The sequence below is a fragment of the Zingiber officinale genome, chromosome 3A, assembly GCF_018446385.1.
Source record: "Zingiber officinale cultivar Zhangliang chromosome 3A, Zo_v1.1, whole genome shotgun sequence".
NCBI classification, from domain to species: Eukaryota; Viridiplantae; Streptophyta; class Magnoliopsida; order Zingiberales; family Zingiberaceae; genus Zingiber; species Zingiber officinale.
In genome coordinates, this window is record NC_055990.1 from 23,362,211 (window position 1) to 23,428,402 (window position 66,192).

At 35.9% G+C, this 66,192-nt stretch overlaps 1 protein-coding gene across 1 annotated transcript; it reads left to right on the forward strand.

Annotated features, from left to right (window-relative positions):
* Nucleotides 1-6,732: 6,732 nt before the first annotated feature.
* On the forward strand, nucleotides 6,733-38,009 carry LOC122051444 (SUPPRESSOR OF GAMMA RESPONSE 1-like). The gene is made up of 6 exons (XM_042612587.1): nucleotides 6,733-6,917; nucleotides 35,134-35,272; nucleotides 36,249-36,435; nucleotides 36,512-37,005; nucleotides 37,250-37,555; nucleotides 37,645-38,009. Exons 1-6 carry the CDS (start codon nucleotides 6,910-6,912, stop codon nucleotides 37,696-37,698), a joined length of 1,188 nt encoding a protein of 395 aa, XP_042468521.1. The 5' UTR covers nucleotides 6,733-6,909; the 3' UTR covers nucleotides 37,699-38,009.
* The last annotated feature ends 28,183 nt before the right edge of the window (nucleotides 38,010-66,192 follow it).

The window sequence follows — 66,192 nt, forward strand, 5'->3', positions numbered from 1 at the left end:
ATGGGCCCGATAAGTTGGAAAATAATATTATTTATATGGTGTGTTGTTGATTATAGAAGGAAACTGTATCCTAGTTATCTAGGTTGATGATGTCTCCTTGAGGAGCTCATAAGGATTATCATGTAAACCCTGCAGGTGGACTTAGTCTGGCATGATAATGAAGTTGAGTGGTACTATTCTTGGAGCTAGATATTAATTAAGTGAGTTGTTAATAACTTATTTAATTAATGGGCATTCGATATCTTAAACACAGGGAGGCTAATGCACTTATGATAAGAAGGAGCCCATAATGTAATATGGGATTGGTGCGGTAGTTCAATAATGACTCTTTAGTGGTATGAGTTATTATTGATGAACTTGAGTTGGGTGTTCGGGTCGAACACAAGAAACTTAAGTCTATCAGGAGGCCAAAATCAATTCCTCCTCTAGGTCTTTGTTGTAGCCTCTTATTAAAAGTCTTTTTATCCACCCAAAGCCCAACTTCTTACCCAAGCTAGGGGCCGACCACATCCTTGCTTGGTGCCCAAGCAAGGGGCCAGCCAAGCCCATCTTGGTGTCTAAGATGTGGCCGGTCAAGCCTTGCTTGGTGACCAAGCTAGGGGCCGACCACTAAAGAAATAAAAAGAGAGATTTTAATTTTTTTTAAAATCTTTCCTTTTATAGCAATCTACAAAAGGATTAAAAGAGATATTTTAATTTTAAAATCTTTTTTTTGAAGTCATCCACATGGTTTTAAAAGAGAGTTTTAAATTTTAAAATCTTTCCTTTTTTGTTGCCATCTATAATAGTTTAAAAAGAGAGATTTTAATTTTGATCAAACTTTCTTTTTTTGTAAGATTTATAAGAGAAGTTTAATTTTAAAATCTTTCCTTTTTATAGACATCTACAATGTTTAAAAAAAAGAAATTTTAATTTTTTTTAAACTTTCCTTTTGTAGCCATCACAATAGGAAATTTAAAAGAGAGAGATTTTAATTATTATTAAAATTTTCTTTTATGCCATGACCAAGGATTATAAAAGAGAGGTAGAGAGTGCCTTATGGGAATAACACATCTCCATATTTCTCTTGTTCCGTTAGGGCCGAAACCTAAGCTTTCCCTCTTCTCTTTTCCTTGGTGGCCGACCCTTCTCTATTTCTCTTCTCCCTTTGTTTACTTCTCTTAAGGTCGGCGGCACATCAAGCTCCATCTTCTTGTGGCCGGTTTGCTTGGAGGGGAAGAAGAAGAGAAGGAAGTTTCCTATTTTGACATTCCTTAGGTGGCCGAAACTTGTAGGCAAAGAAGAAGGTTCGGGTGGATTTCATCTTGGTAGATTATCGCTCACACGATGTCCAAGAGGAGGAGAGGAATACAACAAAAGATCAAGAGCCCTTTAGATACAAAGAAAGGTATAACTAGTTAATTGTTTCCGCGGTGCACTAGTTTAGTTTTTCTTGGTATGGATTCTGAAATACCAATACAAGAGGCTATCGATTTTGTGTTTCGATTTTGTGCTCTCTATAGTTAAACCTAAGGTTACTGTAAGAAGTTTAAATATTCAATTTCTTTGAAAGGCTTTGTCTAGGAAGTGGTGGATGATCCCATACCCAAGAAGGCCGAGTGTCTCACCATGTTTAACCTGGAAGCTAATCTTTGAAATAGATATTTAATCAACTTTTGTAATAAGGTTTAACTTCTGAAGAACACATGGGTTGAACTTAGAGTAAAAATGTTAAGTTCTGTTTCCAATCCAAGTTTAAATTCTGAAGAACAACTCAGATTAAAAATGTTAAGTTTCGTTTGCAATCCAAGTTTAACTTCTGTAAAACATATGAACTGCTAGGAAAAGTTCTGTGCTTGTACAAATTTTTGTACAGGGGAAACAGAACGGAATTCCGAGTATCACCCAACAATAGGAGATGTTCAAACATCAGAAAAGATAATATCCAAAGGAGCACAAGACAAAATGCTAGATTTATGAAAGAGCAATTTATGACTCTTATTAATATTGCACGAAGTGTATGAAAAATTAAACAAAGTATCCGCAGGAAACAAAAGATCCAAGGATAACAAAAAATGTTACAAAACATCTAATGACGACTAACCTAAACAACTATATCATAAGGAAATATATGACGAGATAAACACAGAAAGGCGGAAGGGGATGATAGCGGAGACACAAATTTTGGCCAGTAATAGACACCATCTCTATGGACCCCGTTGACTAGTGTCGCTCCTGTACACCGATCCAACACCTGAAAATATGAATCAAAGAAAAGAAATGTAATAGGATTAGTAGCACAAAGTGCAGCGACAGAAATCAAATTTTCTGACATAGATGACACAAATAAAATATTAGAGAAAACTAAAGGAAAAGATGGAGTGGAGAAAGAGAAAGAACTAGTGTGTATAATGTGTTAGTTAGAGCCCTAGAGCCAATCATTTGATGATTGTATGGACTCATTGTATCATATTCTTGTATATTAATAAAGGCATTTGTTTGGTTATTATACTTATTTGTATTAGTGCCAAATAGACTAAGTATAATAGCGTCCTTGAGTAGTAGGTTCATACCTATATCAATCGATTAGTTGAATCGATAGTGAGATGATATAGGGAACACTACTCTAAATCATTCCTAGTCGAGTATTAACATTCAGGGACAATGTTAATACAATAAGACTAGCATGTAGGTCAGCTCAATGACTTGATCTCACAAGTCATGGATATAGAGATATCAAGCTGACACATGGGTATGCATTAGAGAATGTATACTGAATGACCCGCCATGAGAAAGTATCATGGATCGTTATATGAGTGTCATATACTTTCTCATATGGCTATTAGTATGACTATTAGTCCTTAGACCTGAAGTCACCATGGATCCCTACATAAGGAGTTATGTACTTTGGTTTCGTCAAACGTCACCCGTAACTGGGTGGACTATAAAGACGATTACTGGGTATATAATGAATTATGTAGAGGGATGTGAGTGATGTAGATGAGATCTATCCCTCCCATATGACGGGAGCGACATCGGTATTCTTGATAGAGTGAGACCACTAAGTGCATGACCATGCCCAAATAAGTCAACATTAGATGTTGAGCTCATTTGATCGAGTGAGTCTACTTGGAGTTCAAGATTTAGATTGATTAGAGGATGACACGGTCTATGCCTCATATTGATCAATCTCGATGTCTAGGATAGAAGGACAATGTCACATATTGTGAGGAGTCACAATTAGTAGTCACAAGGTGATGTTGGATCTCAACATTTCTTGTAACTTGGGTAGCAATGATGTATTGCTAGATACCGCTCATTGCTTATGTTTCTAAAGGAGTTTAGAAACATTGCCAACGTTACAAGAACCTATTGGGTCACACACAAAGAACAAGTGGATGGAGATTGGGTTCATATGATGAACCAATTTGATTAGGTTCATATGATGTACCAAAGATTGGATTCAAATTAGACTTATTGAGTTAGACTCAATTAGATTCAATTGTTGAATGTGTCTAATTTAAATTTGATTCATTGAGTCAATTTATATTAATGAATTGAGATTCATTAAATTGAAATTGACTTGAATCAAAGGTTGGATTTAACTCAACAAGGAAGAAATTGGTCAATTTTGACTTGACCAAATGGAAGTTGAAACATCAAGTTTGACTTGATGTATTGCCACATCATAAGGATGACTCATCCTTGCCATATCACCTCCACCTCATGAGGCATGCCACCTCATGGGGGTTACACTCTCCCCTTGGTTTTAATGTGGCCGACCACATTAATGGGGTTACATTGTGTGGCCGGCCACACTAATGCAATGGAGGGGTTTTGATTTTGTGGTATTATGTGTGCATTGATGCTATCATCTTCTTCCTTGTCTTTCTTCCTCCTTGCTACTGTTGCCGTGGGTTTCATGGGAGGAGAAGATGGTTGAGTTGATTCCAAGAGCATTAGGAAGAGTGAAGATCACAAAGGAGGATACTACTAGTGAGTGTATAAGATTTCCTTTTTGTATCTTCTTCTTTTCTTCCTTTCCAATCCCATCCGAGAGCTCTAGAAAGTGCTAGCACACTTGGAGCTCTCTTCTCCATCCTTTGAGTGTGAGAGGCACTCCTTGTTCGTGTGGATATCATTAGAGGAGTGTCTACGTTGACACTCTCGAGATCCGGCGTACCGTTGGACGAGCGGGATTTGCGAGGGCACGCAACAAGGGTAAAATTCTTAACATGTAGATCTAGGAGTAGATCTAAAAAGATTTTTCAAACTTGTATTTGGTTTTTCCGAAAAATTTTTACCTTGCACGGATCCGTTGGCCTTGGGTGATTCGGGGTTTCTGCGACGCGAAAAGCGATTTTCGCGGCCCGAAAAACCCAACATAATGGGTAGTCTAGAACCATCACCAATGACGACGCTATCATTCCCAGAGTAAGGCTCATGCAACGAGAGAGTAGTGAGATCAGTTGTGACACGATAAGAGGCGCCAGAGTCGATCACTCATTCCCGAGAATCAAACGAAGGTATAAAATGAATAGTAGTGTGCGCAAACGGTGCACTATATGCTGGACGTGGAGCGTGCGGAGGAGTCGGTGGAAGCAGAGTAAGTATCGAGGCAGTCATATGACCATATTGGTGAACAGAGTGACCTTGAACACCACAGATCTGACAGCACCTAAGATAACGATTGGGACTGGACATAGCCGGATGTGCAGGAGGGCGCGCAGACAACCTAGGAGTAGATAGGCGTGGCTAATGGGACATCAACGGAACCTGCTGGTGACCACCATGATAGTTTGAATACTGATTATAAGAATTCCCTGCTAGAGCCACAAGAACAACCATTTGCGTCAAAGATGGAGATGGTGTCGAGACTTTTAATTGGGCTTCATAGTTGAGGAGCTGCTCGAATAGCTTATTAAAGGTAATAGGGACATCACGAACTTATCATGTGAGATATTGTAATAATCTTGGCTAAGACCATTCAGTACACGAATGAAGAGCTCATCAAAATCAACTTTGACATTCATAAGTGCAAGAGCGTCAATATTTCTTTTGATGTCCTACATATAATCAGTGATAGATCTGTTACCCTATTAAGAGCTGGCAAGATTTTGATGATGAGTCATAATCCTTCGATGTGAGGGAGCAGCGTAGGTTCTCTCCAACGTCTTCCATGCGTCTCTAGATGAAATTGATGAAGAAATAAACTGCACAAGAGTAGAAGACATCGAACCTATAATAGCGTTGAGGAGAAGTTAATTCTAACGGAGCCAGAGAATATGATCAGGATTTGCTTGAGGGAGCGTGATGTCTCTAGGCATCATATGCACAGGGGGCAGGGGCGCGAGCCATCAACAAAACCCAGTAAATCATATTCGAATAGAAGAGACGTAAACTATAAACGCCAGATAGAGTAATTGGAGGTGGTGAGTTTAAACGGTGCTTGAGCATTGACGTTGAGAACCATAAGGGCGGAAGGTGAATCAAGTGTATTTGTGAGAGATAGCCGGCGAGTGATGTCGTAGGCGGTAGCCATTGTAGAAGGCGGCTGGTGGATATTATGGAGAAAAGAAAAAAAAAAGATTGTTTATAAGCTTAGCACTCTAATACCATATTGATGATAGAATTCATATACTTTATTAATGATAATATGTGGTATATAAATACTATTATAAAGTGAAAAATAGTAAACCATATAAAGTACTATAAAATAAATAAGTATTTCCTAATAATAATTATTCTCTAATAATTAAGAAACAAATAAGTATTTCCTAATAATAATTATTTTCTAATAATTAGAAAACAAATAAGTATTTATTAATAATAATTATTTCTTAATATATATTACTTAACCCAAATAGTTAAAGTCCATTATAAATTTTCTAATTAGTCCAGTATATCTTCTTCTCTATATCCAAGACTTTAAATTTAATTCAAATTCTAAAAGCCTAAATATTTTCTAACTAGTCCAAATGTTGAATCTTTTCATGAGAAGTCTTGTAGAGTAAAATATAATATCAATGAATTTGATTTATTATATTTTTAGTACTTTATATGATTATTTTCTTTATACTCTTTTAATTTATTTTTATTTTAAAATTATTTATTAATATTTTATTAAAATATTATCATTATGATGTGAAGTTGTTATATAATATGATACATTATTTTTTTATAAACAAAATTTTTTTTATAAGAAAATGATGATTTATTTTAAATTTAACCTTCAAAATAAAATCTTAATTTTGTCCGCTGTACCATCATCTTGGAGCTACACGAGCTCATTTTGCCTTGGCACAATACATCAATACGAGATGATGATCATGATCAGAAAGAACCCCTGCAAAATTTTTGCATGCAGACCACTTCTTGGTTTTCAAGGTTAATGAAAAATCTATGTAATCTATGAAAAATCTATGTAATCCAAATCTATGTAATCTAAGTAATGTATATATTTGATTTTTGATTTATTTATTTTTAAAAGCATAGCCGTCTTCCGATAGCTTAAGCTGCAAGGAAGCAAATACCCAGGAAACTAGCCAGTGAGCGCTCCTCATAAGTGGTCATAAAAGATTCCGTTCTCCACCACTCTTCTTTACGCGTTGCCCATCGGCCCTAAACTTACCCACCTTTCAGTTTGGTGGGCATGCATGGTCCCGGGTTTGGGGTCCAGAAGTTGACTTACTGGTAAAACGTGAAGTATGTTTAGTTTTATTACCGGAGCCAGTTGGTTCGAAGTCCGAGCCACTAGGGAAGAGTTTTCCCGCCCAAATCCTTACTCGGCGAAGCGGATCAAAGGGAACGGCGATCCATCTGCCTGGCCAGGTCTCCTTCTATTATATACATCCGCCGCCTCTCAGCAGGTGAGCTTACTGACTGATCCATCTTGGTTTTCGAGATCGAAGCTTTGCCCAAACGAGGAAGATGGCAAGGTATGTTTGCTATCCGTAGTCGTCTGACAGCAGTCATCGTCGTCTCGAAAGGATTTGTGTGTGTGTGTATGTGTGCGTGCGCAAAGGGGACTTTTTGGTTGATGCGTCCTCTACTCTATCGATGATGAATTTTGCAAAACTGATCAAAATAAGATAAGCAGTTGAAGGGGGAGGTGTGCTCGTAGGGTTTCATATACTGATGAATGAGAGTGTCATTTGAGGATTTTAAATATCATTGTTGGATTTATATGTCTGTAAAAATATGGCGTTGTAGCCTGGTTTTAGCTGATTTTAGCTTTTTGTCCTTTTATTTTAATATAAATCCTAATTGGAAGTCACTAGCTAGTATATCAAAAATTACTAATCTGGGAGTTGGGCGGTTTGACATACTGCTTATATGCCGACCCAATGTGGAAATTATGAAGGATCCCAGAGCTGAGGATATGAGGATAGAGGAGGTTTTTTCTAGTAATTATACCCATCTTAAGTAAGAACTTGCTGTTTAGGAGTTATGAGTTCAGTTTTAGGGTTCTGATTGAGATGATAGGAAGTCCAAACAAACTGGTATCTTTCCTTTTTTATTCCTATGGTTCATCCATAATTTCTGAATTTGAGATTTATCCAGCTTGTGAATTGCTGAAACGTTTGCTTTACATACACGTTTGTGAAACTATCTTATGTTCAACTTCAATTGAGCTTGTAATGTTTACATTGGAAGGTTTTGGCTAAGCTTCTGCCATTTTTGTTGATTGTAACAAACAAAAATTGTAGCTTCTTATCCACAACAATTTTACAATGTCTAAACAATTATTCATTCTGTTTTACTTTTCTTTGTTCTTGTTTTTATTATATATCATTTCAAGCAAGCGACCAAATGGGATTAGTTGAATGAGATGGTTTCCAATGTACCTTTATAGTAGTTATTTGCTTGAATTTCCCTTTTGTTTATAACTTTATCTTTCTATGTAAAATTTTATATGTAGATTGTTGTTTCTAAAGAAGATAAGAAATTTTAGCCAACTACCTTAAAGTAATCTTTTCACTCTGACATGCACATTCAAATTGAGAAAGAATTAGTGATAGAGTTTCTATTGACTAAGGCTCCATATGATATTATACTATTTTAAGCCTAAATACAATAGGTTCAACTTGGTTTGGCCTAAATACAACCAGATTGAGTCAAGCCCAAGTTGAAGAACTTCAGTCCCACATTATCACAACCTCAAGTAATCAATTAAAATACAAATTGAATTGCAATCAAGTCATATTATCACAAATTCAGCCCCTAAAACATACCAATTTAATAACAATCTACTTGATTTAATCCTCAAACACATTCTAATTAATATTTTTAATCCAATGTAACCTTTAATTAATATTTCAGGATAAAACATTGCAATAACTTGGTTTCATTAGAACTTGAAAAAAATAGAGTAGGTTCATTGGGGATTATAAAAATTGATTGACATAAAACTATATTTTGTCCAAGGATAGGTGACATAAATTTGTAATTAAAATTTTGAATTAGTTTATTTATCAGACTTGTTATCATAAAGTGGTTGTAATGTAGAGAAGGAAATAAATCATCATAATAATTGAAGAAAAGAAATTGAAGATAATTTTAAATTGACACTTCAGCAAATTGAAGAAAATTATATAATAAATTGACTGCAATAATTAGAAATTTATTTGTTTGTTACGTGATAATTAGTATTTTCTATTTAGGCAATAGATAGGGAGTTAATTATAATCCCTACTAAATTATAATATTTTTTTATTTAGAATATTTATGTTTGTATTTGTTATTGATCTATAAAAGGAGTTCAGGGTCACGTATTTTAATCATCTTGAGTTAATTGAATTCCCACTTTTCTTCTTTGTGTGAGAGTTTACCCCTTGGGTGAAGATTGTGTTTTGTTTGTCCACTGTGCTACATCAATTGGTATCAGAGTTGAAGCCTAGATTCGATTCTCTACCTCCTTTTCCAACCAACCTCTAACTTTGGCGAGTTCTTTCTCGATGCTAGCACACTAAAATCCTCAAGTTAAAAGTGCCTCCATAGCTCTTCACCACATCCACTGTACATCAACGATTTGCTTTTGATCATCTAACTCCTTTTCTTTTGTCAGCATCAGTAAAGAGGCTCGCATCTTACTTGTAAATTATTTGATTTTTTGAATTTAGCAAGTTAATTAAATTCTATGCATTATCTGTTTGACTCATATATTATTTATTTTCATATACTTTTACAATCATCTCTATTTGGTTACCTACTTATTTTGCCCCTATTTTAAATTATTTTATTTATCCGGTCCCAAGCCCGGATAAAGGAGGAGGGTTGCATTAGGTTTCCAGCCAGCGTCAAACTATGGCAAATATTCAATGAATGAATCCATTAAACTATTGTGCTAATGCTAGGTTGTTCCTCGGAAGGAACGCGTTGCAGGGTCCGACTGTAACGTTTCGGCAAGGACAGCTACATCTCCAGAACTCGGGTGTAGTGATAAATATGCAAGAGTTCGCGTTACAGGGTCCGACTGTAACGTCTTAGCAAGGACCGCTACATCTCCATGAGAACTTGAGTGTAGTGTTAAATAAGCAAGAGTTCTCACATCATAGGTTAGATAAGAACAAATATGATAGGAAAACTAATAATCTAAGATTTGGAACATGAAACATAGGAACTCTCACTGGTAAATCAGTAGAGGTAGTAGATATGACGAGTAGGAGAAAAATTAGTATTTTATGTGTACAAGAGGCAAAATGGATAGGTGAGAAGGCAAAGATGATAGAGAACTCAGGTTTTAAGTTATAGTATACTGGAAAGAGTAAAGCAAGAAATGGAGTGGATATTATTGTAGATAGTTTGTTAAAGGATGAAGTTGTAGGAGTAGTTAAAAAAGGGGATAGAATTATAGCTCTTAAGATAATAGTGGCGAAAGAAACTATGAACATAATTAGCGTATATGCACCACAAGTAGGATTAGAAGAAGCTACCAAATTAAGGTTTTGGGAGGACTTAGATGAAATATTACAAAATATTCCACCAAATGAAATGATTTTAATAGGAGGTGATCTAAATGGGCATGTCGGAGTGAAAAATGAGGAATATGAGAGAGTACATGGGAGTTATGGGTTTGGAACGAGGAATGAGGAAGGGAAAACTATATTAGATTTTGCGATAGCATATGACCTTATATTAGCTAATACATTTTTTAAGAAAAGAGCAGAACACTTAGTCACATTCAAAAGTGGGAATAATAAATCGCAAATTGACTTTCTTATGGTTAGGAAGAAGGATAGAAAGATTTGTAAAGATTGCAAAGTCATCCCTAGAGAAAACTTAACTACCCAACATAGGATAGTTGTGTTGGATATACGCCTCAAACATAGTATCAATAGAAAGAAAATATATACAATTCCTAAAATTAAGTGGTGGAAGTTAAAGGATGGGAAACAACATATATTTAAGGAGAAGGTAGAAGTACAAGCATTAGGTAAAATATACGATGACTCTAATACAACATGGGATAAGATGGTATCAAAGTTAAAAATAGTAGCTAAGAGTGTACTCGGTGAGTCAAAGGGACATGCACCACTAAGTAAAGAATCTTGGTGGTGGAATAAGAAAGTACAAGAGAAAGTGAAGGAAAAATGAATAGCTTATAAGGAATTATATATTTGTAAGAACGAGGAAAACTTAAAAAAATATACAATAACCAAGAAAGAAGCTAAGAAAGTAGTGAGTGAAGCAAAAAATGACACTTTTGAACGGTTATATCAAAAATTGGATACAAAAGAAAGGGAAAGAGACATTTATAGAATAGCTAAAGTGAGAGAAAGAAAAACAAGAGATCATAGCCAAATAAAATGTATTAAAGATGAATGTAAAAGGGTATTAGTAAACGATGGAGAAATAAAAGAATGGTGGAAGAGGTATTTTCATCAACTTTTTAATGAAGGTTTAGGTGACCAACTTGACTTAGGTAATTTAATTAGATCAAATGAGCATAGAAATTTTAATTTTTATTGTAGAATTCAAACTTCAGAAGTAAAACAAACTTTAAATGAGATGCACAATGGAAAAGTCGTTGGGCCAGATGATATTCCGATAGAGGTATGGAAGTGCTTAGGGAAACAAGGTATTGAATGACTTACAAAATTATTTAACATGATATTGAAAACGAAAAATATGCCTGATCAATGGAGGATAAGTACTCTAGTTCCCTTATATAAGAATAAGGGAGACGTACAAAATTGTGCAAACTATAGGGGTATTAAACTAATGAGTCATACTATGAAACTTTGGGAAAAAGTAATAGAAAAAAGATTAAGGAAGGAGACCATAGTGACAGAAAATCAATTTGGGTTCATGCCTAGAAGGTCGACAATAGAAGCTATACATCTTCTTAGACAATTAATTGAAAAATATCGGGAGCAAAAACAAGATCTACACATGATATTTATTGACTTAGAAAAAGCTTATGATAGAGTCCCAAGAGAAATTATATGGAGAATTTTAGAAAAGAGAGGTGTTAGTGTAACATATATTGAACTAATTAAGGATATGTATGAAGATGTAACGACTAGAGTAAAGACTTCAGGCGGAGTAATTGAAGCATTTCCAATAAAGATAGGGTTATATCAAGGATCAGCTCTAAGTCCTTATCTTTTTACACTAAATATGGACGAACTCACTGCGCACATTCAAGACACAGTACCATGGTACATATTGTTTGCAGATGATATTATTTTGGTAGATGAGACACGTGAAGGAGTAAATGCTAAGCTAGAATCTTGGAGGGAAACATTAGAAGGGAAAGATTTTAAGCTTAGTAGATTAAAGACAGAATATATGGAATTTAAGTTTAGTAATATTAGAAGTAATGAACAATTGTTAAGATAGGAGAGGACGAGTTGTCCGGAATGGAAAGATTTAAATATTTAGGATCATTTTTACAAAATGATGGAGGGATTGAGAGAGATGTCTTACATAGAATACAAGCAGGATGAGTGAAATGGAGGGGAGCGTCGAGCGTTTTATGTGACCGTAAAGTACCTCTTAAACTTAAAGGTAAGTTCTATAAAACCGAAGTTAGACCTGCTATGTTATATGGAGTTGAATGTTGGGCTATGACTCGAGCACAGGAGCAGAAGATGAGAGTTGCAGAGATGAGGATGTTAAGGTGGATATGTGGACATACGAAGATGGACAAAATAAGAAATGAGAACATTAGAGAGAAAGTCGGAGTTGCATCTATTGAGGAAAAACTCCGAGAGACACGTTTAAGATGGTACGAACATGTACTTAGACGACCAATAAATGCTCCAGTTAGACGATGTGAAACTATGATAAACATGCATATCAAATGAGAAAGAGGAAGACAAAAAAAGACTTGGTTAGCAATAATAAAACAAAATAAAATTTATTTAAATATAGATGATAATATAATAGGAGATAGAGCTCAATGGTGTAAAAGGATTCATGCAGCCGACCCCACCTAGTGGGAAAAGACTTGGTTGTTGTTGTTATTGTTGTATCTAATTTCCTATTTGTCTCATCATTAGTTCTAAGTTCTTACTATTTTTTTTTAAAATTACTTTGCTATTTAATTTATAAATCTCATTACATGTTGAACCTCCACATTGGCTACAACGAGAAACCCTACAATTAGAGACAATAGATGCTAGGTGTTAACTTGTGAAAGACGAGCTTAAAATGGAAGACCTAGAACAATTTAAAGTTTATACTGCTGGAATGATCAACAAGCTGTTGAAGGATACGAGTCCTAAGCTCATAGATCACATGTCCTACGTAGCTCACCCATCACTTAGGCATCAATCCACCTCAAAACCATCAATCAGTCATTGATGAGGTATACCACTTTCAAAACACCCAAAGCTGACTTAGAGTTAGGCCTAAACCTAAACCAAAAAATAGATACTACCCATTGAGTTAGATTAGACACCCTCAATTTTTTGGTCAACTTGCCCCAAATGCATTCCTCAATTGAGTTGTTGAGATTAAGGATTACTTTGACTGATATGGTATGATCCAAACTTAATGAGTGTAATTTGCAACTATCAAACTTGTCAATTGAATATCCAAGATCAATATGTTGAAAATAGAGAAGAGCCAATCACATACTAGGTAGAGATGAAACAAATTCTAAACAAAAAAATATAACCCAACATACTTTAGAAACCAACAATACACCATATGGATTAATCTAAAACAATCAAACATGAGCATAAATAAATATTTGAGCAAATTTGACAACTTACCAGTGCGATGTTATCCTAAATTAGACTCTAGAGAAACCCTAATCCACTTCATTAAGGGTTTGAGACTCGAAATTCAAAGATAAATTAAATTATTTGCTCACTAGAAGACTGACCAGGTTGAGTAATTTGTGAAAGCCCCTACCTTTCGATCACTAGTCCCCTCGACTGCTAGCACTCCTATATATAAGGTGTCTCTACAATCAAGCAAACCGATTGGTTCGGCCTGCCTTGTATATGTCATCCAACTAGTAGAGGCGAATACACAAGCTTCTAAGAAAACATAAACCCTAATGTTTAATGTTTTAATTGTCGTAGTAAGGGTCACATCAAGTGCCCCCATAAAGTCTTAATCTTTATTTAATCCAGATGACGAAGTAGCATACTTTTGGGACCCAGGTAGTAATGAGGAAATTGAAGAACAAACCATAGAACTTAATGTTGTGTGTTGTATCCTTTCCATGCCCACATTTAATGACACGTGGAAAGGCACTAATATCTTCCACACATTTGCAAAATATGGTAGTAAGTTTTGCAAAATCGTGATCGATAGTGGGAGTTACATGAACGTAGTATCCACATAGGCCATCTGTAAGATTCAAGCCATCTTTGAACTGCACCCAAGCCCTACAAAATGCCATGAGGAAATCATGTTTCCCTTCTAGTTACATAAAGGTGTTTGGTTTCTATACAGATGGGTCTATATAAAGATAAAATATGTTGTGACATTGGCCTTGACTTTACAACTTCTTTGTTACCCACTATGGATGAAAAACCACCTACATTTTTTAAATAATAGCCAAAACATCTGATTTTACCTGGCCAAGCCTAGCATATCTAAGCCCAAAACTAAGCCAACAATTAAACCGACCCAATCCTCAAACAGTCTCTCCACCTTCTTACACGACCTTGATTTGAAGAAGGAAAAAGAGTTAGAAATCATGATAGCATAAGTAACTCAAAACCTCACAGTTTGCACTAGAGATTCATTAAAAGACCTTCCCCCCAAAGTCATTGAGTTTTATGCTATTATTCAAGCTCATTGTCGTTATTACCTAGTGCCTCATGAATTCATTCTCCATTCAGATTTTAAAGTGTTGACTTTCATATTCAATCACATAAGGAATTAAGTGCTAAACATGCTAGGTGTAGGTGGGTTGAGTTCCTACAAGACTATACTTTTTTTTTAAACATGGTTCTTGTATAGACAACAAATCAGTTGCTAAGTCATGTTGTCGTCACATTGCACACTATGAATATGATCGTAGTAGGATTTGATCGATTTCAAAGAAGAATATGCCACTTGTCTTTGGGATGTTTTTTTTTTTCAAAATGTTAAAAATGGTTACCTATTTAAGAGTAGACGCTTATCCATTCCTAGGACTTCACTTAGGGGCTTTCTTAATTGGGAACTTCATGCAAGTGGCTTAGTTGGACGCTTTAGAAAAAGACAAGACTAGTGCCTTTGTGTTAGAATGATTTTATTGACCTTCATTGCGACGATATGTTGCATGAATCATGTCACAATATTGTGCATGCCAAATGACAAAGAAACTAAACAAAACATATGATTATACATGCCAATACTCTATGAGCCTTAGAAAGACATTAGCATGGATTTTATTTTAGGATTGCCTAGACTAGCCTAAGTCAGGTTCAATACATTTTATTCTATGCAATAAAACAAATGATACATCACAAATAATCAAGTTATTCTTTAGAGAGATCGTTCATTTGCATTGGTTACCTATGTCTATAGTGTCAATTAGGATGTGAAATTTGTTAGTAATTTTTTAGAAACACTATGAAAATTATTTAAGACTAAACTTAAATTTTCTTTCGCCTTTCATCCACAATTGACGACCATACTATGATTGTTAATTGCATTTTAGGAAATTTGTTAAGGTGCTTAGTAGGTGAAAAATTAGATATTTGAGGTTCAATATTGCCACTTGTTGAATTTGCTTACAATAATTCCGGAAACTGATCTATTCCCCACCTTGCTCCCCTTGATAAGCTTTCATTCCTCTTTAATCTTCACTTGTTGTCAAGTTGATTTGTCAATGATCAATCGACAGGATCCATCCATCTGTTGATTAATTTGTTTGACGCTTTAGCCTTAATCTGCCAACTACTACTTGAGTCAATTATTCCATAGTACTCTTTAGGTAAACCAACTATTGTAGTGCAACTTTATTTATTAATGACTCCTTTTAACTTTCCTATTGTAACATCAATTGATTAGAATTCTTAATTAGTTGGTTACCCAAAAATTAGTTAACATATCCATGAACAAAAATATTTTTGTTTATGGCTTATCACCTTGAGTCGACTCCATAGATGACTCAACTCTCTAGTCGGTTGAGTAAATAGGAAGTTTCTTAAAGGAGTCTTAGCAAAACTCTTTGGCATATACATACAAAATTATACCCTCTTGTGGTGCACACTTTCATTCCATTATATGCATCATGATATATTGTATACTTTTATTGCTAAGTGCATTCTCTATTTTAACATCAACATGAATATATCGAGTACATTTAATAGAATTCCTAAAAATTTATACAAAAAGGTATTTATCAATGATAAAACATTTAGACATCAAAATCTAATAATTCGTCACCAAAAGATTTGGCGATAATAATTATGTTATTAAATTCATCATTATTAAAACTAAATAGTAGTAATTTGATCCGTTACAAAATGGGATATTAATAATAATTTTGTTTACTCACTCATTACTAAATAATCTATTTGTGCACCGGACTGCCTTTTTTTTTTTTTTATATAATTAGCCTTTTGATATTAGTTGTGGCTAAAACTAGTGTCAAATGGATGGGAAGAGAAAGAAAATTTAATTTAAATCAATCGATTGATGATTTAGATAGCTATAAACTTCAAATGGACATTTACAAGTAGATGGATTAATATTATTATAAATAAACTTGATAAATGGTAAAATAAATGCACAGGTTCTAGAATTTTCCTAATTAGATACTTATGAGTTGCATAAGCTATCATTGATTGAATCAGCATTTGTGGATAAAATATAGATGAGAGCTTGAGCATGTTGCCAAATTTTTTTGATAGAGTTATTCAAAGTAACTTACCATTTGAATCTAACACAATAGTTGTAGGTAACCTATGTAGACAGATTGTTTTTCAAAGGCCTCGTTACATGCAATTCATCATTGATCTTCTATGGAAGACAATGTGAATGTGTCATTTTGGTAAATTTTTTAACCATTAACAAAATAAAATCATAATTTAAAAAAACATCTGCAGAAGTCCTGATGCAGCGGATAGCTATTGAATTCGTTGATTCATGCACGAATATCAGAAGCGATCTTCTAATCCTGTTGATTCATGCACTAATACTAGAAAATTGGCATCCAACAATTACTCGAAGCTTTGAGGAAAAGAATGGCATGGTCGAATTATTACTGATAATTTTTTTTCCTTACAACAATCTAAATAATTGTTTATATAGACTTCACACCCTAAGACACAAAGAAAGGTCAAGAGTTATCGGATGATTTAGGGGAGATCCGAAGCAGGTCCAAAGTGATTAGATCCTTGAAGGGAGGATCAGAACAAGTCAAAAGTGATTGGATGCTTGGGGAAGGCCCTAAGCAAGTCAAGAGTGATCGGATACTTACGGGGAGGTCTGGAGCAGGTCAAGAGTGATCGGATATTTAAGGGTAGGCCCGGACTATGAGAGTAATGATGGTCCTTCGTTTGAGGGGAGGATTGTTGGGAATACAATCAAAGTCTCACATTAGAAATATATGAAAAAGATCATAAGTTTAAAATATGAAAGAAATCCCAACAAAAAGGAAAAGGACTCATAATTCTAAAATCCCTAAACAGACTCAAAATCCGAAAATACGAAAGACAAAAATTACAAAAAAAAACCTTATATATCAAAAATACTTTAAATACCAAAAAGCTCCAAAATTACTAAAAGTAGTATGAAAGATATTTGCATCCTCTTGCATCATTCTCCTTATGGTGGAGAAAATTTACCCTCGAATTGATGGTTATATTATCATCAAGAGTGTTGTCGACCCGTTGCGGTCTTCTTAGTGTGATGTAGCAAAAAACTATTGAATCCGTTGATTCGCGCACAAATATCGAAAATAATCTTCTAAATCCTGTTGATTCACACACGAATATTAGGAAATAGAAAAGCAAAACTCATCCTTCTTAAAGAAGGAGATGGCGATTAACTCCACAATACCAACCTCGCTCTGATACCAAACTGATGCAGCAGATAAACTATTGAATTCCTTAATTCATGCACGTATATCAAAAGCGATCTTCTAAACCTATTGATTTGTGTATGAATATCAGGAAATAGACATCAAAAACTACTCGAACCTTTGGGGAAAAGAACAACGTGGTCAAATTATTTTTGATTAAAAACTTTCTTACATCAATCCAAACAATTATTTATATAGACTCCACACCCTAAGACAAAGAAAGGAAAAAAATTTTAACATATAGACCCCCATCTTAACTTGTAAAGAAAGGAAAGAAATCTTAACAGAGTTCTAAAATCCCTAAACGGACTCAAAATTCAAAAATACAAAAGACGAAAATTATCAAAAATCAGAGTTGTTAAAGCGCTAGGCGAGGTCAAGGCGACAAGTCACTGCCTAGCGCCCAAACGCCTAGGCGACAATAAGCGATCCCCTAACCACGAGGTGATAATACATAGGAAATCAATTATATATTTATATTCTTCTAAAAATCAACTATTAACAATAATAGACTATATAAACACCAAAAACAATAAAGTTTCAAGCAAAAAAAAAACAAAAATAACTCAATATTGTCAATAAAACAACACATCTAACGCTTATGCTAGACAATTTAATTTTTCCAAAACAAACTAGACTCAAATCAATCACTTTCCAATTCAATCATTTCATCCCCACCATCATCCTCCATGTTTTCATCAATGTCCGAATAATAATCTTTTAACACGTCGTCATCAAACTCTCCCTCGTCAGTAGATTCTTCATCTTCATCCGCTAGTGATCGTAGAGTACGAGTAGTTTGGCTTGTTGCCCCGCCTCTTCGTCCTCCCCTACCTTTGCCTCTAGAAGATGAAGTTGAAGCTCCCCTATAGATAGGGTTTGAGGTCCGTTGTTGCTTAGTATGTCTTGTCTCTTCTTCTACTCCAGTAGCCTTTGCTACAACGTTCCATGTTAAAGTATCATCATCGTCATCAAAAATAGGTTCTTCATCAGCTTCCATCATTCCAGTCAACCATTCATTATTGCAATCATCAATGTTCCTCAAAACTATAGGATCCCCTTGTTCCTTCTTAACCGCACGAGCCTTGAGTGTTTGATTGTACTTCACGTGCACCAAATCTTGTAGTTTCTTGTGATTGAGTCTATTCCTTTTCTTTGAATGTATGTGCCACAGATGATGGAACCATCATACTTTTAGAGTGAGAAAGCAACTATAAATTGAAAAGAAAAGTGAAAGAAGTCATGTACTGGCATTTACTCACATGCTCAAATATGCTCCAATTCCTTTCACAATCCGAAGCACTACGTGTGAGACTAAGAACTTTGATAGCAAATTCTTTCAAATTCGGAGTACCATTGCCAAACATTTCCCATCGGTTCGCTGAAAAAAATGTATTTCATCATTTTCATTTGATATTTAGCTATTTAACTTTTTGGAAAAAAAATATGTACAGGCACCATTGGTTGGTCTTTATTATTCCTTGCTCTAATTGCAAATTGCCGAACAATGACTCAGAGTTCTTATATACTGGCAACTCCTCCATAATAATCTTATCCCTCACTTCAGGGTTTGGAATCAATCTTTGTATGTATGCAAACAATCCATTTGTTATTTCTGTATTTGTCTCAACTTTCGGATTGTGATAGTAAAAATACGGGTTTAAGTAGTATCCCGCTGCGTGCAGTGTTGCAGATTTCGCTAGGCGCCAATCGAACGCTCGACTAGCGCCTAGGCGGCGCCTAGGCGCTCTAGATACCATATGATCTTTTAGTGAAATACACATTGATCTCAATGAAATGCCAAAATTCAAAGCAAGTAATAACTAGCAAGTGATACCAAAATGAACATCAAGTAGCCTAAGCTAAATAGCAAATAGCATAAAAGTATTCAAAGTTCCAACTTCAAAGAAAAAAAATATGGAAACAAACTAGTAGTCTAGTACAAACTACAAACTACAAACTACAAACTACACACTACACACTACAAAGATAACATCAGTTTGTACTACAAATCCTTAGGAAAATTCCTCTCCTTCTCCATATTCTTCTATGGCATGCTCTTCGTCTGATTCAAAATCAAACTCATACACACTCACTTCCTCCTCACTCTCGGATTGAAAGTCATCCTTATCAAGTTCTCTAAGTCTACTACTTCTTCTAGGCCTAAGTGGTTCATCTGCTCCCATAGCATCACTAACAACTTTCCAAGTCATGCCCATGTCGTGTTCAACTTCATCATCAACCCCATCAACAATCCAATCTTGTGCATAACTTGCATCACTTGTTAGAAGAACCTTAATATTCCTCTCTTTCTCCCTATTTTTCTTGTTCATCATTTTTGTATTGAATTGAACAAAACTAGATTATTTAATCAATGTGTATCTAGTCTATTCCTTTTCTTTGTATGTACCTACAAATACAATTAATATTTATGAGAACATAATGAACTATTAGTCTATTAGTATTAAAATAGTTTAAGACTTGAAGCTACTAACCCCTTCAAATGTACTCCAATTTCTTTCATACCCCTATGAACTAGTAGTTAAAGAGAGGATCTTCATAGCAATTTTCTGCAAGTTAGGAGTCAATGCACCAAAAGTCGACCACCAATTTGCTGCGTAATTATAAAAAAAATAAGTCAATAACATGAATAATATTAATAATCTCAAACAATAATAATATTATGAATATTTATTTAATTATCTGGATCAAACTTGTCATCATTCAATGAACATGCTTTTACTGCAATGGGTTCCCAAAGATAGACTCCTTTTTCTTATACATGGGTAACTCCTCACTCAAAATGATATTTTGCATATCAATATCTCCAAAAAAAAACATCCATACAATCAATGACCCCAATTGTGACAGTTTGATCCAAATAAAGAAGCGGATCCTTATAATGATAAAAAGGATTCAACAAATAAGCTATCAGATGCAGTGGACTATCTAGCCTATCTTTCATCTTTGCATCAATAATATCAATAATATGCTGATAGTTTTTTGGAACATTACTTAGAGCATTCTTAATATCTTTCTTAGTTTGCAGAAGCTCAAACCCATAGATGGTTTCTTATCGGCATCAACAATTCGAAGCACCTTCACCAAAGGTGCAAAAACCTTCAAGCACAATGATACATCAGTCCAAAATCCAATACTCAACACTGTTGTGTAAGATGTTTTCCCTTTAACAAACACTCTTGGAAAATTTGCATTCTTCCCAATCAGTGCTAGTAAACATTCCCCTTAATTGACTTTTTTTCTCAGATAAACTTTGCAAAGTTAGAAATGCTGAAGCAAATCTAGTCACCCCTGGTTTCACAATATCTCTCTTCTTTGTATATGATCTCATCAATGCTAAGATCTTATGGTGAGCATAAATAAATATAGTTAATGCCTTGGTTTGATCAATGACTTTCTTGAACCTTGGTATATTTGCAATGCTTTCAAGCATAAGATTTATAGAATGAGTAGCACATGAGGTCCAAAAGATTATTGGCCTCTTCTCCTTCAACAACTTTGCAGTTCCCATGTTATTTGAGGCATTATCAGTTACTATTTGAACAACATTTTCTGGACCAACCTGTTGAATGCATTGCTCTACATACTCATAAATTAGTCGACTTGTATGGGTTTCATCTGAAGATTCTTTAGAGGAAAGAAAAACGGTGCCTAATCTAGAATTGACACACAAGTTCATAATTAACCTCCTTTTTCTGTCACTCCAAGCATCTATCATAATTGAGCACCCATTCAATTTCCATTCTTCATTTGTCTTCAGTAAGCCTTTGATCCTGTCAACCTCTTTCTTCAAATATGGCTCTCTCATTTCATATCTAGTAGGAGGTTTAAACCCTGTCCCAAATTGACCAACCGCCTCCATCATCACCTTAAAGCTATCTCTATCGACAGCATTAAAAGAAACACCAGCTTTATACGCCCATCTAAAGACATGTTCTTTAACCAGACTTGTTCTTTCTTTGAAAAGAGCATCATTGATGTTTTGTTCCCGCTTGCTCTTTGCTATGTTCAAAGAAGTCTCGAGGTTAATGACACTTGAAAACTTATCCATAAGACCAAGGGTACGTGATGGTTTAATGGTCCCAAAAGACTCTTGAAATTCATCCACATCAATGGCTTTTTGAATATTCACATTCAATCTTAAAGATTCCTCTTCAATTTTCTTGTTTCTCTTCTTCATCTTTCCCTCATTAATTGCATTTTTTGAAGACTTTGGACATGCAGACACATTTCCCATTATGTGTGCTACATGTTCTTTTATTCTGTAAACTCCTCTAGACATAACTTTCACATACAAAATACATTTGATTTTGTCCAAGTTCTTCGCATCAATTAACATCCCATACACCCATCCAACATCGTTCGATTTTCGTTTTAGTACTTCACAATCTTGAGAAGCTTGAGAAACACTATGTAACGACCTTAGTTTTATATTATATATATATATATAATGTATAACCTGCGGACGTCACTTACTCATACTTACATAATGGTTCCTTACTTCAAATAAAATTACATAGATGATTCGAAAGAAAACACAACTATATGAGGAATTAATCTAGAAGGCCTTCGGGTTGTACTGTCCTTGTTCTGAGCTGGCTCACTAGTCAATGCCTCCTATCCCATTCATCTCATTGTTTGAAAAAAAAAGAGATATAAACTGTGAGTCGAGAGACTCAACATGTTCAAAACAATGTTATGCATTAGTTAACATCTATAATCTAGTGTACTAAGGGAAACCACATCAAAGGTAACTTAGGTCTTACCTACTGGCACATCATGGGCATGAGCATAGACGTCTACTTAGGCATATAAGCATAAACATAAGCCTAAGCATGTACGTAAGCTAAGAATAAAATAGACACAATCAGGAGCATGTATATAAACATAGGCATAAGCATACTAGCTAGTATAAATGTACATACTATGGATGAATAGAAGCATGTAATAAGCATACATAAACGTACATACTAGCTAGCATAAGCATGTAAATAAACTAAACATGGAAAAGATCATAATCACATAGAGTTAGTGAGCTCCCGGGCTAAGGGCACCGGGCACACTCAACTACATAGTTTGGTGAGCTCCCGGGCTAAGGACACCGGTCACACTCTATTACGTAAGATTGGCGAGCTCCCGGGCTAAGGACACCAGTCACACTCGGCCACGTAGATTTGGTGAGCTTCCGGGCTAAGGACATTGGTCACACTCGACCACGTAGAATTGATGAGCTCCCGGGATAAGGACACCGGCCACACTCCACCACGTAAGATTGGTGAGCTCTTGGGCTAAGGACACCAGTCACACTCCACCACGTAAGATCGGTGAGCTCCCGAGCTAAGGACACCGGTCACACTCGGCCACATAGATTTGGTGAGCTCTCCAGGCTTAGGTCCCCAATTCATAGCTTAACCCATAATAAGATTTGACAAGTTCCCCGAGCTTAGGTCCCTGGATCATGACTTGGTAAGCTCCCCGGGCTTAGGTCCCCAGATCATAATTTGGTAAGCTCCCCGGATCATAACTTAATACATTCGAACATGTGCATAAGCATAGCCATGATTACTACTCAAGCATGGAACATGAATATATTTTTGTACATAAACGTAAATAGGTTCATTTCATGAGCACTTAAATTATCATGATGGGAAGAAAACATAATCCTAACCACAAACCTACTAGAGCAAATTCCAAAAAAAAGAACATACACTTAAACATCATCATGGGCATAGACATGAACATAATCTTAAATATGATCTTGAGCATAAATGTGATCATGAACCTAAAACATGGTTATCCATATTCATTATTCCTTTAAAAATTGATTACCTGCACTCGTACAGATAGGTACGTGTGGCATTACTGTACCACAAAATCCCTAGCATGCGAACCTAATAAAATGAGGCTGAACTTAACCCACACATGAGCATAAATTATCCAGCGTTAAGTTGTGTTTCCTATTGATTATTCCTATGGCTCATACTTGCATGCATTGCGTGAAATATTCCCTAAGCCTCATACTTGCATGCATGTAATAAATTATCTGCCATTAAATTTTGTTTCTCATTATATATTTCCTAATTGATATAATGGAATAATTATTTCCTTATTATCATATGTATTAAGTGGACTTATAAGGGTAATTGGCATATGGAATAAAAGTCTAAATCTATGAACAAGAATAAACGGGTGTTGCCTCCCTTGTGTTGGAGTCCAAATGTAATCCGCAGCTTTACTATATGCTAATATAATTGATCTAAATTTTATATCATGAATGAAATGGCATTCGTGAAGGCTAAGAAATTTCTGGCTACGGGTGGAATCCGAACCAGCAGGGGAAATTAAGTAAAAGAGACCCAAATTAATTTCACTGTTAATCATGCACAAAAGAAATCAAAGGGAAATCGAGCAAGCAAACTCCAGAATAAAAAAAATAAACGATGTAATAAAAGGTTGATACGTGGAACACACTTTTGCACATAACATATTATTCCCGTAACCAATTGATGCCTAATGCAAGGTTTAGAACGTGCTTAACTTCATAACTTCTTAGACACAATCCGATTTATCATATAACATCTAAGGTCGTCAAACATAATTGGTTTCACAGCATATTGAAACTTATAATCGAAAACCCATATTATTCATGAAGTTATTTTATTTCATGCGTAATGAACCAAGAACCGAATCTAGCATATACTATAAAGTAATCCTAAGCATGGTTATAATAATAGCATCTTAAGCCTAAAAATCGAATCCGTACGTGGCGTCTAATATTATTAGGATAAGAATGAAGGAGAAATATAACTGTAACTAGCCAAACCCAAGTTTAACACGTCTACCAAGGAACCTTACAACCATAGTTTATAGGAACCAATGAATTCATAAGATGAGAAGAACATGCACAATCTTCCTAAAGCGAGAACATGAGAGGTAACCATTACAATTTAGTAAGGGAACTACCCTCCTCGAGAAATCCGAAATACTCCATCTATGCAGACCTTTAAAAACTTAAGAAGAGAATTTAAACTAGAGCATCATATATCAACCCATGGTACCCGAAGTCACAAACCATAGAAACTAACTAAAGCATTACAAGTTAGGGAACATGCCTTTAATTTTCTTAGGTATCGACTCTCCCACCTATGTCTTTCCTTGGAGCTTTAGCACCGGTGGAGAAACAAAGGGTGGGGGAAATCTTCTTAGGGCCGGCGACAATGAATATCACCCGTTGGGTTCCAGGTGAGGGTTTTTATATAAAGTGGAGGTGTTAATTTTGTCTAAATTCTATCAACTATACCATATAAATCTTATTATATGTATACCAAGCCGTCAATTTGATATTGGATAAAATTTTCTATATATATCCATATCTATATCATATATACATTGTAATATTTAATTTACATATTAAAATTTATTATACATACATTTCTTATATAATTTATATTACATATTACATATACATATTTATAAAATATATTTATGATACTATAGTTTACATGTTTCCAACTATATAATTCCTATTATGTATTTTATATCATATAAAATATTTTATTTCCATATTAATTAGATATCCATCTATCATACATACATAGTAATATTCAATTCACATATTAGGCATATAAATTCATATACTTTTATTTACTTACTAGTTATATTTCCTAAATGATAAGTCCTATATATTATTCTTATAGATCTTGATACTAAGTCTAAATAGAAACCTATATCATGGTTATATAATTCCATTTAATAATTCTATATTTATATAAATCCATATATATATTAGCTATAAATGGTAATATTTTTAATTCATATTAGAATTTATTAATACTAAGTCATTAATTTGACATTGAATCAAATTATATATTTCCATATATATCTATCATATATACATAATAATTAACATATTATAGTTTTCTAAAAAATACACGTCCATTACATTTACTTTATATATATAATATATCATTTATATTAGTCATTAATTTAATATTGAATCAAATCTCTTATATCTATCCATATATATCATATACATAATTTCAAGTTGTATCTTGAATTAAAATCTCCTATATATATATATATACACACATAGTAATATAATTCTCATATTAAATATTTTAGTTATTATCTACACGTTTCTTATATACATATTATATTACATACTACATTAAGTGTTTATAATTCTTATATCATCAGTTCTTATATACCCATCATATACTTTATATTATACATAATATATTATTTATATTTTATTTTTACTACACGTGTATATATATATATATATATATATTCCTTATTCCTATTATATATAATTGATTAATCCATAATTATATGTTAACTTAATTAATTTAAATCTATTATATTTAAGAAATTCTTAATTCAATTGAACGAACCCTTTTAATTAACCATTGGTTTGCGGATATTACACACTAACCGAGCTCGAACCCTCGGGAGCAGTTGAAGATGTCGTAACTACATAATAGCAGGCTAATGAAAAGCTTCTAATGAAAAATTGAAGAATTGCAACATTAACAAAAGCTTCCAATGAAAAATTATAACCGGTAACCCTCATTAATTCAGTAAGTATTACTGTATTAGCATGTCAAATTTCTTTAATCGACCAAGAAGCATCAAAGAAGAACCAAGAAGTAAGATGGTAGAAGCATCAAGAAGCATCGAAGAACCAAGAAGCAAGAAGGAAGAAGCACCAAGAAGCATCGAAGAACCAAGAAACATCGAAGAACCAAGAAGGCAGAAGCACCAAGAAGCATCAAAGAAGTAGCAAAGAAGAACCAAGAAGAAAGAAGGCAGAAGCACCAAGAAGCATTGAAGAACCAAGAAGCATCAAAGAAGAAGTAAGAAGGCAAGCAAGAAACATAGAAGAATCAGTCCTCACCAATGGTGTAGATTCTTGCTTCTAGTCCTCACCAGTGGTGCAGATTCTTGCTTCTTCGAGTTTGATGCAGAGAGATTAGGGTGCCAGAGAGATTCTAGCGGGGCGTGGCAGAGAATGGTGGACGGGTGGACTGGAATGAACGTCGCGATGATGCTTTTGCGGCGGCAGAGTGATTCGCAAAGAGATTAGGGTGGAACTGTGGAAAGAAACATAGTAGTTTTGGGCTTTTGGGCCATAAATAATTATAGAAAAAAGGTTTTGGTCCAAAACAAAAAAAACCGTTCTGTCTAGGCGGCGCCTAGGCTGAATAGACCGCCTATTTGGCACCTAGGACCGCACATAAATAGTACCGTCTAGTTTGATCGAATAGGAGATTTTCAGTTCGGATAGGGGCCGCCTAATGCCTAGGCGGCCGCCTAGGTCGAAATCTGCAACACTGGCTACGTGCAAAGGATGATGAAGCTGATGATCCCATCTACTATCAATAATGTTCAACACATTTTTATATTTCTCTATGTTATCAAAGGACTTCAGAATTATATCTTTGTTTTATCCATAGTTTCATAAACATAACCCTTAGCCTTAGCGTCCTTTGCCCACTTACTCTCTATCCACTGTGTTGATAAGAACATTCTCTTCAAAGCCTTTTGTCGTTTGTGGAGGCTTTGCAAAGTGAGAAATGTAGTAGCAAAGTAGGTGACTCCATGTCTTGCCAACTCCTTGTTTTCAGTACATTCTCTCATCATGTGCAAAACACTTCCATGATTGTAAATGAAACCAACAAGAGCAATTGCTCTAGAAATAGTCTTTCGAACCACCTCAATTTTACCAATATCCTCTAGCATCAAATCAATGCAATGCAATGAACATCACATGGAGTTCAAAACAAATTCGGTCTTTTTGCCTGTAAAAGCTTACCTACAAAAAATAAAAATAAAAATAAAAATAAAAATAAAAGAAGGTTATAACATAAACATATTCATTTATTAGTGAGGAAAAAAATGAGTAAACATTCACCAATCAAATAAATAGTAGAGTTCGTTAACTTTACATACCAGCTAAAACATAATGGCTGCCATTGTCTGAAATCACTTGCACAACGTTTTTCTCCCCCGCACGTTCTACAAATCTATCAAGCAACTCATATAGTAGGGTTCCAGTCTTGACTTGGGTGGATGCATCCACAGATTCCAAGAACATTGTTCCTTTGGGTGAATTAACCAAAAAGTTGATCATTGTCCTCTGTTTCCTATCAGTCCATCCATCAGACATAATCGAGCAACCATATTTCTCACATTCATCTTTGTTTTCTTTCAACAACTCATTTGTGTAGACAATTTCCTTCTGTAAAAGAGGTACCCTCAATTCATGATAACTTGGTGGTTTCAAATTTAGTCCATACTGAACTATGGCTTCAATCATTTCCTTGAAGCTATCTAAATGGGCAACATTGAAAGAAATCACAGCTTGCTACATGAAACGAGCTATCTTTTGAACTGTTCGATCTCTAAGCTCTTTGTCACATGCATCATTTATGCTTGTTTGCCTCAATTTCCCTCCTTTGGTTTTCTTCTTCATAATAAAGAGGTCCATTGGCCCTTTAACACTGCCACTTCCAATCTCTTGTGTCGAAGTCAAACTTCTCTTTTTGCTTTCTTTAAAACTTGGTTGTACTGCTTGTACATCTTCATCTTCATCGACATCAAGAAAGCAAAAATCTTGCTTCATTCCACCACAAGTTCGCAATGTTTGTTTCTTCTTTTCATTCATATAGTTTAACAGTTCATTAAGGACACTTTGTGGGCATTCTTTGCATTTTCTAACATTTTTTGAATTTCCAACAATATGTTATTTGGCTTGAAAAATTCCTCCATTGGAAGTGAATCCGCAAAACCTACACGTCACACTATTAGAATCTTTTGGGTTTTTCAAAAAACAATGCTTCCAATCAAGGACTCTCTTATTATCATCGCCTGATTGTGTGTTTTCTGATTGCTGTTGAGAAGCCATATCTAATTGACAAGAACAACTTAACAAGGGGACTGATTAATAATATACTAATATATGATAGTAAATAAGTATTAGACAGGATCAGTGGAACTTACATCTTGCAGCCTGCACGAAACTTCAAAGTATGAGGAAAAGGTCCACGGGCAGAGAAGAGAAATGATGGAAAAATGCCGTTGGAGCTTTGAATTAATTTCAAAGGAAATAGAGAATAGGAGATGTACTGTCGTGCATGTAGAAAGGCGATGCATGTAGAGGATCCATATCGTCTCTTGCCTATAGAGAAGAGGAAATTAATCATGGGTTGGACTTCTATGGGCTTTGGGTGATTAGGTCATTAAAAAAAATGGCCTCATACCCTAGTAGAAAGGCGATGCCTTTCCATTGCTTTGTGCCTCGAGCAAGGTGAGACAAAGTTGCAGCAGGCACTCGCCTGGCTATCCTTGATGCCCGATGGTTCCCTGAGGCATTGTAGCCTCGCCCGTCGCTTGAGGCGTGCCTTAGGCTCGCCCTTGACAATTATGCCAAAAATACAACAACTAAACCTTATCCACTAGGTCGGTTATATGAATCCTTTTACACTATTGAGCTCTATCTCCTACTATATCAGCATCTATACTTAAATAAATTTATTTTGTTTTATTGTTATTAACCAAGCCTTTTTTTGTCTTTCTTGTTTGATATACGTGTTTGTCATAGTTTCACATCGTCTAATTGGAGCATTTATTGATCGTCTAAGTACATGCTCGTACCATCTTAAAAGTGTCTCTCGTAGTTTTTTCCTCAATAGATGCAACTCTGACTTTCTCTCTAATGCTCTTATTTCTTATTTTGTCCATCCTTGTATGTTCATATATCAACCTTAACATCCTCATTTCTGCAACTCTAATCTTCTCCTGTGCTCAAGTCATAGCCTAACATTCAGCTCCAGATAACATAGTAGGTCTAACTACGATTTTATACAACTTTCCTTTAAGTTTTAGAGGTATTTTACAATCACATAAAACATCCGACGCTCTCTTCCATTTTAAACATCCTGCTTTTATTCTATGTAAGACAACTTTCTCAATTCATCCATTATTTTGCAAAAATGATTCTAAATATTTAAAATTTTTGGTTTCGGATGACTCGTCATCTTCTATTTTAACAATTGTCTCATTACGTTTAATATTGCTAAACTTAAATTCCATATATTTTATCTTTAATCTACTAAGCCTAAAACTTTTCCTTTCTAGTATTTCCTGTCAAGATTCTAGTTTAGCATTTACTCTTTCACGTGTTTCATCTACCAAAATAATATCATTTACAAACAACATGCACCACGGTACTGTGTCTTGAATGTGCGCATTGAGTTCGCCCATAATTAGTGTAAAAAGATATGAATATAGAGTTGATTCTTGATGTAATCCTATCTTTATTAGAAATGTTTTAGTTATTCCACTTGAAGTCTTTATTCTGGTTGTTACGTTCTTGTATATATCCTTAATTAGTTTAATATATCTTATGCTAACACATCTCTTTTGTAGAATTCTCCATATAATTTCTCTTAGAACTCAATCATAAGTTTTTTCTAAGTCAATGAATACCATGTGTAGATCTTATTTTTACTCTTAATATTTTTCAATTAATTGTCTAAGAAAATATATAGCTTCTATTATCGACCTTCCAGGCATGAACCCAAATTGATTTTCGATTACTGTCTCTTTCCTGAATTTTTTTTCATTTACTTGTTCTCAAAGTTTCATGATATAACTCATTAGTTAATACCCCTATACAAGATTTAAAATTTCGACCCATGTCCAGGTTTCGGTCCTAGACCGGAACAATATGGATTCGGTATCGTATCGTGTCGTGCCGATATAATTTCGGTATTTTTTAAATATAAAATATATTAATTAAAAACTAAAATATTTAACATAAATATTTAAAAAATAAATAAGATAAAAAATAATCTTTTAAAAAAGGAAAAGATATGAAAATGGATAAATAAATAAATAAAAATTTTATTATAATTTTTAAATTAAAATAAATAAAATATAAAATTAATTAGATAATTTTATTAAAGTTTAATAAAGTCACTTTAGGTTATCTCCATCATAACTAGGAGTTGATTAAAATAATTAACCTAAGTTTAATTAAAAAAAAATTTGAAATCCGATACCACTCGCGAGCTCGACGACTTCGGCGTTGTTGCGGGGTTGCGCGACCAGCCATGGGCGCGGGGATTGCGTGACTCCTTTGGCACGACCACGTTGACCGTGCGACCCTTCTGCAATGACCGTAAGGTTGCACGATGCCTCCGCGGCGGCAATGGAAGAGTTATGCGACCCCTCCGCTGTGACCACGGGGTTGCGCAACACGTCGCACCTGTCGTGAGTCTGGCGCCGGGGTCGTGCAGGTGCCGGTCGTCTAGCGGAACGAGACATTTCGCCCGTTTCGACTGTTTCGGCACGACACTTTAAACCATGCCCCTATAGTTTACACAATTTTGTATGTCTAGCTTGTTTTTATATAAGGGAACTAGAGTACTCATCCTCCATTGATCAAATTTTTTTTTGTTTTCAATATCATGTTAAATAATTTTATAAGTCATTCAATATCTTGTTTCCCTATGAACTTCCATACCTCTATCGGAATATCATTTGGTCCAATGATTTTTTTTATTGTGTATCTTATTTAAAGTTTGTTCTATTTCTGAAGTTTGAATTATACGATAAAAATTTAAATTTTTATACCCATTTGACCTACTTAAATTACCTAAGTTAAATTGGTTATCCAAACCTTCATTAAAAAGTTGATAAAAATACCTCTTCCACCACTTTTTTATTTCTCCATCGTTTACTAGTATCATATTACATATATCTTTAATACATTTTATTTGAATAAAATCTCTTCTCTTCCTTTATCTCACTTTAGCTATTTTATAAATGTCTCTTTCCCCTTATTTTGTATCCAATTTTTGATATAATCGTTCAAAAGTTTCATTCTTTGCTTCATCCATTACTTTCTTAGCTTTTTTTTTTGACTATTGTATATTTTTTTTAAGTTTTCCTCATTCTTACCAATATATAATTCTTTATAAGCTATTCATTTTTTTCTTCACTTTCTCGTGTACTTTTTCATTCTACCACCAAGATTTCTTACTTAGTGGTGCATGTTCCTTAGACTCATTGAGTACACTCTTAGCTACTTTTCTTAATTTTGATACCTCTTATCCCATGTCGTATTAGAGACCGTATATTTTACCTAATGCTTGTACTATACTTTCTCCTAAATATGCTTTGTTTCTCATCCTTTAACTTCCACCACCTAATTCTAGGAGTTGTATATATTTTCTTTCTATTGATACTATGTTTGAGGCGTATATCCAACACTACTAACCTATGTTGGGTCGTTAAATTTTTTCCGAGGATGACTTTACAATCTTTACAAATCTTTCAATCATTCTTTTTAACCAGAAGAAAGTCAATTTGTGATTTATTATTTCCACTTTTGAACGTGACTAAGTGTTGTTCTCTTTTCTTAAAAAACGTATTAGCTAATATAAGATCTTATGCTATCGCAAAATCTAATATAGTTTTTTCTTCCTCATTTTCATTCCAAATCCATTACTCTCATGTACCCTCTCATATTCCTCATTTTTCACTTCGACTTGCCCATTTAGATCATCTCTTATTAAAATCATTTCATTTGGCGGAATATTTTATAATATTTCATCTCAGTCGTCCTAAAATCTTGATTTGGTTGCTTCATCTAATTCTACTTGTGGTGCATATACGCTAATTATGTTTATAGTTTCTTTCACCATTATTATCTTAAGAGCTATAATTCTATCCTCTTTTCTAATTACTCTTACAATTTCATTCTTCGACGAATTATCTATAATAATACTCATTCTATTTCTTGTTTTATTCTTTCCAATATATCATAACTTAAAACCCGAGTTCTCTATCATCTTTGTCTTCTCGCCTACCAATTTTGTCTCTTGTATACACAAAATACTAATTTTTCTCCTAATCATCGTATCTACTACCTCTATTGATTTACCAGTGAGAGTTCCTATGTTGCATATTCCAAATCTTAGATTATTTCTTTTCCTATCATATTTGTTTTTATTTAACCTATGGTTTGAGAACTCTTGCTTATTTAACATTATACCTAAGTTCTCATGGAGATGTAGCGGTCTTTACTTATACGTTACAGTCGAACCCTGTAACACGAATTCTTACACATTTATCACTACGTCGAGATGTAGTGGTCCTTGTTGAGACGTTATAGTTAGACCCTGCAACACGTTACTTCCGAGGAATAACTCAGCATTAACACAATAGTTTAATGGATTTATTCATTCAATATTTGTCATAGTTTTAACGCTGACCGACAATCTAACGCAACTCTCATCCTTCATCCGGGCTTGGGACCGGCAATGATCTGGTCGTCATGGGCAGAGTTTATCAAAAATACCCTAAATATCAAAAACTCGAAAATTACTAAAAATAATATGAAAGATATTCAGATCCTCTTACATAAAGTCCTAAAGCAAATAAATGAGTGTTTTATATAAATTAAACCCAACTTGCAACTTGATAAAAAATGATATTTTTTACATATGAACTCTGTAGCTCTTAATTTTCATTGTTCAGGTGACAAATAATTCTACAGCCACCTCTTTTATGATTTTTTTCCCTGCTCTCAACTGGTGAATCCTTCTTGGTCTTAAATTTTACATTGAATTCGAATACATTCCTTTGATTTCACAAAAGAATTGAGAAATATTATCTTTGTGACTATCATTTCAAATTTAAATATTTATAATTTCATAAATCATATTAGTTTGCTTTATTGAAATGTAAATTAAACAAAGATAGTTCATGATGTCGATCTTTTTTCAAGGCTCATCTCAATATTATACATTTTTATTTGAATTATCAATTTGTCATGTTATTGGAGTCCTTAATAATGTGTTGTAGGATTAGTTCCTGATTAGGTGTCTTAGATATAATTATTATATGGTCATATATTTAACATGCAATAGTTTTCTCTTAAGAACAACAATACATTGTTTCATCTTTCTAAACTTGGTACAATTGCAGGTTTCTGTCTTGTATTACAGTTTCTTCTTTAATCCCTTTAATTAAGGGCCATATTTTTGATATGATTTTATAAGCTCCCCTGCTTCCAACATCTTAATCCTCTCTCTTCTTGCTTTGAAATTCTCTCTTAACTCTAAACTGCAAATTTGATGCTGGGCATAGTCATTTTCCTCTACTAATAGATCTTGACCAATGACCATAGTCCATCTATCACTACCCCCATTAATCAATTCCTTCAATAAATAAATAAACTACTCAATGATGTGTCTCTGTTGATATGTTTTACTGGTTCAGTTTGTTCATTATTTAACTTGGTCTTGTTAAAAGGCATGCCAAAGTCTAGGCATTACACATTTTTTTTAAAATTTCAACCTGATTTCACCTAGGCATGTCAATGGCACAAAAATGTTCATGGCTCTCTAGAGTGTCTGAATAGTAAAATGCATATCTCTGGTTACCTTTTGCATGTATGTTGTTTTTTCCTATGTATGTTTTTTTATTGCCAATTGTACCTTATTCCCTTCTGATTTGTGACACAAGCAAAAAAAAAATAGTTAAATGATGATGATTAGGCTATTTAGATAACTCAATTTCTAGTATCATTAATTATAATAATATTCTTACTCTTGAGCAACGATATTATATAAAATATTTCATTGACGTAGCTACAACATTAAAGGTTTTGATTATATGATTGAATCTTTTTAGATTGGTTTATATACTAATAGATTATTTGAATGCTATATGATCATTAATTTTTCTTACAGTACATGTATTTAAATATTCAATATGTATATCACATGTTAGGATCATAAGTGCTTTGATGTCACTTGTTGGAGTTGGAGAGTACTATAGAAGCACTTACTGGAATCAACATTACCAAAAGAATGACCATTATAATCAACCTTAATAAGGTGCTCAAATCCTCTACCTCAAACCATCCTGTTATGATCCAAATCTCATGCCTTTAGAATACGGAATTGCTTCCAAATGGCTAGCAATGGAATCTTCATGTCCTATGGCAGAATAGGGCACATCACACATGAAAAAAAAAAAGAAAAATTAATGTGGTTATCTGTAACTCTAACAAAAAAAAAAAAAAAAAGGGCAGCTCGGTGCACGAAGCTCCCGCCATGCGGGGTCCCGGGGCAGGATCCATTTGTAACTCTATCAAATCACACAAAAATTAATCTGGTTAATTGTAACTCTAACAAATCACAAAAAAAATAATGTGGTTATTTGTAACTTTATTTTAAGAAACTAAGCACTGAAAACTCTGAAAATGGATTATTTGTTGAACTGGCTAATGGATGACGCAGTAGGCTGTGAATGGCCCATCTCCCTGAATTACCCAGGAAATCATGTAAATATTCAATATTATGAAAGTGTGGACACTGCTCTTGACTATGGGCTTGTGCATTTCCAGTGGAAATTGGACTATACTGCCGTACTTGAGCAAATTCAAGCATTCACCTTAATAAAATATTTTAGATGACATATTTCAGTTGGAGCACTGTAAACTTAAACCAAATGTCAGCAGGGTCCACTATATTGAACAGTTGATGGCAATTGGAAGCTTATTTTAAATTTTCTATGTTTACCAACAATGTTAGACTTGTTCAAGTAACTGCTGGAACTATTTCCTCCTTTTTCAGGTCATGGCTTATCACTTGTAGGGGAATTGCAAAGAAAGTAAAGAATGGTGGATATTTCCTTGACAATCAAGGCAATGATTTAGCGGTAGTAGCTAACAGGGAATGTCCTAACTGCCACCACCTAATTGACAACAGTGATGTGAGTTTTGTCCTGCACTTTGTCATTTTTACATTTTATCATATCCTTTATAATCTTTATGTATGTTTAAAATCATTTTTAATGATTCCGTTTGCTAGATTTTTCTTGGGTTTAGTGGATTCTTTTAGCTCTTCTCTGTTTCATTAAATGTCTTTCCTGGAAAGAGGTTTGCTTATAATCTGTGTTATGCTTTGCTGTTTTGCAATACGAGAGGTGTGCTAAAGTTATGTATGTTTAAATAATTATTTGACCATTGCGCCACTTATTAGCTCTTAAAACTAATAGCTATAGATATAGTTTTACAGTTTCAAGCTTAGAGGTTGTCATCATGTTATTTGTAAAAAAGTTACTATTACCCATATATTTATTTCAATAAATATAGAATGCTAAAGATCATGCTATTAGGCTAATTTATAAGCCTCCTTACACCACCTTGATTTGTTTAGCTTTTGTGATTTGAACGGTCTATGATACTCTTAATAAGATTTTAGTTGCAAAGTCGGTCTAAGTTTTGTTATTTTATTGTGAGATTTAGCAAATTGTACTTTGCTGAAGGTGAGCCTTGGCGCAATAGTAAAATTATTGCTGTATGACGTCGAGGTTACGGTTTGAGTAAACAGTTTCTTACAAGGCAGGATAAGGTTGTGTACAATAGATCTTTCTTTGGACCCTACATTAGCGGTAGCTTCATGCACCGGACTGCCTTTTATCCAACAAATTGTATTATGTTAGACTGATGGGTTAGAATTCAGCTTTTATAGATAAGCTAGCTTTGTAGTTGAAAAATGAGGAGGTAAGTGCAGTCGTGGACATCACATCAATATTCAGAGTTTTTTTAGATCTACATTTTTTTTTACATTTCTTATGGTTAAAGGACTAATTAAGGAAAACAAATTTTTATATATTTCATTGTCAAGATTGCAAAAAAAAATTTGTATTTAGGTTATGGTATGCGCCTGAACTTATCGTTTCGCAGGTTACATTGGATTGGCCTGGACTTCCTGCTGGCGTTAAGTTTGATCCTTCTGATGTTGAGCTGCTGGAACATCTTGCTGGAAAGGTTGGTGCAGGAAATAAAAAGCCTCACATTCTTATTGATGAGTTTATTCCAATGCTGGAGGAAAAAGAAGGAATTTGCTATACTCATCCTGAAAATCTCCCTGGTAAATAGTATTTTAGTCATCTTATTTCTTTAAACTGTGATTTTTTTAGTTTACCTGCTTATACACTATGCATTAGGTGTCAAGCAAGATGGAAGCAGTATTCATTTTTTTCACAGAATATCAAACGCGTATGGTTCAGGTCAGCGCAAGCACCGCAAGATAAACCAATGTTCCTTAACTGAGGAACGTATAAGATGGCATAAAACAGGTAAAACTAAACGTGTGCTGGAGAATGGAGTTCTGAAAGGTTGGAAGAAAATAATGGTCCTCTATAAAAGTTCATTAGGAAGTTGCAAACCAGACAGAGTTAATTGGGTGATGCATCAGTATCATCTCGGTCCTGAAGAAGATGAAAAGGAAGGGGAGTTAGTGGTCTCAAAAGTCTTCTATCAACAATCAACTAATCAACTTGATAAGAGTGATATGGAACTTTTGACTGAGGAAGGTAACGTCTTCACTGTCAAAGGTGGTCCAAAAACTCCCAAAACGAATACACCACAGCCACCACGCCTAAAAAATGATTCTCCTCATGAGAACTCTGGGCAGAATCTGCCATCCCTGCTGGTCCAGGTATTGTTCTTTAATTTTCAGAGATTTTATATATGATAATGAAAATTTCATCTTGTCTTAGCATTTTTTTCTCTTGCAACTTTCATGGGTAGCATTTTTTGTTCTTTCTTTTTTGCTTGGGACAGTTAATATAGCCTACGTCTTCAGAAAGTTATAACACATACAATACGAATGACCAGTTGCTTATGGACATCCTAGATGATTTAAGCATTACGATTATGTAATATAGGTTTTTTGTTCCCAGGAAAATCCAATAAATGTGGTCCCTGATTCACCCTTACATCTCAGTCAGCTGGAGGGCAAAGTTGGAACATCTGCATGGTGGGCAGATGAATCTCAAGCTGCTGACTTAAGCAATGTGCACGAATCACTGCTGTGCCACGAGATCTTTGACCCTTTTCCTCATTTTGAGGACTCATCTTTATATTTTAACTGCACAAACATGGACAGCAGCAAGAATGAAACAGTTGCTGGCACCAGTGGCATAGCTTGTGGAATTGCAGATCTGGACAGCATCATAATGGACACACCACCAGACTTTCAGCTTTCTGTAAGATTCAGAACTATCGTTTGGCTTACTAAAAGGTGATTTTAAAACCTTTTTTATCCTTAGATTGTTTGTAACATGTTGCAATGCAGGAATTGCAGTTTGGTTCACAAGAAAGCATAATGAGTTGGCTCGATCGTTTCTAGATTGAATAAACAAATCTCTCCACGGATGCTCTTGTTGAATTGCTGCATGCAATCCAAGGTTTATTTTGTTTCGAATTGTAAATATAACAAATGAAGGCACAGATTGCTCGAGTGTGATATCCACTTCCTCTGTACCTGTAGTCTTAAAGCAAGCTTGTGTGAGATGAAGGTAGCGTTTTGAATGCAAACACTCCTTGAGTTGCAAAGTTTTGTTGAGAGGAGCTGCACAACTGTTTTCACAATTTGCGTTGTCTCAGATAAACTATGTTTGTAGGTAAATATAATTCCTCAGTATAAAATTTTAAAATTTAGAGCTCGATCATTCATAATTTCAAATGGAGTGGGTTGTCATACTTGTTACGTTGTGCCATTTAACAAGCATTAGCAACATTGGTTTTCTTTTTTCTGTAGGAATTATTGGATATGCATGCATAAAGCAAGTTTGTGTGAGGTTTTAGAGTTTCATTTCATGTACTGCAGAATTTTTCCAGTGGACTAGTTGTCATTAAGTTTTTTCATCAAACTTTGAGGTAATTTATTAGAAGAAAAATTTTGAAGGTTTATCTTTCATACGGTGAGGCGCTGAACCAGGTTCAGCCAGCGTGAATTGGGTGTAGTGTCTCGAATACGCTAACAAGCCCATTAATAATGGTCTCATCTGGGCAGTTGTTTTTCCTTGTTTTTTGGCGCCATGGAATTAGAAGGTTGCGTTGGGTAGGACGAGTTGGTGATGCATAAGACAGTGGTAAAGTATTTTAAAGCATTGATGCTTTCTGTGGCAAAAGTAAAATCGTCACTTGCCTCTCCCGAGCATCTCCAATTTCTTAGGAGATAAATTACGGAAGTTTTATCCAACAACACTAACGACACATATAGGAGTGGTAAGACAACTAGTAAGATATTCTATATCCGCGGAAAATCAACCTTAAGCTTATCTATGAAAAATTTCTATCATAATTATATGTGTCGCCCGAGGAAGCAACTACATAGAAGATGCCTCATGGAGCATATCGGGAATGCGGTAGATCAAAAACATCATATTGAAGAAAGCAAAACTTTATGATTTTTTAATTTTTATTCTGGCCTAACTTACGTGGCTTGATTCGAAGTTCATTATCCACACCAGCACCCTCAATACATGTGGCACTGATCTAGTCCCTAGCTTAGTAATAGTATAGACTCCCAAAATCCTTAGAGCATTCATAGCAATTAGGGATATTTCTTTTAAATATTTATAGTCCCTATTTTCACATCGCTCTTCATATATTCTATTATTCAAATATTTCAAATTTTACAATGAAATATCCCATCAATTAAATATTTACGAGTCTCACCCATCAAATATCCACCCTCAATATCCCCAATTATAAAATCAAATCTTACCAACCAAATATTTATGGATCATACAATCATTTTATTAACTAACATTTAATTTTAAGAAAAATACAATCGAAGACATAAATTTAAGAAAAATACTACTTCATACGAATACAAATATTTGACAAATTTGAAATTAAAATACAGAGATGCAAACCATATTAAATTACTAAAACACATAACAATAAACCATAAAAATTGCAAACAACAATTAATAAAATAAACAAGGAGTGGATAAAATAAACTATAGAAATTAAATATATGTTCAATTTTTTCTTCAGCTGCTTACATATCGCTAGATGATTTTGAAACTATTCATCTGTCATGCCTCGTGTGTTTATTACGAGGAATTGATGTGCTTGGATGAGTTGATTCACGTTCTTATTGTTATTATACTCTTCCAAATGTGTCATTGACTATTGCACAATCTGACTCAATTCATCAATTAGACCTACTCTTTCTATGTCTTTTCTCTTTATTGCCTTTTGTTCCATTAGACGAGATCAAACTTTTTATCATCTAGATCAACAGTTGTGTTAGAATTATAAGAATCAGTATGTGCACCTAATGATTATAATGTTCTTGCTTTCTTTGTAACACATCTCTCTGAGGATTGAGGAGTATACATCAAACTATCTTTCATGATCCTTCACATATGTTCATATTGGAAAGTAGTTTTAAAAGTACTCTTGTATTCTTCATGAGCTCGCACCATCAAATCCTTGTCACTCCATCTACTTAGTTGATCATTATACCATTTATTGTAGATTCCATTATATCTATTCAAAATCTTTTTCAGCGAAGCTTAGTATGATTTTCCTTTATCCATAATTCTCTTTTAGCTTCCTTATCTTGATTGGTATTGTAGTATGCCACCACCCGTTTCCAAAAAGACTCTTTTGGGCATTACCAACTATTGAATCTCCACTTATAATTGTGTAGGTCGTTGCAAGGAGCTTATCATCTGCTACTGTCCATAATGTTCATTTGCTATGATCTTCATCTGATTCGTTGCCCATCTCTAGTGCTTGATTGAGAATAATATCGTCGAACTCTATTTCATATGAGAATGGAGGAAATTGTAAATCGAGAACTGTATAAGGTATTTATGTACCTTTATCACTGCCAGTTGTATTAACACTAGCTCTTCTTGATTCATTTGATTAAATCTCCAGTGATTGAAGTGGATTAATTACATGAAATATTGACTATTATGCTAATATTCTGGAAGATATGTATAAAACAGAGCTCAAGGGTCGCCACTCAAAGAATTTGGATAACTTTAGAAATTATAGTAATATGGTGGTGGGTACGGAAAAAGTTGTAAATTTGGTGGGTGTTGAGTGAGAAATGGAAATTGAGGATTGAGGAAATTAGGATGAACTCTAGAACTTTCTTCACTAGAATTTTCGTTAATATTTGGAGAGTTGAACAAATCTCTAAAATAATAACCGACATTTGTATCCATTTCTTTCTAAATTTTTAGTATATAATGAGTGTGGAATTGATGAAAATAAATGAAAGGAACGATGTATACATATAGGGGAAAGCGAACGTTGCTAAACGTTGGGAAAAAATGAATGTTGATTAACGTTCGATTTTGACTTTTTTTTCCCAACGTTCGATTTTGATTTTTTTTTTCTCCGAAAAGGTCCGACAATGTTAATTAAATTTAAAAATAAAATAAAAAAAAAAGATATGGTAGCCCACCTTTTGGTGGCCCCTCAAAAGAGAAATTGCTAGGTACAAACTTGTGTCCGGTGATTTCTAATCATTCTAGAAATATCCCCTCCAATGAGGAATATTTGAGAGAGGAAAAATTTGGAGTAATATTCCCTCTAAATATTTTTCATTGGAGATATTCTTAGGGCATCAGTACCACGTCAATACGGTATAAAGTTAAAAAAAAATCACTTATCTCTCCGCTATAAAATAAAAATAAAATTCTCCACAATTTTTTCACTTTCTCACAATTCTTTTGTTTTTATTTTTTTTAAAAAAACTAAAATAAAAAGATCATTTTAATTAAAATAATAATAAAAAAGAGAATAAGGAGTCACTCCCTAATGTTTAAGAAAGGAGCTCGTGAAAGGGAGCTCCTTTCTTTGACCAAATCATTCTAATAGAAAATATAGATCTACTATATTAATGGTCTTTCTTGTGTCGATTTCACGAATATGAAGGGAGGTACATACAGATATATATATATATATGTGTCAGGCGCATGGTAAGGTAACCCCAATAAAAGCTTCCATTATGGATGCTTTTAATGTAAATCATGTGATCAGCCACATGAGTACCTTGACTTGGCACTCCAAATCAACATCCCAAATGCTCGACGATTTGAGCATCTCGACCTGACATCGCAAGTGTTTGACCGTTCGAGCCCCACAAGCATCTCGAGTGCTTGGTGACCCGAGTATCTAGACCTAGCATCACCCTAGATTGGCAACCCGAGTACTCAACCATCCAAGAGTCTTAACCTAGCCTCCGAAGTGCTAGGCGACCCAAGCGTTTTAGCCTAGCATCTCAGGGGTGTTGGGTGGCCTAAGCACCCTAGATCAACATTCCAAATGATGGGCAGCCCATGTTCCCCAACTCAATAGCTTGAGTCTGCATGACACTTCGCTCGAGGCCATATGTGAGTTTTGTACACAAGGCACCCTCCCAAACTTTGTACACACCTCACCCCCATTAAGTATCTTGTGCTTCCTCACACGTCACTCCTAATGGACCTCATCCCTCAAAGGATCACAGGCTCAATCCATTACTCATTCTGACTCTAACAGAGATGGGTCGTGATTGAGCATAACCTTCAACGTCCAATTAGAAGATGGATTTCAAATGCAACATTTTTGTTTTGTCTATGAGAACTTGATATAAAGTGTTGATAATGGTGAGCACAACGACGTCAGAATCTTCTATTGGCCAACGACGCCAACCCCGATTAATACTTTGGAAATGATATTATGGTCCATCGATATCACACTAAGGCAGTTTACATAACTCATTTAGCGACAGTTAAGGAGGTCCTTCATCAGCATACAACTCCTCCTCTTTATGAAATTTGGATTAACAGAGGAATCGAAGCCTTGAGCACCACAACTCTAAGAATTTACGACTCAAATTTTGTAAGAGGGTCCTATGTAGCCAAGCTCTCAAAGGCATCCCGAATACCTCCTAGGGGAGGAAGGCCACGAATGAAGATCTTTTGGGTGCTAATGCTGAAGCACGTGTTGATGAGGAAAATGGGATTGGTAGCAAAAATATGGAATCCGTCGTCCCGCGGTTTCATACGGTCAGTTCCATGATCATCTGTGAAAAGGTAAATCGGGAAGTTGTAATTGGTCAGTACGGGGAGAGCTTTTTTCCTCGGCTTTGCCGAGATTTGAATCCTTGCTCTATGGTAGCAACTCTGCCCCGCACGAGCCAACTCAACTCGGTCCCGGGAGCGGAAGCATGGGATTGGTGAAAGGAGAGCAGATGAATAATGATGTGGATATGTCTTAAGGGTAGAGGAGAAATTAGAGGAAGGAGGAGGGGTATTTTGGTCAATTGCTAGCTAGGACTTTTTAGGGGGATACTGTTCACCCGTGTAAGGGGTTGCGGCGGGTTTTCTTCCGCCGCCATGAGGACCACGCGGAGTGGGCCACCTTCGCTGCCTCCGACGCTGGTGACGTCCAATGTCGGTAGCTCCTTGCTCTCACGCACGAGGCCTCACGCGAGCACGACGACTTCCCCTTCTCCCCTTCTCCCCTTCTTTTCTCTCCACACAACCGTCACACGCGGGAAGACGCTGCCATCTCATGCGATGGCAGGGCTAGGTTTTCTCTCCATCGCCTCATGTGCTAATGTCGCCGGACTTGAGCCGTCGGACTCACCCAACACACGTGGGTCTTCCTCCTCTCCACACAGCCACCAATGCCACTTCCCCCTCCCGCTCACGCCGTCGACCGTCTATTTCGTTTCCAGCATGCCGACCTCTCCTTTTTCATCCTCACAGTGCCAACACCCTCTTCTCTCGCTGGCTTCTCGCTCGTCGCTGGTTAGACCTGTTGGAGGAGACCCCGTTTCCGACGGAAGTCCTCTCTTCATAAGACCTTGCTTTGATGCTACCCCTACCCCACACCGGTGGCAGAAATCCGCCAACCGTCATCACCACCTCCAGCGGGGCTCCACCCCTTCTCCCTCTCCATATGCAACTTAGTCACCATCGCCGCCGCCCAATGGTCTTCCACTGCTGCTCCGTTGTCTTATCCTGTGGTTGTGTTCCAACATAGTCATGTGACCTTCGAGCCATTGTCTTGTTCTGGCCTATATGTCGTTACCTTATCTTGGTCTCCATGTCACTATCATCTCCCGGTCTGCGTGTCGATATCTTATCTCAGCTTGTGTGTCGATGTACTATCCCAATATGTGTGACAGTGTCCTATCTCAGCTTGTGTGCTTAAGTCATATCTCGGCATGTGTGCCGCTATTATATCCCGGCTTACATGCCACTATTATCTCCCAGCCTGTGAGCCACTATTATCTCTCGGTCTACGTGTCGCTATTATCTTTCGGTCTGCGTGTCGCTATTATCTCTCGGTCTGCGTGTCGTCTTCCGGATCCAAGTCGCATTCGGCTTCGTGCCGCCAAACACAGCTCCACATCCGACTCCCATTCACTTGCTCTTTCGGGTCATGACAACTCGAGCAACGTCACATCTGAGGGCGCCCCCGGGCCAGGGTACGCTCTCCATTCATGTTCTATACACATTTCATTATTTTATGTCTTAGTATATTACTTATACTCATTGGTTTGTCTCGAGCATCGGGGTACCAGGGACCAGGATGACCCGGTCACTGGCTACAGGTAGTGTTGACCAAAGGACTTCTGACGACTTGGTCAACATAGAAGTCATCTCAGAATACCCTTCTCCGAGACGTCGTGATTTGGTCAACATTCCATCAACATCAGCCGGTGGTCTGTTTGACTCAGATTCCATACAGGATCAAATAATGTACTTATAATAAAAATCATTTTTCTTCTTCTCTTGTTAATTACACTACATATAGTATTTTACTTGTTTCACAATCCCCTCCTCCTCGGAGTTTGCTACTCAGAGGCCTACACAAGACGTCATCCGTTATTTTTCTCCTCTGTAACTTGTTAGAGATGAAGAAACCTTTTGTACAAAGGATGAGTACAATATAAAAGAACATAGACTTGAACAATAAAGAATAATAAGTAGAACAATTGTCTCGAGTGTGGTTGTTTGCCTTCGCCCTCGAGCCTTTTTTTATAGCCTCTTATCGAAATTGATCTTTTGTTGATGTGACATGTTCAGAATGTTAGATTATATAATTTTATTAAAATTATTTATTTATAGTTTTTAGGACAATTTAATCTTTTACTTTTTCAATTTAGGATTAAGATTTTTTCTTGTAATTATATATATAAGGCTTTGTACTCTTTTTTTTTCTTAATCACTTTTTGGATTCATTAAATCAGGACGACTACTTTTTTTGAAATTTTTTTTGGCGCAACCTTATAGTTTTAATTAGGTTTCTTTTGTTTTTGCAATACTTGGTTTTGTTTGGTATTCAGTTATTTGTGAGCACAATTCGTTCTATCATCATGAGTGGTCGCACAGAAGATTCGCTTCAATCGATCAATGTAGATGAAAAAAATTATTTGTATTGAGGATATGTTATAAAAAATTTTTTGCCAGGAAAATCTATGTGGGGATATGTTTCAGGTGTGCGAGTTCAACTTACGGACATCAATGCTGATGATTATAAAAAGTTGTTGGATGTTTGGGGGATCGATAATGCAAAGATTATTACGTGGATTAATAATTCTATTTTGCACTCCATTGGTGCTTAGTTGGTCAAGTACGAGACATCTAAAGAGGTTTGAGATCATCTGGCAAGATTATACATGTAGTCTAACTTTGCCAAACAATATCAATTGGAAGCAGATATCCGCGTACTTCGGCAACAAGATATGAGCATCCAAGATTTTTATTCTACCATGTCAGAACTATGGGATCAGTTAACACTAACAGAATCCTCAGAATTGTAAGCATTCCCAACCTATATTACTCGTAGAGAAGAACAACGTCTAGTCCAATTCTTGATGGCTCTTCTTGATGAGTTTGAAAGATTGCGTGGAATAGTTTTGCATCATAGTCCTCTCCCTTCCGTTGATTGAGCAGTACATGAATTGCTAGCTAAGAAGATTCGTCTTAACTTTCAGGTTGATAAGAAGACTATTGCACCATCTACGCCATCTATTTTTATAGCACCACAATGATCTATGCCACATAATCAAAATAGGTCAACTTTGAAGGTTTCTAGTGATGAGTGTGCTTATTGCAAAGAAAAAGGGCATTGGAAGTCTTAGTGACCATTATTGTTTAACAAAGGTAAACTATTGTAGCAACAAAAACAACCACCGTAACAACAATATCAGCAGCCACGACCTCAACAACCACCATTACTACATCAGAATACTTTATGAAAATCTGGTAATCAATCACAACAATTGCTAAATGGACTATCTCAGTTTAGTAATGCAGTGGCTGCCTCTCTTTAGATCCGCATATGCTTGAGTAGTTTCAATAATTCCTTGCTTCACAACCCTCTGCCATGTCTGCTTCTTCTCTTAGAGGTTTGTCATCCTTTGGTACATCAGTTATATCTTCCTCTTTATGGATCTTAGATTATGGAGCCTCTCATCATATGTCACCTAATTTGTCATCTTTTATTTCCTTATCTTCTAATTCATCTTTATCAATTATGGCGGTTGATGGTACTTCGATGTCATTATTAGGTGTTGGTTCTGTTGTTACAACTTGCTTATCTCTTCCTGATGTTTATTATATGCCTAGTCTTACACTTGATCTTATTTCTGTTAGTCAATTGTCTGAGTCTGGATATTCAATTTTTTTTTCTTTGTCTAATTGTTATGTGTAGGACCTGTGATCTCAGAAGGTGATTGGGATAGGTCATAGGCAAGGGGGCCTCTATGTCTTTGAATAAGCTTCAAGTACCAAATGTTGTAGCTTCTAGTATTGATTTATCATCTTTCCGATTGAGTCATTCTTCTTCTAATTTTTATTTATGGCATACTCGTCTAGGTCATATTTCAGTGTCTCGTTTATAATTTTTAGCTTCGTCTAAAGTAGGGGGTGAGTAATCGATTTAAATCGAACAGACCAAACTGATTAAACCAAAAACTAAACCAACCCAACCGATAAAACATCAGTTCATTCAATTTTTAACCGAAATAACCAAATTTTCAGTTTGGTTTGATTCCGATTTGGTTTGGTTATGTTTGGTTCCAATTTGGTTCGGTTCAACTCATAATATTGGTTTGATTTTGTTCCGGTTTGGTTTGATTTGGTTTGATTTAGTTCCGATTTGGTTTGGTTCAAATCAAAATTTTGGTTTAATCGGTTTAACCGAATTTTGATTTTCAAAACTGAAACCGAACCAACTAAACTGATATTTCTAGAAAAAAAACTGAATTTCTGAATTAATTGAACCAAACTTTTAACTTTGGTCGGTTAATTCGGTTTAACCGAACTTTTGCTCACCCTAGTCTAGAGTATTAGGAGCTTTAAAAAGTCATGATATTTCAGATTGTAGTGGTTGTAAATTGGCAAAATTTTCTACATTACCTTTCAATAAAAGTCTATCTTTTTTCCTTATCCTTTTGATATTGTTCATTCTGATATGTGGGAGCCTTCTCCTGTTACTATAAATGAGGGATCAAGAAATTATGTTTCTTTTATTGATGATTGCACTCGCTATACTTGAGTTTATCTTATGAAATACAGATCTTATTATCTTACCATCTTCAATGACTTTAAAGCTCTTGTCAAAACTCAACATTCAGCGGTTATCAAGTGTTTTCGTTGTGATTTGGGGGGGGGGGGAGCGAATACACTTCTAATAGTTTTTTTCGTTTACTTACATCAGAAGGTACTATACATCAAATCTCATGTTGAGAAATACCTGAATAGAATGGGGTTGTAGAGAAAAAGTATAGACATCTTGTCGAGACAACTTGTTCATTCTTATGATTTGCAAATATTCCTAGTATTTTTTACGGAGAAACAATTCTTACTGTTACTCATGTAATTAATAGGATTCCAACTTCTCACAATTCAGGTTTGTCTCCTTTTCAAAAACTGTATGGGCACGCTCCTGATTATTCCTCTTTACGTGTTTTTAGTTGTACCTATTTTGTTCTCCGACCACACGTCTAGCATGATAAGTTGTCCTTTAAGTTTACTTTGTGTGTCTTCCTTGGTTATGGTGTTGGTCAAAAGGGATATTATTATTTTAATCCAGTTAGTAAAAAATTATATATCTCTCGTCATGTTGTGTTTCTTGAGCATATTCCTTTCTTCTCCATACCTCTTCTACCACATGACATGACTCATGTAGATCTTATTCACATTGATTTCTTCAGTACCGACATCGACGAAGCCTCCCCCACGGCTACTCTTTCACATGATGATCTCACTAAATCTGGTATTCTCGAGACATCTCCTCCACCTCCCCCTCTCCCTCCCCCTCTTGCGATTGTTCCATCACCTCTAGAGATGCGGGCAATCCTATTCATCGGTCTACATGTCCTCGTAAGTCTACTAAACTACCTAATTTTGCTTATTCTACTTCCTTTGCTTTTTTTATTGCCTCTATTCATCATCTTTTCGAGCCTTTATCCTATAAAGAAGCTGTTGGTAATCCTCTTTGGAAGAATGCTATGGATGAGGAATTAACTACTCTGCATCATACTCATACTTAGGATTTGGTACCTCTGCCACCAGGAAAATACACCATTGGTTCTCGTTGGGTCTAGGGGTGTAAACGAATCGAATCAAGCCGAATATGTAGAAAAATCTAAGGCTCGAATTCGGCTAGAAATAGGTATATTCGAGTTTGAGCTGATTCGAAGCTCGAAAAATTCAAAATTTTTTGTTCAAGTTTGGTTCAAATTAGGGCTCGAATTCGAGTTCGGCTCAAAATTTTTTTTATTCAATATATATTTAACTTATATTAATAAAATATTAAGGCTCGCGAGTGGCTCACGAACTATCGAACAATATAATTTGAGCTCGAGTTCGGCTCAAAAAAAAAGTTCGAACATGTTTAAATTCAGTCGAATTCAATAAATTCGAATACGAATCAAATATTTTTCGAACTGGCTCAAAAAGCTCATGAGCCAGCTCGATTCATTTGTACCCCTAGTTGGGTCTATAAGATCAAAATTAAATCTGATGGGTCTGTTGGACAATACAAAGCTCGTCTTGTTGCTAGAGGTTACTCTCAGGAGCATAACATGGATTATGAAAAAACTTTTGCCCTTGTTGCTAAAATGACCACTGTTCATATGTTAATTTCCGTTGCCTCTGTTCGTCAATGGAAAATATCTCAAATGAATGTCAAGAATGCTTTCTTGAATGATGATCTTCAAGAAGAAGTGTATATGGTGTCTCCTCCTAGAGTTACTCACCTATCTGGTGAAGTATGCAGGCTCCGCAAAGCTCTCTATGGACTCAAACAAGCATCACATGCTTGGTTTACGAAGTTCTCGACGGTGATTACCTCGCTTGGCTTTCGTTCCAGTAATCATGATTCAGCTTTATTTGTCAAGAGTATGTGTGCAGGTCATATACTTTTAACTTTATATGTGGACAATATGATAATTACTAGGGATGATTTTGATGGAATTGAGTTTTCGAAGTTTGAATTAGCTCATTGTTTCGCTATGAAAGACTTGGGTTTACTACACTATTTTCTGGGGATCGAGATCACCTCTTTACCTAAAGGTTATCTCTTGTCTCAGTCAAAGTACATAACTGATCTATTTGAGCGAGCATGTCTCACTGACAATAGGATAGTTGATACTCCCATTAAGACTAATGCTATGTACTCTCCATCAGATGATTCTCATTTGATAGATCCTAATCTCTACCGTACAGTTGTGGAAAGCTTGGTTTATCTCACTGTGACTCATTCTGATATTGTGTATGTTGTACATGTGATTAATCAATTTGTCACTACACCAACCACAATTCATTGGGCTGCTGTTCTTCGCATTCTTTGGTATCTTCAGGGAACTCAGTTTCAGAGTCTCTTATTCCCTTCTACTTCCTCGTTAGAGCTCTATGCATACTCTGATGCTGATTGGGCGGTAACCTTACGGATCGTAAGTTGACCACCTACTTCTGTATTTTTCTTGGAGATTCTCTTATCTCTTAGAAGAGTAAGAAGCAAGATGTTATTTTTAGATCCTCCACAGAAGCTGAGTATCGTGTCATGGCTACCACCACTTGTGAGATTGTTTGGCTACGTTACTTGCTTGCAAATATGAAAATTTTACTTCAAAAACCTATTGCTCTTCATTATGATAATCAGAGTGCAATTCAGATTGCACATTTCATGAGAGAACGAAGCATATTGAGATAGATTGTCATTTCACTCATCATCATCTACAGCTTGACACTATCACACTACATTTTATTCCTTCCTCATTGCAGATAGCTGATATGTTTACCAAGACTCATTCCGCTTTGTGCTTCCAGTTTTTGTCTAACAAACTCTCAATACTTCTGGCTGTAGCATCGTGAGTTTAAGGGAGGATATTAGATTATATAATTTTATTAGAATTATTTGTTTATAGTCTTTAGGGCAATTTAGTATTTTATCTTTTCAATTTAGGGTTTAAGTTTTCTTGTAATTAACTATATAAGACTTTGTACTCTTTATTTCTTAATCACCTTTTGAATTTATCAAATCAAGACGACTACTTTTTTCTTTAGTGTCAATTTCTGCACAGAAAACTCTGGCATGGTAGATCATCATCATCTAATATATTTTTTGATCAATTAGAAATTTAGATCACCCATAACTCGATTTCGACTACCCAAAACCTAGTTTCAGTCGCTCAAAACTCGGCTTCGATCGCCTAAACCATGAATTAAATTGACTACAATTCAATCTTCCTAAATTGAATTTCTACCCTCGTCTCAAGTGTAGGTCATTCAACTTATCTCACCAACTTACCTTACACAGACTTCCTCCCGACTTCACTTTCCTCTAATGCACTAAGCCCTTCCAACTCATGCCTCGTGTGTCTTTCTCGCTATATCTGAGTACTTTTCTATCAAACTCCTTATACCTAAAATGTACCCACTCGTCGGCTCCTTTTCTATGACATTCTTCTCAGTTACTTACAACTTCTACCCCAACTCTCATTGTTTTCAATACTTTTTGTCTTTTCGATCTCTCGAGTGTTCTACACCATCCTCCATCGTACTCTATTGGATCTTGAGTTATCAAATACCTATATGATCATATAGGCTTAGACACACATATCATAAACATTAGCAAAACATAACTTAAACTTATTTGATCAAATATCAAAATTATGATCCACACCATTTAAGGTACAAATAATCTCTCCCTTTTGATATTTGTAAAAAAAATAAATTAGGATAAAATCATATAGAAAGTAAAATAATTGACTTAATTTTAGGTCCCTGTATGTATTATTTTTCTCTCCTTTTCTCTCGATCAAGATTAATCAAATCAAATATAACTTTTCTTTCATCTAATTCTTCTCCCCTCAAAAAATTGAATTTATGAATTAAAAAAAAATGGGACCTAGGGATCTCGAGATATTTTTTTATTTTTTGAAAATTCAGTTATTCTCCATTTTATTTTTAAAGTTAAAATAGATTTCCTAATAATAAGACTTTTCAAACTTAGAAAATTTATTTAAACATTTTTAGAAGTAATTTTTTTTGAGATTTTTATCCTGTCTAATAAGAATTCTGTCTTTTCAAAAAAAATTCTTAAAAAATATTTTAAATTTTTGAAAATTAAATAATTAACTTTGAAATGCATGATTTTCTTTAGATTTTTTTTGTAAATATTAAAAAAACTATTTTAACCACTAATTGACTTAGCAAACTTTCACATAAAATTAATTTACATAAAAATTTCGAATAGAATATAAGGATTCAAACATTTCAAATTACAAACTTGCATATTGAGACAATCATTTATTAAGTTTTATTTTCTTATAGTCGACTATTCTAGGATTTTTTTTAAAAGTTCAAAATAGATTTTGCCACCCAATATAAATACGGGCCAATGCGATTTACTAAATAATTTTTAGGAATAAAAGATTTTCCCACTTTTCTAATATAACCCCTAAGTTTTATAAAACTATGTTTAGGCCCATCAAATCCTAAACCTGTTGGGAGTAAACCCGTTACAATCTGTGTGATTGTCTTAGAAGCTCTTTTCCACGCTTCTGAGTGCGTACCAGAGTCACAAGAACTTACAATCAAGTAGGTTTGAGCAGATAATCTCAAACTGTCGACTCTAGCGAGCCGAGCCACGCGCCGAGTAGGTGAGTCGAGGACACCGTGAGTTGTCGAGCGGCGCCACGTTGCTGCTGAGAATTGCTGACAGGATGTCGAGAGTTGCAACACGAACTCAGAGTGGATGCCGAGTCCAGCAGAGCGCTGTCTCCTTAAAACAGATTCGGCCCCTCCGCGGTGCTCAGAGGATCAGGAGGACGTCTGTTTCCCAGGATAAAACGGCAGGATCACGAACACAACCGAGCACTGGTTGTCGTGACGATCTGAACTAGATCCGAAAATTATCACTATTTCTGTTGAGCAAAAGAAGTGCACAACAGAAGAGAAGGAAACATGGGGAGTCAAAGAGGAATTGAAGCATGCTCTTCTCACACAAAGCTCACTTGAGCTTTTCCTCTTACAAAGCACAAAGCTCGCTGGTGTTTGTTTTCAAAGCTCACTGAAGCTTTTCCCTCGTCTGCTTCATTCCTCTCCACTCCAACGTCTTATATAGACCTTGTTGTGCTTGTCTTGCAAGCACAGCAAGCCACGTTGTGGCTTGCATGCTTGCCAGCAAGCCACAACGTGGCTTGCTGTTGGCTGCAATTTGCCAGCAAGCCACAACGTGGCTTGCTGGTGGCTGCCAGCAAGCCACTTGGCTTGCAAGCTTGCTTGCCATGTGGCCTTGCGTGCCATGTGGCACAAGCAAGCGTGCCACGTGGCGTGTAAGTAAGTTGGCGACCTTCCTTATCTTGTATGCTGGCCAACAAGTTGTCTGACTGATGTAACAAATAATGGGGTTCAAAAAAAAAAATATCCCTCGGGTTGATGTCATCCAGGCCCTAGATTTCCAACCCCCTTTGTTCCGAATTAGTCGGAAAGTCTTGCTTTCAATCGTTGTGGGACTACAACCCACATGCCGCGTTTTTCATTCAATTTTTTTCAACAATCCCCCACATGAATGAAAACAAGGATTTGTGATAGTTTTCGACAGTTGAGTCGAGTATAGGATAGGTAGGTGTTATCCTTTGAACCTTCTCTTGTAAACTCTGTTTGCTCACTGGCTGATTAGTAGACGTGATGTGTTTGAACTGTTTGGCCGTTGATGTAAGCAGGACAGATCTTACCCAAGACTCTCCCTGATATAGCTCAGGTCTTATGAGTGTGTTCGTTCTTGGCCATGAACACGCCTGGTTCTGTGAGAAGCTCTCAGAATTGTGCCTCCAATTCTCTTCGAAGCGGCCCCACTTCTTTCTCACATACGTGATCTCTCAAGAGATCATTAAAAGCCCATCGGCTTTTCCTGGTCTAGTCACTGTTTCATGGGACTTCCCCTACAATGTGTCTAGTCAGTGCAGATTAGTTGTCCCTTTGAACCTAGTTCTTGGGATCTCCAGTCAGCATAGGTTGGGTGTCCTCTTCACTGATCGCTGACAACGGCATCAAGCTCATTCCCTGTGATGAGCTTGCAACTAACTCTCAATTTAACTCCTTGGTTAGCGGATCCGCTAGGTTATCTTTTGACTTCACATAGTCAACAGTGATAACTCCAGTTGAGAGTAGTTGTCTCATGGTATTATGTCTATGACGTATATGTTTAGACTTACCATTATACAAATGGCTCTGTGCCCGACCAATTGTTGATTGACTATCGCAATGTATGCAAATCGCCGGCATAGGTTTTAGCTAACGTGGAATATCTTCTAAGAATTGTCGTAGCCATTCAGCCTCTTCACCACATTTGTCAAGAGCTACAAACTCAGATTCCATCGTGGATCTGGTTATTACGGTTTGCTTAGAAGATTTTCAGGAAATGACTGCACCAGCTAGAGTGAAGACATATCCACTCGTAGACTTAGAGTCTTGTATATCAGATATCCAACTTGCATCGCTGTATCCTTCGATCACATACAGGATATCTTTTATAGTGCAGTCCATATTCACGAGTGTACCTTAAGTACCTCAGTACTCTTGTTATCCCTTTCCAGTGCTCAATACTGGGATTACTCGTGTATCTGCTCAGTCTGCTTACTGCATAGGCTAAGTCTAGTCGTGTACAACTCATCAAGTACATCAGACTTCCAATCACTCGAGAGTACTCTATCTGCGAGATACTTTTACCTCAATTTTTCGATAGATGTTGACTCATGTCTATTGGCGTTCGTGCCAACGCAATATCACCCTTGGTGAAGTTCTCAAGAATCTTGTCCACGTAATGGGCCTGACTAAGAACAAGTCCTTCTGTCGTTCTAAGAATTTTGATTCCTAGAATCACATCAGCTAGGCCCATGTCTTTCATGTCAAATCTTGAGTTTAACATAGCTTTTGTAGATGTGATTATCTTATCATTACTCCCAATGATAAGTATGTCATCTCCATATAGGCACAAGATGACGTAACTATTTTCTGTGACTTTCATGTAGACACATTTATCACATTCATTAATCTTGAAGCCACATTCCTTCATGGCATTATCAAATTTCTTATGTCACTGCTTTGGTACTTGTTTCAAGCCATATAATGACTTCACTAATCTACAGACCTTGTTTTTCTGTCCTGGTACAGAAAATCCTTCAGGTTGGTCCATATAGATTTCCTCTTCTAAATCCCCGTTTAGAAAGACTGTCTTTACATCCATTTGATGTATTTCGAGATTCCATAGAGCGGCGATAGCTAACAATACTCTAATGGAAGTTATTCTCGATACCGGAGAGTATGTATCGAAGTAATCAAGTCCTTCTCGTTGTCGATATCCTTTGATTACCAATCTGGCCTTGTATTTATCGATTGTGCCATCTGATTTCATTTTCTTCTTAAAGATCCACTTGCAACCTAATGGTTTACTTCCCGGAGGAAGATCCACGAGTTCCCAAGTGTGATTTTGCAAGATAGAGTCTATCTCAGATGTAATTGCCTCTCTCCAGTGAGGTCCATCAGACGAGCTTACTGCTTCTGAGTAACTCCGGGGCTCACTTTCCAGCATGAAAGTGATAAAATCCGATCCATAGGATTTTTCTACTCGAGCTCGTTTACTCCGTCTAAGCTCAACCTCCACTGGTTCAGCATGTTTTTCTTTGTCTTGTGTTCCATATGCCCGTTTTGAGGAGCTAGCATCCTCTCGGGTCTTAAAAGGAAATACATGCTCAAAGAATGAGGCATTTCTCGATTCGATTATCAAGTTCTTGTGTATCTCCGGTATGTGTGACTCAACCACACAAAATCTATATGCAGCGCTGTTTTGTGCATATCCAATAAATATGCAATCAACAGTCTTTGGTCGTATCTTAATCCGTTTCGGATCAGGTACCAACACTTTGGCAAGACACCCCCACATTCGTAAATATTTGTAGGACGGTTGTCTTCCATTCCATAACTCATAAGGGCTCTTATCTATTTTCTTCCGGGGCACCTTATTTAAAAGGTAATTAGCTGTTAACACAGCTTCCCCCCACATGGACTCTGGCAATCCAGAGCTTAAGAGAAGAGCATTCATCATCTCCTTAAGCGTTCGATTCTTTCGCTCAGCAACTCCGTTTTGCTGAGGAGTATATGGAGCTGTTGTTTCGTATATGATCCCATGTTCAGCACACAACTCAGCGAATGGCGATACGTATTCACCGCCTCGGTCACTTCAGACCACCTTAATCTTTCTATTACGCTGGTTTTCAACCTTATTTTTATAGAGAGCGAATTTCTCTATAGCTTCATCCTTACTTTTGAGAAGATACACATAACAGTATTTTGTGTTATCATCTACAAAAGTGATGAAATATTTATTACCACCACGTGTTGGCGTACCTTTTAGGTCGCACACATCAGTGTGGATTAGGTCAAGTGGTTCATTACTTCTTTCAATATGTTGAAAGGATGACCTTGTCATTTTTGCTTCAACACAAATCTCACACTTGTGTTTTGGGTCAAGGTGGAATGTAGGTATGCTTTGCATGTTTATTAATCTACGCAATATATCGTAGTTAATATGTCCTAGTCTACCATGCCACAAACACGAAGACTCAAGCATATAAGTGGAAGAGCTTTCATTTTTATTTATCTTGGGCCTAATGGCCATTACATTGAGCTTAAACAACCCATCAGATACATAGTCTCTTCCTATAAACACTCCATTTTTGGATAATACAACTCTGTCCGACTCAAAAACAATGCGAAAACCATGCTTGCTCAACAGTGAGCCGGATACTAGATTCTTTCGAATCTCCGGAACATACAGCACATTGTTTAGAGTGAGATCCTTGCCCGAGGTCATTTTCAGCACCACTTTTCCTTGGCCTATGACGTCCGAGGTTGCTGAGTTCCCCATGAACAGTTTATCTCCAGTGACTTCTTCGAAGTTGTGGAGCAGCTCTTTGTTGCAGCACACATGTCTGGTGGCTCCAGTATCAATCCACCATTGCCGAGGATTGGAACCTATTAGGTTCACTTCAGAGATCACGGCGCAGAGATCCATATTCTGTTCTCCTGCCAGGTTGGCCTCAAGCTTTTTCTTCTTTGGCCTTTTACAGTCTGAAGCTTTGTGACCCATACGATCACAATTGTAGCATTTCCCTAAGAACTTCTTTTTCATGTTTTGTCCTTTGGGTTGCGTCGTGGAAGATTTTGGATATTCTTGTTGTCTTCTTCTATACGAAGGCGAACAACAAGTTCCTCCAGGTTCATTTCCTTCCGCTTGTGCTTCAAATAATTCTTAAAGTCCTTCCAGCCAGTTGGTAGCTTTTCGATGATAGCTGCCACTTGGAAGGTTTCGCTCAGAGTCATACCTTCTGAGTGAATTTCTTGTAAGAGTACTTGAAGCTCCTGGACTTGATTGATTACAGACTTCGAGTCACTCATCTTATAGTCCAGGAAACGACCAACAATAAACTTTTTGGCCCCAACATCCTTCGATTTATATTTCTTGTCCAGAGATTCCCACAGTTCCTTTGCCGTTTTTATCTCACAATACACAAGATAAAGTGAGTCGGCAAGATTGTTAAGGATGTAGTTTCGACAGAGGAACTCAGACTCGTTCCATTTGTCGAGCAGAAGGAGGGTGTTCACCTCATCTACACCCTTAACAACCTTGGAAATTTCCTCGGTCAAGATACGTGCCAGACCTAGCGTGGTTAAGTAGAAGAACATCTTCTGCTGCCGCCGCTTGAAATTCACTCCTGTGAATTTTTCTAGCTTTTCCCCGTGATTGATTGGCACATTCCCAATCGGGGCGGAGGAGGCCGGCACATGTTGAGCCTGTTGCATCTCAACATTTTCTGTCGCCATGGTAACAGAACGAATCTGTTTTAAGATTTGTTGGGAGTAAACCCATTACAATCTGTGTGATTGTCTCAGAAGCTCTTTTCCACGCTTCTGAGTACGTACCAGAGTCACAAGAACTTACAATCAAGTAGGTTTGAGCAGATAATCTCAAACTGTCGACTCTAGCGAGTCGAGCCACGCGCCGAGTAGGTGAGTCGAGGACACCGTGAGTTGTCGAGCGGCGCCACGTTGCTGCTGAGAATTGCTGACAGGATGTCGAGAGCTGCAACACGAACTCAGAGTGGATGCCGAGTCCAGCAGAGCGCTGTCTCCTTAAAACAGATTCGGCCCCTCCGCGGTGCTCAGAGGATCAGGTGGACGTCTGTTTCCCAGGATAAAACGGCAGGATCACGAACACAACCGAGCACTGGTTGTCGTGACGATCTGAACTAGATCCGAAAACTATCACTATTTCTGTTGAGCAAAAGAAGTGCACAACAGAAGAGAAGGAAACATGGGGAGTCAAAGAGGAATTGAAGCATGCTCTTCTCACACAAAGCTCACTTGAGCTTTTCCTCTTACAAAGCACAAAGCTCACTGGTGTTTGTTTTCAAAGCTCACTGAAGCTTTTCCATCGTCTGCTTCATTCCTCTCCACTCCAAGGTCTTATATAGACATTGTTGTGCTTGTCTTGCAAGCACAGTGGCTGCAATTTGCCAGCAAGCCACGTGTGGCTTGCAAGCTTGCTTGCCATGTGGCCTTGCGTGCCATGTGGCATAAGCAAGCGTGCCACGTGGCGTGTAAGTAAGCTGGCGACTTTCCTTATCTTGTATGCTGGCCAATAAGTTGTCTGACTGATGTAACAAATAATGGGGTTCAAAAAAAAAATACCCCTCGGATTGATGTCATCCGGACCCTAGATTTCTAACCCCCTTTGTTCCGAATCAGTTGAAAAGTCTTACTTTCAATCGTTGTGGGACTACAACCCACATGCCGCGTTTTTCATTCAATTTTTTTCAACAAAACCTTCTCTCCAAATTTTATTCTTTGATTATTTAATAATAGATTCAGATTATTTGACCTAACAAAAAACTTTTTCAAAGTCAATTTCAAGGATTCTCCTTAGTCCCTTAACGTTAAGTTTGCATTTATTAATTTTTTAAAGCCTTCTTTTGAACAATAATCTATCAATTTATTTTCTAAATTAATTTTTAACCATTTACAAATCTATGTATTTATTTCTAATCTTACATAGTGATCTTGATAGCATCTTAATTGCTTCATAAAGCTTATCGAAAGATAGATTTCTTAACTCACTGTGTCAAAATTGTAAGATGATATTTATCCTTCATTGTTGCTCTCTTGACTCTCTTCAGATGACATGAAGTATTGTTCTTCTTTCTCATTGTGAATCACCATGAATGCTAGACTAACTATTTGCTCAAATAGTGAGTCTTCTGAGGAGCTATTCCAAGTTGCCTTCAGATTTCTCTGTTGCTTGGACTTCGTTGGCGCCTTGTCTTTGCCATTTTATTTGGTCTTTTACTTGAGTTTGGAGCAATTTACTTTGATGTGATACCTTCTCATCATAGTTGAAGCATATTACTTCTTTGCTTCTTCTTCCTTAACAATTTGATAGCTTGTTGTATTAAAATTGTTAGATTTAAAAAGTTATTTCATCTAATTCCATACCATATAGGCTGCTTGATTACTATCCAATGAGGTGTCCCACTCTGATTTCTTCTTAGCTGCTAGGCCATAATTCAATTTGTATTTTCTATTTTTTTCAATCCTACTATTCTGGACTGTATAATTCAATAATGGTAAAAAAACTTCTAAAGTACTTACTTCAAGGTTTATGGATATATAATATGAATCCACCATCAGTACCCACTCTTGAGTCCTTGAAAATGTATTTATTGCCTATCTCAAAATGTCGCGATTTATATAATTTCCTCAAGATTGCAGACATTAATTGGAGATATCTTTGAGTCTGGCATGAAGTTGCATTATGAATTCTCCCTTCTTAAGCATGAGGGTTATTGAGTTGGCTTCTGAGTAGATCACACTGTGCTAACTTTGCCTCTAAGGTGTCTTCTTGAAACTCCAAAAATTTCTTGCAGAGTTCTTTTATAGAATGGTATGTTTTGATTCTGTTTATCTCATGCACAGGAAAAATAAAAATATGAAATTAAGCCTTACCATTGGCTATGAACTCCTCTTGTTTCTTTTTTGTCCATTTATACTCCTCAAGTTAAAACAAGTTAGTCCTTAAATATTATATGAGTGCAGTAGATAGTCTACTATACCTAACTGCAAGTAGACTTGACTCTAATACTAATTATATGATTGAGAGTGTGCTAAAGTAGGAGGAGTGAATAACACATTATTTGTTTCGTCACTTTTTTGTTGATCAAGAAACCACAATAAGAATATAAAGATTTACTTGGTTCAATAACCCCTAAGGTTCCTACTCCAGAACCCTGACTCATGTCAACTATGACTTAGTCTGCTTAAGTTGAGTTTCAACCCTTATTTTAAGTACAGGTCACTTAACTCAACTCACTAGCTTACCTTGCATAGACTTTCTCTCGGTTTCTCATCCCTCAAATGCATTATGTTCTTCCGACTTAATCCTTGTGCATCCTTCTCGTTCGATCAGAGTACTCTTTCGCCAAGATCCTATACTTTGGATGCACTAAGTCCGTCAACTCCCTTATCATGCCATCCTTATCGCTCACTTGCATCTTTTGCCCTAAGTCTTGCTATCTCCGATACTCCTTGTCCTTCTAATCCCTCGAGTGTCTCATACCATCGTTCATTATACTCCATCGACCATCTGACCTAAGTCATCGAGTACCTGTGCATTCTCCTAAGTTTCTGCACACTTAGACACACATATTAGAAATACAAACAAGGCCTAACTTAGATTTAAATATTTGACCAAATATCAAACTGTGGTCCACATCAACTGGGGGTTCCAATGATCTTCCCCTCAACCATTCGAGGTACTAACATATTCTATGTATAAGGGACCTCCTTCTCTATTAAACTCCTCGCTAAGGATCTACCTACCAATTTCCAAAGTGGGGGGAATACAATGAATTATCTGATTCAGAAGATTACCTATGTCGTTTTGAGAATGTGCTCTTCTTCACTAATATACTGATGGGGTAAAGTATCAAATATTACTAACAACTTTGGTTGGGCCAACACAATAATAGTTTAACACCTTAAAACCCAACACCATCAACTCCTTTGATGATTTTTGCTCTAATTTCTTGTAGCACTTTGCTAGCTGCAAGAAGTTCCAAAAAACTCCTTTAGTCTCTTCATCCTAAAACAACAAGGCAAAAGCACTTTTAGAGTATATCAGCATTTCACTTGAGAAATACTAAGGGTGCATTTGGTTGGAGGTTATTTTTGATAATCTTGGTTATTCATGCAAGGTTATCAACAAAAACTCTGTTTGGTTTAAGTAATCGATGATTCCCGAGTAATGTTCCATGCCCGACACATCAGCAAAAGGGACATGCAACCAGGAATCGGAAAACCTCGGAAAACTAAGGGGGCGTTTGGTACGCGCGTTTTCCATTTTCATTTTCTGGAAAACGCGCGTTTTCTGAAAAACGGTGTTTGGTTTGCGTTTTTCGCCCGTGTTTTCTAAAAAATTAGCTATCGTTTTCTAGAAAAACAGAGAATGACAAAAAGTCATTTTATGTTTTCTAGAAAACGCACGTTTTCCAAAAAATGAAAATGAAAACGGTGCAAACCAAACGCACCCTAAGATTTTTCTTGATTCCGGAGTTAACGAATTTTTTTACCCAAAATACCCTCGGATAAGAGAAAAATGTGACAAAAAAGGAAAATGTAAAAAAAAAATTAAAAATAAAATTAAAAAACATAAAAAAATAAAAAATTGTAAAAAACCATTAAAAAATATAAAAAACCATTAAAAAATATAAAAAAAACATAAAAAATTTTTAAAAATGAGAAAAAAAAACAAACAAAAAAACTTAAAAAAATTAAAAAGAACAAAAAAAAGTAAAAAAATAAAAAAAAGAATTAAAATATAAAAATATAAAAAAAGTAAAAAAAACTTAAAAAGTAAAAAAAATAAAAAACATAAAAAAAAACAAACAAAATAAAAATATATATAAAAATAAAGAAAAACCTCAAAAAGAAAAAGTAAAAAATAAATGTAGAGTTTAAATAATAATAATAATAATAATAATATATTATTATTATTATTATTATTATTATTATTACTATTATTATTACTATTATTATGTATAGTTGATTTTGTAACTAAGGGTAATATAGTAAAATATTAAACTAGGTTATTCATTAAAACCTTCAAACAAAAAGTTTTGTTGCATTACCTAAATTGAACCAAACAACATTTGATTATGTTTTATTCCTCATAACCTTGGTTATGTGATTACCAGATAATCACATAACCAAAATTATATATGATAACTTGAATCAAACGCACCCTAAAGATGTTCTATGCAAAGTGATGACTAATGCCTTCTCTCAGGGCTTAAAGGAGGGAGATTTCTTTAGTCCCTCGTAACGAGGCCCCCGGTTGACTATGATGAGCTTATCGACCATGTAGAGAAGTACATGAATGTTGAAGAACTGTAGTAACTTAGGCAAGAGCCAAAAAAGTCATTGGCCAACCTGTTAAGCAATTAAAAAGGGGGCAAAGTACCATCTGGCTTCGAGGTCCAAACCCTTGACCATTTGTCCCTTATCCCTTGCACCCTCTTTAAAGTGTCCAAAGAGAGGGCACTATTGTATGCGAGGAGAACCGATTTCTATAGTAGGGTACATATCTCATAAGATGGGTTTGAGGGACCACCCTCGATAATGATGCATTGGTGATCCAAGTCATTGTCTTTAACTATGATATCACCCGAGTCTTTGTCAACTTAGATAGATCCATCAATGTATTATTTGATAGATATCCTTCGATCGAATGCAAATTAGGCAAGCCAAGCTACAACTAGTCATTACTACCTTATTCAACTTCTTGGGGCATGCAGTATAACCCCTTGGCCATATTATAGAAATAGAGTTACAATCTAAAGACATGAAAGAAAGTAATCTATAACTCCTAGTAGAGAAAGGGGAGAAGAGAAGGTTTATCGAGATGGTTGCTAGTGTTTGAAAAAAATTCTAAGCTCCAATCGGTGAATGGATCACTTTGATAACTCTTGGAACGATGATTGTAGGGATCCCTAAGACAGGGAAAACCCTCCTCTTTGAGTTAAAAGGCTTCTTAGGCTTTTTATACCCTTTCCAAACTTCAAAAATGCTTGGAAACAACCCAATTGTTAGGACAAAATAGCCTCGGCATGGCCGTACTTGGGAGGCATGGCTTGCCTATGGCCGACTCGGTCGATAAAAGCATGGTTGTGCTTGGGAGATACGATCATGGCTGGTCTATTGTTTGGTTCTAGAGCAAAAAGCACGTCGTGCCTAGCTTCTGGTCTAGTGCAGCGATGAAAGGAATGCCTGTGCAAGGGGGCACGACTTGCCTATATCCAACTCTGTGATGAAAAGAACGTCATGCTTGGGAGGCATGGTCGTGGCATATCTGATTGTTAGTGATGTGGGGAAAAGCACGACCATGCCTGGGAGGCATGACCATGTCAAGTGCTAGAAACGCCATCTTAACTTCCTTCTTTGATTAACTTTGGCTAGAGGAACATGTCTGTGTCTTGAAACATGATCAGAGCATGTTTCTTGCTGTAGATTCTTGTTCTAATACTTAATTACTCTATTTTTACTCCAAATACACATCCTATTAATAGAAGAAAGAGAAGTTCTCTGAACTAAAAAAGTAAAACAAATAAAAGGAAGATGAGAGAATGTGAAATATGCTCATAAAATGTCACATAATGTATGCAAAATAATATTAGAAATCACGTGAGAAACACATATATCACTGTACCTTCAGGGTCAGAAGTAGGAAGCTTTGCCACTATATAGTCATGGAAAGGAGAATTGAAGTCAATCTTGAAATTTTTAACATTGTGCAAGACATGAGCTCCCCCAAAAATCTGCAAGAGATCCCATGATTGGTTGGTCGAGCTCTTTCTAGGTTCATCTCCTGATTAGTCAATCAAAGTTTATCAATCTTTAAGGTCCTAAGGAAGACTGCTTGTTTTCTGGGATGAAAAGTGTGAACAAGTCTTCGCTGATTAAAAAAAAATCCTTGGTTGACCTTTCAATTATGTTAAAGTCTATCTTGGGAGATCAGTTATGATATAGTTAGTAGTGATGGAGGGAGCCATCATCTTGGTCCTTCTTTGACAGGAGGTCTTAATTTAAAAACTGGTCTACTATGCCAATTACCTGCTCAAAGGGGTCAAGCTAAGATACATCAATTGGGAGAAACTTATTAATGGTACTCGAGTTATTTCCTAAGCACTCGATCTTATTGCTTAGGTATTAGCATCCACCAAGACCGGCCTTGGTGCTCAGGTATCGAATTCTCTTGAACATTTGGGCTCGACGCTTAGATACCAATTTTCACTAAGCATCTGACCTCAGTGCTCAGATACTGGCTTCCATCGAGCACCTAAACTTAGTGTTCGGGTACTAGCATCCACCAAGACCCTGACCATGGTGCTCTGGTATCGAATTATCCTGGACATTCGATCTTGACACTCAAATACCAATTTCCACCGAGCACTTGCCTTAGTGCTCATATACCAACATCTACTAAGCACTTGGACTTTGTGCTCGGGTACTAGCATCCATCGAGCACCTAGCCTCAGTATTCAGATATCAGATACCTCTAATCACCCAGGCTAAGTATTTATGTCTAGCTTCTTAATTGCCTTCTTCAAAAATACATGGCATCTTCAGAATAGAAAATCTAGTAGTAGTTGTCGGATCTGCTCCCCTAATGGTCTTCTTATGAATACGTCGCGATTGATGAATGGAGAGATATCTAATGGTTGTCTGATTTAGTCTCCTAATTGATCTCCTATGAATACATGGTGATTGATGAATAGAGAGGTAGCTAATGGTGGTCGGATTTGGTTCCCTCACTCATTATTACCAGGAGAATGAAGGAAAATACGATATCCAATGTAGATATGCTCTTTTAAAAAAAAATGATAATCCCAATTAGTCTCATTGACTATCTCTGGGGTGACCGACTCGGTCCCACGGAAGTTTCCCACCGGCCATCAGGATAAATATGCTCTTTTACAGCAAAAGGCGAAACTCTCGCCCCCAGGGCCCCCACCGACCGGACCCACGGTCATTGTGAGGGAGGTAAATCGCAACACCCGAGCTAACATGGGACGAACCGGGTGGGATACAAATATGCTCTTTTAACAACTATATAAACATGAGAGAGAGAGAGAGAGAGTAAGTTGGAGGTATGGTTTTCTTTTTGCAAGCGATGGTAATTTTTCTCCACTACTAACCTTTTCTCTTTTCTAGTTTTCTTCTTCTTCTTCTTCTTCTTCTTCTTCTTCCCGTTTCACATCTCTAAAAATCCTAGATCTCTCTTACTGGTGAAAGACTTGAGCATCAGAGTGGTTACACCGATAGAGCTAGCCAACCCTTAACTTGTGTTACCTTTCAGGCCATCGGATCATGGGAGTTTGGAAGTCGATCTAACTTCTAAAGAGGAGGAGCCCAATCAAACAAAAAGGTTACTATCACTTGTCTTGGCATTAAACCTCAGCGCTAGTAGGCTCTGCCTTATTTGTTGTCGCACTCGGTCACAATACTAATAACAATCCCATAGGTCATATCCTTACTCATCCAAAGGTTTTGGGAAGGCTGATAAAGTGGACTATCGAGCACCATGAATACTAGATCCAGTATCAATCCCAAATAACAATCAAGGCTCAAGTAATTGAGAATAAACAAATTAAATGCAAAAAATAAGAATACAGATGTGCAAATTCTAAATAGGAGTAAAAAATAATATAGCTCATTTCAATCGTCAATTATGGTCGACTCTACGGTAAGATACAAATATATAAATTACGGAACACATTTTACTCTAGCATAACAACTCTTTACATGAGGAAGATTAAATATCTAATGAGATATTTTATATCTGTTGGAAATTAACTCCAATACCTATGGAAACAAATACTCATATAGGTACCAACTACACCTATTCGTGGAGGCGCAAATTCTAAATAGGGGACATATATAAATGGTCACAATGGAGATTAAGAAAACTAAATTTGCATCTACCATTATATATCAAAATAGAATCCATTTTAATCAAGATTATGAGGCCACAAATGGTCAAACCAAGATTACTAGAGGCCACAAATGGAATAAATTTTGACCAGAATCTAGTCCTAGAAAAATTCAAAAAGACAGTTGAATGCGTCAAAAACATCTTTTAAAAAAGTAATACATTTTATGACTCTTTAAAACTATGATGCGATCTAAATAATATGTTTTCGGTACCGAATCAATCAACGATTTGACCAAAAATAATTATATATCAAAATAAAGATGGTGTCAAAAAAGGAAAATAATATAATATATATTATTATTATTTTAGGATCCATTTTTTTGATTCATGAGAATTATATAACCTTTTTAGTAACCAAACATTAATTAAAATATGATCGAGTGTTAAAACATATTCTTTAATTCTTAAAAATTGTATTGTTTCCAAAATAGGTACTAGCACTCGATACGCTTTAAATTTTTCTCCATTTTTTTGATTTTTTTACTTCTTTTATTCCCTGAGTCAACATAGTTGACTCCAACTTACCAATGATCAACATGTGACATGTCTCAACTCAAATCATTGTAACCCAAGTCATTGCTTTTAAGTTTCATGCATGTATTCTTTTTTAAATTAAAATTTTCATTGCTATTGCCAAAAGCTGAGTTAAAATCTAATATGGTTAAGGGAGGAAAAAATATATTTATAATTTACCTATTTTTAAATATAATACATAATTGATTTTAAAAAAATTAAGTCCATGTTAACATTAATTTTATTTGGGTGTAGTTGGTATTTATATAAGTATTTTATAATAATAAAAAAGAATAATAATATTCTCAAGAAAAAAAATTTAAGGAAAAATTCAAGGATAGACATATAAAGTCATGATCCACTATTTCATTTTTTGTGAATCCCATCATTTTATATATCTATTCTTGAGATTTTTTTTGAATTTTTTTCTTGAACATATTATTTTTTATAAAAAAAATTAATATTTTATTAAAATAAAAAAAAATATTTAATAAAAATAGCAGTAGTAAAGTGAAATCCCCACTTTGGAAATTGGACGGAGGGGCGAATGCTTCTCCGGTCAAAGCATCTGCGCCAGTCGAACAACTCACTCAATCCACGCAACGTCCTTTTACGTTCCTTTTCCTCTTCCCCTTTCATTCTGTCGTCTCTCGTTTTGAGGCTCTTTATTAAATCGAATAAAATATCGGCGCTCGATTCAAAAAAGTCAAAATAATAATAATAATAATAAGATGCGGAAGAA

What these genes read in the sequence shown, in the direction of transcription:
- LOC122051444 (XM_042612587.1), top strand. An exon ending in ACCTAATTGACAACAGTGAT is followed by an intron (nt 35,273 to 36,248) that starts GTGAGTTTTGTC and finishes ATCGTTTCGCAG; the next exon opens with GTTACATTGGATTGGCCTGG. An exon ending in TCATCCTGAAAATCTCCCTG is followed by an intron (nt 36,436 to 36,511) that starts GTAAATAGTATT and finishes ACTATGCATTAG; the next exon opens with GTGTCAAGCAAGATGGAAGC.